Here is a 72,089-nt window from a genome sequence, read left to right on the forward strand (position 1 = left end):
TGATTTCTTCTCTGCTCAATTTTGTCCCATGGTAGCTTGCATGTAGAAGCATCATGTGATCCATTTCGTTTGCAGCGAATGCAATGCAGATCTGCCTTTTCTGCTTGAGAATGTCTGCCCCCCCTGCCTCTGAAGTATCTTCCTCTTCCTCTTCGTCCACCTCTTCCTCTTGTAGAATCTTGAGCAGGATGCTTTTCTTTATGAGCAAGGCAAACAGTCTCTTCAGAAGATTCAGGGACTGTTTTCTTTCCAAAGGCTTTCTCTCTTTCAGCAAACTTTTTCACAAGAGACTCAAAGGTTATGTCTTTAAGATTTCCATTTGCTTGTAAAGACTCAAGATAATTGGAGTAGGTAGGATAGAGTGCTTTGAGAAAGGCAATAAGAGAGATATCCAGCTCAACCTTAGTGGATTTAATATCATGCATTATAGATTTTATTTCAGATGCAAGAGCAAGGGGATCATTATTTTTCAGTTCAAGAGTGAAGAGTTTAATCATGAGCTGAACAACTTCAAGTGCAGAATGTGAATCATAGAGTTCTTTCAGCTTTTGTAAAGCTTCAAAGGCAGTGGAATAGGATGAAATATGACGACTTACTTCTTCATTTACAGATGCTGCGATCAATGCATAGGCTTTGCTGTTCTTGTTTTCCCAAATGACAAGTTCTTTATCTGATGTAGGATGCACAGGGTCTTTGTCTTCTTCTCCGACACACACTCCTTTCCACAACTCATTATAGATGAGGGTGTGTTTTACCATCCGAGACCATTCAGAATAGTTCTCCTTGCCAGTGAGAACTATTCCGACCATAGAGATGATTGAATGCATTCTGTAAAAAAATTATTTCTGCTAAAAAAACTTCTGCTGATAAGAAATTTCTGCTGATAAAAAAAACTTCTACTGATGTACAGTGAAATTGTACTAAAAAAAGGGCAAATACTTTACTGTTTCTTCAAAGCCCTCCAAAGATCCTCACCATATTACATATGTATAGACTACGCATTCAAAACTCAAATGCTGGTTAATGTAACCACAGTGCACACATATATACAGCGTTAGTGCACATATAAAGCATCGCCATCTCAGATAAAAGGAACACCGCATATAAAGTGATCATAAAAAATTTCAATGTATTGTAAATACACCAGCATGCAATCAACGCACTTGTTTTTCTACAAGTCCGAAAGGACTTCTCCACAGAACCGAATCACCACAGGACCAAAATCTGAAAGAGATCCTCGCAACACCTAATCACCACACCTAATAGCCACCAAGAGGAAGACTATTGCACATCCAAGCCTTGCTACTAATCCAAGACAATACAGCCACAGGTTCGAAGCAGATTCGAGACTTTTCAATAGTTTGAAAATTAACTAGGTCATAAGTCCAAAACTTTTCCACAGGTGACAGGTCTGAGACTCCAACAAATGACAAATCTGAACAAATTCTTTACAGGTGAAAGGTCTGAGATTTTAACAGAAGAAAGGATCGAGTCAAACCAAATACATTGACCTTGGCAAACCACAAAAGGCTTACGGGGCTTATATCTCGGGGTTTCCTCGTCAGAACGTCTCAGCAGGCCGTCCTATTTGTTCTCTTCGGTACGATTTTGGCCGTCTGGTTCGTATATTCTTAGGCATATAATGCAGTTGTAGTGGCATTATTGCATAAACGTCAGATTGATCAAAATTTCATCGCTAGGAAACTTTCTGCTGAGATTGTCCAGATGGATACATTAACGCAATCCCTCGCTTCCTTGAATGTACATTCAAGATCATCTGCACAAGCGCTTCACACTCGGGAACCTGTTCAACGACTTCCTGATGCTTTGGCTTCAAGAATCCCACATGCAAATGCAAAAAGTCCTGTACGACGAGCTGTTGTTGTGACGTGTGATTCTACAGCGGGTGGATATGCGGCAGCTCTTTTGCAATTTGCACAGGCAAATAACATGTTAGAGGTGATTAATGGGGATATGGAAATACTTTCTCATTTGTTGAAGAACCAGGAACTCTACGATTTTCTCATCAATCCTATTACTGAAAATGGGAAGAAGAAGAGCATTCTCAAGTCTATTGCAGATGATGCTAAGTTTCAAAACTATACTCTGAATTTCCTGAATCTTCTAATCAGTAAGCAAAAGATTGGCATAGTAAAGAATATCTTGAAAGAATTTGAATCATTATACAATGAACTGACATGGACGTGGAGACTCTATGCTATTCAAAACCTACGAGTGTGAAGACTAGTACCGAGGCGCAGAGCGATTGTATGTGTAACGTTTGAATAGCTCAGTGCTTATGGACGCTAAAACGGTAAGATACGTTCATAAAAACAATGCGCAGTCTCTGGCGTTCATGTTAGTCAGAGAGCGCAGAGAATCATCATTGAGACGCAGGACAGAGGTGCAGACAATCAATGATGCACAGAGAATCAATGACACTCAGGGCAGAGCAGCGCTTAGGATAGAGGCATTATTAGAGGAGTTACAAGGAATCTGGGACCTGCGCTCTGATACCATGTCAGGCCAGGGTAACTCCAGAATAAGCAGAAGAAATACTGATATATTATTTCATTAGAGTACTATTGTTTATATACAAAAAGGAGACGGAACAATTCATCTTCTTGATGACTGTTCACGTTCCAGTTCACCCATCTGTTGAGGATTAGGTGTCAACAAGTTTAATCTGTAGGCATGGCCTTCAGCATGATCGTTTTCAAGATTGTGCACCCAAACTCCTGCTCTTGCTCCTAATTTGTTAACTGAACCATCAAATTCTAAGTGCCAGAGAATTTCATGTTCATAATTGGTGTCAGGAGTCTCAGGAATCTGTTTAATAGGGAGATCTGGTTTTTTAGTTTCTTTCGGTTTCTCTTGGGTGTCTGATGTTTCATTGTTCTTAGAAATTTCTTGTATTTGAACACTAGATTTTTCATTTGTAATTTCTTTTGGTTCTACTGCTAAAACTTCCAATTCATTTGAGGAATCACTTTTAGCATTGTAAAGAATAAAAGAATCCATATCAGAGTGTACTAAGTAGATAGGGAAATTTTGGGGTTTCTCCTGACTACTTACAACGTATTTCATTAAGGTTTCTCTGTATAGTTTCTTGGGTTGACCGAACACTGAAATAGCAGCATTCATTTACTTATGCAATTGCAAAGCAAGAGCAGTTCAAAGGCTACTTGGCTAATCGCAGGCTTCGTCTGTAGCTTATAAAGTAAACAATAGTAACAAACAAATTATTCAGTTCCCTAGCGGAGTCACCACTATGTTATCACTCAGATATTCCTAGAAGTTGTTGGGAAGAGGAAAGGGGTCCGAGGTAACCACAAACCAACTTTTAGGTACAGAATCTAGCCAATCTGTACCCAGAGAGGGCTCTCTCTTTATGATTTAGCTTGGTTTTGAACGATTTTAGGCTAGTTGTGAAGTTTAGGAGTTTTGTTTGAATTTGAGTGGTGAGATTCAATAGCAGAGGGGTAAAACTGAGTAGCTTAGGCCATTGGGCTAATGGAGTCAAAGAAGATGGCTTAACTGGACTTGGTTTCTTAATAAAAGATGGTTTCGCAGGGAAAGATGGTCAAACATGGAACAAATAAAGACTTGGGATGAATGGAATGGGTTTAAAATGGGTGAAGGGCAGTTAAGAATCCTTCAGCATATTTAAAGAGGGAACTTGAATGATTACTACTAAAGAGCATCTAAGAATTCTTTAATAAATAATAAAAATAAACGAACTAGAAAACAGGAGCAATTAAGCTTTCACTCTCTATCCTAATTCAGAAGAAAACATAGAGAATAATAACGATTGAAAACAGAGTGCAATCAAGCAAATTCTGAATTAATCTTTTTCGTTTATCATTCAAATGTGAAACATGGATGATATAATAAACAAGCAAAACTTTAAAACATAAGGTATAGAGGACTTATTGATCCGGTGTTTGATTCAAGAAATCTGTGAAAAGTCATTTGCTTCAATTTTTTATCTAGCAAGCCATACAAAAGTTGGTCCAACAACACTTTGTTCCAAAATAGTCAGTGTTACAGCAATGTCTAAGAATCCACCCTCAATACTCCAATTGAGGGGGTATTTATACAAAACTTTTTACAATGAAATATCTCATAACAAAGTGAGATATAAATTGGGGTGACTAATCATATCCTTCAAGAAAATAGGGCTAGAAGACCTCGTAAATGACAGATAAGGCAACCGAATGGTTCGCTGTCCCTATTTTTGAGAATGTGCTGGAATTAGGCCCTATGATTTGGCCTCTTGCTGTTGTTGGTGTAATTATGTGCTGGCTGCTCTGTTTTGACCTTCCTATTGATACACTTTACCTGCACCTGATACTCTTTATCTGTTGATCTCTTTTCATCATCTTTATCTTCACTGACTGTAGTAAAAATCAAAGTTTACCTTCTATTTAGAATAAATTACAAAATTTCAAGAATTTCTTCCCACCATTTTGGTTGTGGTATTCTGGTTTTCTGAAGCTTTCTGAGGGTTTCATCTGTTTCTGTATACCTGAAAAATGTAGGCTGAATTGGGAACAAGTGTTTTAGTTCATGCTTGACATAAAATAAGTTCTCTAGGTTGTCGTAGAGCACCCTGCCTGTAGGAAATTCTTTTATCCCTGATGCACTTATTGATGATCCTGCTTGGTTGCCTGCATAATTATTCAATTTCTCCACATAATCTTTATGTCTCATTAACTTGTCATTGATCACTAAAGGATTGGGTAGCCCTTTATTCTGCAAAATATCAAACTTCTCCATAAAAGCATTAATCTTTGCCCTCATGGCATGACATCTTTCTAAATTCTGCATTAAAGTTTTCTTGTTTAACACCCTTTTGATTTCCAAAATGGTTTCTGTCCTATCATTAATGCCTATTTCTTCCAGCGGTTCTTTATTTCTCGTATTAAAAAAATGTATAAGCCTGTTGGCTTCCTCAAGCATTTTTCCTAATTCTGCTCTTGTTCTTTGGATTTCTTCTTGCGCTGCCTTCACAATATCAATCTGCTAAAAAATTACTTGGATAGAAGGCCAAACATCATTTATGGATTGAGTGATGTTGGCCCAAAGAATTCTCTTGATCTCTGTTAGAGGCTTGTCAAATGTAAGATATCTCTCCAATGATTTTACTTTGTTTTCTAACACCTTAATCTCTCTTATCTTTTCTGCAACATTTATCTTTGAGAGATCATAGCTTTGTTCCATTTTGGCATATTGCTCCTTTAGCTTATTTAGTTTTGAAACTTGTAGTTTCAGTTCCTCCATTGATTTTATTAGCTCTTCTGTGCTCAAATTAGCAGTACTGCCCTGTGCTACTCCTACTGTTCTTGTTGTTGTTGTACCTGTAACTTCCTCTGCTGTGACTGCTGGAATATTTGATGCCAATGCTGCTCCAAGAGTTGTTAGAACTGTTGTTGATAACACTGGTATCACATTGGGAGGCTGGGAGGTCGACTCTCCCTGCTTGTCCTTCAATGCCTTTTCAAGTGCTTGTTCAGTATCATTCAGTCGTTCATTGAGCTTTAAGAGTAAATCCATCAGCTCTTCTTCAGATTTTTGCTTTATAACCTCATCAGTCTGTGGATGTCTTGAAGGTGGCAGTTTTAGTTGCTTCCTTAGGGCAGCAATATCTTCATCTTTTTTTTTAATCAAGGCTTCTGTAGCCTTTGCATCTTTGGGATCATGGCCCAATCCAATAATTATTTCTTCTAAGGTTTTTATTCTATTATCTTTCGCCTGAGAGGAGGCCTTTTCTAAGTGTAGTTGAGCAGCAATGTTGTTCAAAGAATTTTGTAACTTGTGGGCCATCATTGCCTTACCAGTCAAGGTTGAGTAAATCATTTCTCCCGTTTTCTTATGAAACTCAATTTGATCCAAAGGATGAATATCCTTTGCCATGACTTCAAAGTTTGTTCTGAGATAATCTGCTGCTGATCTAGGTTGCTGCACCTTGGGCTTGAAATAGCTCATTATCATCTTGCCTTCTTTGATGTCATAGGCTGACATCAATCTCTGTTGATTTGTAGGAGCCATCTTCAAATATCGGTTATAAACCTGCAGCCTCAATGGATCATTCCTGGCTTTTATTTCTATGAATGTTTTCTTGATGTCTGAGGCATCAGTCCCTGGTGGCTTGGAAGAAGATATCTCTATGCTTTTCTGCTTTTCTAGTTCCTGCGTCTGAGAGCTAGTGGATGCTCCTCCTATTGGGAAAGTTTGCTGGTTTTCCATTCTTTCTTCCCTTTGACTATCTGTATTTTATTCTGCAAATTCCTCCTCTGAAATGGAATTTAATCTCTGTCTCTTTGTTCTAGGCTGTCCTGATGGTTCACTGGCAGGGGTAGTTTTTTCCCTGTCTCTCTTTTTGTTTCTTTCCTCATTTAAAGGAGTTTGCAGAATTGGAGGCTCTCCTATATTGACCTGAGTGGCAGTAGTCTGTATTTGAGCCTGTTCTCTGGAAGTTTGAGGTTGCTTGGACATTGTAGGTTGTTCAGTGTATTGAAAGCTAGTCTCTAATTCCTTGCCCTTTGATGACCCTGTAGCTGGTATACTTGTTTCCTGTGAAGGTTGCTGAGAGGTTCCAGCACTGGAGGCACCAACTTCTGACCTTTGAAATAACTTAAATGGTACATGCCAAAAAGAATCCAAGTCAAGTGTTTTCTCAAGATCTCTCATAACTTTCTCAAAATTGACTTGTTCACTATCATGCTCGACTAGGGTACCTTCCCTCCATTCATCCATATTTGCATATTTTTCAATTTCTGGAATTCTATGGTGAATATATGGGGACAACCTGTTCTTCATTCTCCTATCACATATAAAATTGTTAGGATCATATGGTTTCCACTCAAAACTCTTTTGTAACTTAAGTTGCTCTTCTAAAATTTTTTTCTGCTTCTTTCCATGCTTCCCTAGTATTGCAAACAAAAGGGCCTAGCTGGTTCTTGATTCTAAGCTGAGCTTTCTTCTTGGCATTACAGAAATGGACTAGTTCTGCATTTATCATTTGTCTGAAATATTCCAATGCAAAGAGTCTCATTGGAACATACTTTGGCAGCTTAAAAGGGCAGAGTTCACATCCATAAATCCTGATTTCTGTGTGATTCTTATATAGGTACCAGTCACCTATCCTGTACTGCTTGGAGAGCTGGAGGATTTTCTTTATATCACCATTTATCCGAGGAGGAGCAACTCCTGTCAATAAAGTGGTTGCTGGATGGACAAATAGGTCAATGAACTCATTGTAGGTGTAAGGGGTCTCAAGGGATTTATGGAAAATGGGACTCCAAAAAATGACAGACCTTGGATTGCCTCTAGTATCAAGTTTCTTGACAGGGAAAGGGAAGTTATCTGACTAATAATACAATAGAAGATGATAGATGAAAGTAGTGTATTTGAAGACTCCTTCATTGTCCAGTCTTAGGAATTGGTCATGAATTTTGTTGGCAATATAAGAGGCATAATCATATTTAACAGCATGGGGCTGTCCAGGAGTAAAAATCGACAATAATACCAATTTTATCTCATCAACATACTCTTCGAAGTTGAATCCCATGATTGAGGCTATCATATCAATAATAATTCTTCCTGCATCTGTAAAGCAAACCTGTAGATAAGGAGGTGGGCCTTTAGGCTAATGTTTAGGGTCCATGAACATCTGACAGATGCGAGTTAGTTCTGTTTGAGACAATTGGAGAGCTCTTTCAAGTAAGTATCCCATAGAAAGGGGAGTGAGAGCATGACTGGAATGGAATTGCAACGTTTCATTGATGGACTGAGCAGTTATGGGAAAAAGGACTTCTTGACTTGGGGACATGACTGCTCTTTGATTAGGGTCATAATTGGCACCGCAGTGATGAATGATATCTGAGAAAACATAGACTGAAGGGAGGAAGTACATGGGAAGGTTGGATTTCCACAGTCCTAAGATGTCAGAGCCATTAAGATAGCTGTCTCTGGCTTGGCAAAAGATCTTAAAGTGGTTTTAATTACCTGATAAGTCTTTTATCTGAAAATTTTTATCAGCCAGGGGCAGATAATCTAAATCTTCGTGAGGGGCATTCATAGGTACAACATTTAGAGCTATAGGAGTTTCCATCACTGGTTCTTGTGGATTCACGAATGGAACTTGGGTTTTCTGTGAAAAATAGTGAAAACAGCAGGTTTGGAAACTTATATAGTGAACAACGACTTGAATGTATAGCGAAATTGGTCCTTTCTGTGGAATATTCAGTATAAAACCAAAACTTGCATGGTTTCGATGGAAATGGATAAATACCTATAATGGGAAAGTGAATAGTATAATGGTTGGTTGGATAACCGGTCCCGGGCTGAGTTGCTGCAAGTTTCTTGATCAAGTGGCATTTAGAAAGCTTTGGCAGTTGACTGGGATGTCACTTTGCATGAGAAAACAGTCGCAACATATAACAGTGAAAATGACATTACATTGGTTTTATTTGCAAAATCTAGGTTGGTGGGGGGTTTTTTGGATTTATCGGGCGGGTGAGGTATGCAGAGAAATGACATTTTGTCGTTTTTTTGGGGGCGGTAAGCGGTATGTGCTCGCACCACTTTTGGAGATGGGCGGTTTTCGGCCGAGGGACCGTGATTCCATGGATTGCCTGATGCGTGGTGGGGTATGGTTTTGAAAACCGCCTGGTGATCGTGCGTTACAGCATGGTCACCAAGGGAGGTTTGATATCACCAATGATTGTCGGATGTGGGGAGCATGATCGGACGGTGGACGGGCGAGGAATATGGCGGGGCTTTACTGCGACTGGCCTAGTATAATTAAAAAGTTAATTAACTGTATCGGGGTGATCGTGAAGGGATGGGAAGGCTATTAACTCACTGTAAGGGTTAGTTAATCCCTTTTTGCACAGTGGGAGGCTTAGTTTCTTAATGAATCAATGATTAATCCCTTAAACCGACTTTAACACTATTTATGGTTATATTTAACCAGGTCGGGATATATAAGATTTTGGGATCTTTTATATATATTTAATAATACGGGATAGGGTAAATTTCTTCGGGAGTTATATAATATAAGTCAGAGATTAATATGATAAATGAGATGAAAGCGCTAAGTTAAAACATTTTCAGTATACATTTAAACTTAGGCTTAGAATGGAAAAAGGGGTTTTTAGGTGATATTGTGTATTTTCCTAAGTAAAAATAGGATTTTTACTTAGGAAATGAGTTTATGAAATCAAATGATTGGTTTATGGATAATTTGAAGTACTTAGGCTTTTTAGATCATTGGGCCCAGGGTCCGGTCCCTCCAGAAGTCAGAGAAATGCTCTGAGCCCCTTTAATTTTCAAAGACCTTAATATTTTAGGGGGAATTAGTGAAATCTTTAAGGAAAAATGTGATGGGAATTTAATTATTTGACCTTGTTTTGCTTGAACTGCATCAAGTGAAATGTCTGCCTTGCACTTGTGATAAAAGTGAAAATTGACACATTTAGAGACATTATCCATCACAAGTAATTCTGCAACACCATCTACCTACCCTACCTACTTTAGCCTGGCATTTTTTCTTCTTTATTAGGGTGCACTTGGATTGGCAAACCCTTATCACACTTTTTCTTTTACATATAGAAATCTCATCTAAGTCTAACCTTATTACATCCAAGGGCTTAGATTAAACTATTGAGCTCTTTTTATTCACTCTACCTATCTACTTATTTGCCAAGATTAAACAGTTTGGTCAAATTTTATTCTCTATCTCTAAAACATAAAATTTAAAATATGAACTAGTCAAGCTTACACTATTTGACTATTCATGAATTGTGGCATAGGTTGACAAGCTGCACACAATTGTTTATTACATAAGAGTAAAATGTAGTGGCATTTAGACTTGCACACTTTCCTTGGTCTTTCTTTTGGTGGGGTTCATTTTTCTTCACTTTTTTGCCCATTTTATTTCTTTTCACATTTGATTTTTCTTTTAGGGTATACCCTCTTTACATTTTTAATTTTTTTTTGATTTTTTAACGATATGGAAAACCTTTGCAACAAGGAAAGGTATGAACATATTTATAGCTCATCAAGTCAATCATGAAATATGACGCCTATTGGTATAGGAGCATAACACTGGCTCCACTTGGGGATGGCTTTTCCTTGTGGAAAGTCAAGAACAGTAGGTCAGATGGCCTCTGAATGACTTTGACTGTGATGTGAAATCTTCTTCTGCCTGTTGTTTTATTGTATGTATGACAATAACACTTCTGAAGCTTAGGGCCTTCTCTTCGGGCTTCAACTCCAGCAGGTTACTATCCAATCCAAACTGTGACATTACCAAGGATATAGTATTTACATGTTAAAATCATAATACATTAAAAAGTAGAATCATAGTAATGTTTCAGCATCAGACCATTAACCGACCCTTCTTCTGTTTCTGTGCCACCCAAGTTTTTGAGATAGTAAGTATTGTTTCCTTGTAAGACATGGATAATAAAAGGTCATTTCCATAGGAAGTCAAACTTCCCATGTTTTCCCTTATCCTCTATCCTGGAATCCCATCTTAAAACTTTGTCTCCAAAGTAGAAATCTTCTGCCTTGGTTATTTTATCAAATATTTTTTTAAGTCTCTCTTGTAACACTTGGGATCTCTGATACACTTCCTCTCTGGTCTTCTGTAGATGAATGGTCTGGTTTATCCTCCTTTGAATATCATTGGGTTCCACTTGAGCTTTGGAAGTAATTTCATTACAGGAACTCCTAAAGATGAAGGAAATACAACTTCCATGCCATAGACTAATTCATACGGACTAGTTGCAATATATTTCTTTGTTGTAAGTCTGTCTGCCCATAGTGCATTAGTAAGTTTCTTGTGCCAATTTTTCTTTTTCTCTTCCAATAATTTCTTAATAATATTAATTAGGCTTTTGTTGGAAGACTCAGCGAGACCATTACCTTGAGGGTAATAGGCTGTGGAATGGCCTAAGGTGATATGGTACTTATTACATAAACTTATCATTTTCTTGGATTTGAAGGCAACAACATTATCAGTTATGATCTTCTCAGGACAGCCAAATCTAGACAATATGTTGGTTTCTAGAAATCCAATAATCATTGTGTCATTGGCTTGTCTAGAAGGAATGACTTCTATCCATTTGGTGAAATAGTCAGTAGCAGTGAGAATCCATTTATGTTGGCCAGAAGAGGGAGGATGAATTTCTCCAATGAAGTCTAGGCCCCATTGTTGGAAGGGTTTTTCAGTGGAAATTGGTCTCAGGGGTAAAGGTAGTAGTTTTCTCTTGCCTTCAAAAATTTGACATTTATGGCATGTAGTGACAAATTTCTTTACATCAGTGAATAAGGTTTGCCAATAAAATCCAGCCCTCAGGATCTTGTCTGCAGTGGTTTTCTAGTAAAAGTGTCCACCACAGTCTCCTGCATGAAATTCTTTGAGAATCTTGTCAGCTTCTTCTTTTAATAAACAGTTCAATAGAAGACCTTCATGATTTTTCAAAAAAGAGCATTATCTAAAATAAAAAACTTTGAAGCTTTCATCTTTAAAAACCTTTTCTTTGTTCTGGATAACCCTGGAGGAGCCTGCAGGTTTAATAATACATAAGTTATATCAGCATACCAAAGTGAATCTAAGAAGGCCTGGCTGATTTGTGGAGTTGCCAACTCCTGTTCATTACGCAGTTTATTAATATCTAGGGCTTCACAATTTGTTTCAGTCATGAGTTTGGCCAATCCCTGTCCTTTTATAAGCTTTGTAGGTTTTATATTTTCAATATCATACTCCAATATAGTAGCAATCCATCTACCTTGTTTGCCCTCAATTCCATCCTGAGTTAAGATGTCTTTGACAACAACATTTGGTACATAGGCTATTACATTGGAATATGTAGACTCTAAAGTCTTTAATAGCTTTTATAAGTGCAAAAACTTGTTTTTCCATGATTTTTTATTTTAGTGGTGCATCCCTAAGTTCTTTACTAAAAGAGGCTATATGTTTTTCACATCCTTGATCATCCTTTTGTAGTAAAACAGCTGCTATGGTGTGTTCTAATGGAAATGAAAATATTATGAAGTCTCTATCAAACTTTGGACTTGTAAAGACCAGTGTTCTAGTCAAAGCCATTTTAATTTCTTCAAAGGCTTGTTTGGCTTCAACTATCCATTTAATACTTGAATCTTTTTTCAACATATTATTAAGCAATCTAATTAATTCAGCTAAATTAGATATAAATCTTCTCAAAAAGTTAATCTTTCCTAGGAAAGCTTGAAGTTCTTTGACATTTCTAGGGTGGGGTATTTGCAAAATAGCTTCTATTCTAGCAGGATCAATTCTGATGCCCTTTTTGGAGATAATATGGCCTAAAAGTTTTCCTTCCTCTAGACCAAATAAAGAGTTTTTAGGATTTAAAGAAATACCATATTTTCTACATTTCAAGAATACTTGTCTCAGATGATCCAAATGTTACTGATCTGATTTAGAAAAAACAGTGAAGACATCTAGATATATAACCAGAAAATCATGAATTTCTTTTGCAAATGCCATGTCCATTGCTCTTTGGAAGGTCGCCCCTGCATTTTTAAGTCCAAATGGCATTTTAACATATTTGAATGTGCCCGATGGTGTTGTAAAAATAGTTTTTTCTTGGTCATCAAGGTGAACCAGAATCTGGTTATAGCCTGAGAACCCATCCAAAAGTGAAATCCTAGAAGCACCTACCACCCTCTGTAAAATGTGATCCATCTTGGGTAAAGGGTAATTGTCCTTAAGAGAAACCTTATTAACATTTCTTAAATCAACACATAATCTGATTTCTCCAGTTTTTTCCCTAGTGGGTACCAGATTAGACACCCACTCTAAAAACCTGATAGGAGCGATTATCCCTGCTTCATACATTCGTTTGATTTCTTTTTCAACTAAGAGAAGCAGTACAGGGTTAATTCTTCTGAGCTTTTGCTTGAATGGTTTCTGATTTTCCGTCAGAGGTATTGTATGCTGAGTTATGGAGGTGTCATAAGATTTAATAACTCCAGGCAAAGACATCATGGAATTCTCTCATTAGTTCAACATATTTAAGTTTCTGGTCAGGGGGCAAAGATTTAGATAACTTTACCATTTTCGAATTGTCCTTAGTTCCCAAATTATAGTCCTCAATATCTGCTTTTAAGGTTTCCATCTTAGGTTTCTGTGGAATATCAATGAAATCAAAGAGATCTTCCAAAGGAGTTAATCCCTGAGGCAGATGATTGTCTTTTAAATTGATTACTTCAGATTCTCCTTCAATAATTTCATCAATATAATCTAAATCTAAATCTTTGTGAGGGGCATTCATAGGTACAACATTCAGAGCTATGGGAGTTTCCATCACTGGTTCTTGTGGATTCACGAATGAAACTTGGGTTTTCTGTGAAACATAGTGAAAATAGCAGGTTTGAGAACCTATATAGTGAACAACGACTTGAATGTATAGCGAAATTGGTCATTTCTGTGGAATATTCAGTATAAAACCAAAACTTGCAGGGTTTCGGTGGAAATGGATAAATACTTGTAATGGGAAAGTGAACAATATAATGGCTGGTTGGATAACCGGTCCCGCGCTGAGTTGCTGGAAGTTTCTTGATCAGGTGGCGTTTGGAAAGCTTTGGCAGTTGACTGGGATGTCACTTTGCATGGGAAAACAGTTGCAACATATAACAGTGAAAATGACATTACATTGGTTTTATTTGCAAAATCTATGTTGGTGGGGGTTTTTTTGGATTTATCGGGCGGGTGACGTATGTAGGGCAATGACATTTTGTCATTTTTAGGGGGCGGTAAGCGGTATGTGCTTGCACCACTTTTGGAGATGGGCGGTTTTCGGCCGGGGGACTGTGATTCCATGGATTGCTTGACGCGTGGCGGGGTATGGTTTTGAAAACTGCCTGGTGATCACGCGTTAAAGCGTGGTCACCAGGGGAGGCACGATATCACTAATGATCGTCGGATGTGGGGAGCATGATCGGATGGTGGACGGGCGAGGGATATGGCGGGGCTTTACTGCGGCAGGCCCAGTATAATTAAAAAGTTAATTAACTATATCAGGGTGATCGTGAATGGATGGGAAGGCTATTAACTAACTGTAAGGGTTAGTTAATCCCTTTTTGCGTAGTGGGAGGCTTAGTTTCTTAATGAATCAATGATTAATCCATTAACTCGACTTTAACACTATTTATGGTTATATTTAACCAGGTCGGGATATATAAGATTTTGGGATTTTTTATATATATTGAATAATACGGGATAGGGTAAATTTCTTCGGGAGTTATATAATATAAGTAAGAGATTAATATGATAAATGAGATAAAAGCGCTAAGTTAAAACATTTTGGGTATACATTTAAACTTAGGCTTAGAATGGAAGAAGGGGTTTTTTAGGTGATATTGTGTATTTTCCTAAGTAAAAATAGGATTTTTACAAATCAAATGATTGGTTTATGGATAATTTTAAGTACTTAGACTTTTTAAATTATTGGGCCGAGAGTCCGGTCCCTTCAGAAGTTAGAAAAATGCTCTGAGCCCCTTTAATTTTCAAAGACCTTAATACTTCAGGGGGAATTAGTGAAATCTTTAGGGAAAAATGTGAAGGAAATTTAATTATTTGACCTTGTTTTGCTTGAACTACATCAAGTGAAATGTCTGCCTTGCACTTGTGATAAAAGTTAAAATTGACACATTTAGAGACATTATCCATCATAAGTAATTCTGCAACACCATCTGCCTACCCTACTTACTTTAGCGTAACATTTTTTCTTCTTTATTAGGGTGCACTTGGACTGGCAAACCCTTGTCACACTCTTTCTTTTACATATAGAAACCGTATCTAAGTCTAACCTTATTACATCCAAGGGCTCAGATTAAACTGTTGAGCTCCTTTTATTCACTCTACCTATCTGCCAAGATTAAACAGTTTGATCAAATTTTATTCTCTATCTCTAAAACATAAAATTTAAAATATGAACTAGTCAAGCTTACACTATTTGACTATTCATGAATTGTGGCATAGGTTGACAAATTGCACACAATTGTTTATTACATAAGAGTAAAAAGTAGTGGCATTTAGACTTGCACACTTTCCTTGGTCTTTCTTTTGGTGGGGTTCATTTTTCTTCACTTTTTTTACCATTCTATTTCTTTTCACCCTTTGATTTTTCTTTTAAAGTATACCCTCTTTACATTTTTTAAATTTTTTTGATTTTTTAACAATATGGAAAAACTTTGCAACAAGGAAAGGTATGAACATATTCATAACTCATGAAGTCAATCATGAAATATGACACCTTGGTATAGGAGCATAGCAGATATAATGTTTCAAATATTTCCCATTGACAGGCAATGAGAAATATTGTCCTTATACGTTCTGCAAGACAAAAGCATTGTTTCCTTAACCTCTGCAATGCTAAAAGGTCCAAACCAAAGATTATCAAACATTCCATGTTTTCCTTTGTCTTCCCTTCTAGCATCCCATATTAATACTAAATCTCATTCTCTGAAATCTCTTCCTTTAGCCTTTCTGTCAAATCATTTTGTTCTGATATTTCCGAAACTTATATTGAACTTCATGTCTGTTTTCATTAAGTTCTATAGTTTGATTGATTCTCCTAGAAAAATCATCAGGTTCTTCATTTGCTTCTTGTAAGAATCTCATGATAGGAAAAGCTAATTATGTAGGAAATATGGCTATAGTGCCATAAAAAAGATGGAAAGGTGATTAACTTGTTGATATCTTTGGTGAAATTCTATTTTCCCAAACTGGATACTTAAGGTGTCTACCCCATTTTCTCTTATGATCTGCAAGTACTTTTTAATGACTTTGACTAGACTTTTGTTTGAAGACTCTGCCAATCCATTCCCTTGAGGGTAATAAGGGGTAGAATGATGTAGTAGAATTTGATATTTTTGACAAAATTCAATCATTTTAACACTACTGAATGCTTGGGCATTATCTATAACTATCTGTTGGGTGCATCCAAATCTAGATAGTATCTTTTCTTCAATGAATTTAATGACAACAATATTAGAAGCATTTATGACTAGTATAGCTTCTACCCACTTGGTAAAATAATCCGTGGCAGGTAAAATCCATTTATGTTCGCTGTTAGATGTTGGATGGATTTCTCCAATAACGTCTAATCCCCACTGCAGGAAAGGTGCTTCAACTAATACTAGAACCAGAGGGAGTGATGCTAATATTTGCTTACCAGCAAAAGTTTGACATGGTATGCATCTTCTAACCTTTGCTCCTACTTGTGTAAACAATGTTGGCCAATAAAACCCAACTCTTAAAATCTTATATGTTGTTTCTCTCCAAGCATAATGACCACCACAAATACCTGCATGAAACTGATCTATAACTCCTTCTGTATCACTTTCTGTTAGGCATAACAAAAGAATGTTTCATGGATCTTTCCAATACAAATTTGTATTGATGATACAATATTTGATGGCCTTTAACTTGAGTGTTTTGCATTGACTCTTTGTGAATTCAGGTGGATACTCAAAATCACGAAGAAAATGCACAATATGAGTGTACCATTCTCAAAGAAGAAATTTCTTATCAATGTGGAGTGAAAGAGGAGTTGGTTCAGTTGAAGATTAAGGTTCTTGTGGATTCTTCTCTACTGATGTCTGAGAAGGTTCTGGTGGATTCTTCTCTGCTAATATTTTCATCACATAATTTATCCCCAAGACTTTACAATTAGATTCAGCTAAAATTTTGGCTAAACCTTGACCCTTTATTAACTTGGTAGATTTGATAATAAGATAAAATTCTAGTATCTTGGTGATCCATCTTCCTCTTCAACCATCTGTATCAGGTTGTGATAATACAATTTTAGCAACATTATTTGGAACATATGCAATAATGGAAGAATGAAGGCATAGGCTTATTTTTCAATAATGTCATATTTCGACTCAGCATCTCTCATGACTTTATTGAAAAAGGCAATAGGTTGGTCATCTCCATTTTCATTCTTTTTGCAAAAGGACAATAGCTAGGGTAGTTTCAGAAGAAAAAGAAAAAATGTTGAAGGGTTTAGAATAATTTGGACTAGCTAACACTGGGGTTTCATAAATGGATTTTTTTTATTTGGGTAAAAGCAAATCTTGCTTGAACTGTCCACTTGAATTCATGGTCGTTTTTCAGCATGTCAGTTATATCCTTAACTATTTCAACATAGTTGGGTATAAATCTTCGCAAGAAGTTAATTTTACCAAGAAAAGCTTGAATTTCCTTCTTATTCCTTTGTAGTGGAAGTGCTTGAATGGTTGAAACTCTTTTTGGGTCAATGACTACTCCTTCCTTTGAAATAATATTGTCGAGTAATTATCCTTCTTTCATTGCAAACAATGATTTCTTTGGATTTAGAGATATCCCAAACTTCCTTCATGTGTCAAAAACATTTCTCAAGTGCTTTAAATGTTTTTGATCATAATTTGAAAACACAATTAGATCATCTAGATAAATGACAACAAACTTATTAATCTTACCAACAAATGCCAAATCCATAGCTCTTTGAAATGTAGCTCCAACATTTGTTAGTCCAAAAAGCATCCTTGCATACATGAATGTACCACAAGGAGTGGTGAATGTTTTCTTCTTTCTATCTTCAAGGCTCACCATGATCTGATTGTAGCCAGAAAAACCATCTAACATAGAAATTATATTAGAACCTGAGACTTTTTGAAGTAAATGATCCATCTTGGGTAATGGATAATTGTCTTTTAAGGATGATTTGTTTAAGTTTCTGAAGTCCACACATAATCTGATTTCACCATTTTCTTTATTATTGGAACTAGGTTTGCTATCCAATCAGAGTATCTTAAAGGAACTATAATTTTGGCATCCAATAATTTCTTAAGTTCTTTTTCAATTGTGGGGAGCAAGACTAGATTTATTCTCCTTAACTTTTTCTTAAAAGGTTTAGCTTAAGGTTTTAGAGGAATATTATGTTCAATGAGAGTAGTATCACATGTTTTAAGCTCATCATAAGACCAAGCAAAAACATCTCTGTAATTTTTAAGGAGATTTAGATATTCATCTTTTGTTTCATTTGGTAATGATGCAGAGATTTTAATATTTCTGGTTTCTCCTTGAGTTCCAATATTACATTCTTCTGTATCTTCTTTAGATGAATATGATAATCGTTTTTTTGGAAGATCGTTGTGATCAAATAGTTTCTCGAGAGGAACTAAGCCCTTAGGGATGAAATTGTTGGGTAGTTGGAGGATGTTATGATCAACAATTTTTTAGTCTAATTGTGAAGTTTCATTTTGTTTACTTAACTCTTTATCATCAAGTTGTTCTTCCTCAACTTGTAAGGTTGAAAATTCATCAATTACTTGCAAAAATGATTTCAATTGTTCATCATCTTCAAATATTTGCCAATATTTAAGATTATCAGGAATTGATGGTTTGTATTTTACTTGAATCTGATATTGTAATTGTATTTGATCGGGAATTTTAAAAGAATTAGCTGAAACAGCTAAAGAATCGGCATGAATATTTTCATTTCTTAGAATGGCGGTTATGTTAAATGCCTGAAAGAAATTATCCACTGAGTCCCATACTTCATTTCTGTATGATCTAAGTCTGGGATGTTTTGTTTGATAAAGATCCTTGACTTGTTTAACAATGAGCTCTAAGTCACTAAATACACTTAAATTTTGTATTTTAAGACTTTTAGCTACTTCCAACCCTAGAAGTAAAGCTTCATATTCTGCTACATTGTTTGCAACATCAAATTTTAACTTATAAGATTGATTTATGCTCTCTTTATCTGGTGAAATAATTACAATACCAGCTCCAGCTCCTTCTATTGAAAAAGCTCCATCAAAATATAATTTCCAAATATCACTTTTGACATTCTGGGGTTTATCCACAATCTATTCAATGGTAAGTTGAGTGTTTTTTAAATTATATGATGATAGTGTGAAACGTCCAAAATCTTTGTCAACTACATAAATGGAATGATTTATTGCTTGATCAGCTCTACAAACATTATTAATGAATCTAACCTCCCTATATAACCTTAGTTGTTCACCTCCATATATAGGAATAGTAGCATAAGAAATGTCCATTTGCAAAATTCCTCCTGGTTTGGCACAACATGATCTAGATAATAGCATGCCAAATTTAGGAGCAATATTTGTAACTACAATATCTAATACTACACTCTTAACAGGGATTTGTGCTAGAGTGACAACTAAGTCTTTTATAAGTCCAAGGCAGGCTACTTTCTTTGAATCAAAAGTATATAAATCATGATAAGGTCTAGTTACTTGTAATTGAAGTTGATCCATGATCTCTTTGGGCATCAGATTATGGGAAGCCCCAGAATCTAACATACAATTGTATAACAGAAAATCATAAATTTTTAAAGTGACATAAAAAGGTGGTACATTTTCATCAATCATATTAGAACTGGGACCAAATATTATTGAAGGTTTCTCATCTTGCAAGCTTATAACATCTCCTTCAACATCAACACTTGAAGATTGAATCCATTTAGAGACTTGATTTTTAAACCCTGGATTTTTGAAAAGTTTAAACAAAGGAATAGGTATTTTGACCCTTTCTAACTCCCTTTCCACATTGAAAGTAGTTAGCACTGTTTTATCAATTGAAGTTGGTTCATTTGATTGATTCAATGATTGAATTTTTGTTGTTTGAGTTTTAGTGGTTTTAATTAGTGGTTCATTTACAGTGGGATTCTTAGAAGGTTTACAAGGCCCTGGTCCTGGTCTTAAATCATATCTTCTATTAAATTATGCAATTAAGAATTAAGAGAAGCCTTGATACTTTGACACTTGTGAATTTTCTTGATTTTGTGTGCAAATTGATTTTGAGGAAGGGGGACAATGGAATTTTGAACTGATGAGTTATCAAAACTATGAATGTCATCTATAATTAGAAGGCCAATGTCTTCAGGTTCATGATCATCAATCATTAGTGGAGGTTGAATTTGCTGATCAGTATTAGGTCTTTGAAAAATTTGGAGTTGGGTAGTTCTTCTGAATAGAGCTTGAGGTCCATTTGTTGTTTGTTGAACTTTTCTAGGTTGAGCCTCCATTTTCAAAATCCTATTTGAAAGATTTCTAAGTAGTGAAGTGATTTCATCTATCTTTTGATCTTCCTTTGTACTTTTTGATAAAGAACCGTCTTCCCTAATTTTCATTTTTTTTCAACATTTTCTGCTTTAGCCCTAAGTTTAGCTTATGTTGATCTATTTGATTCAACTTCTATGGCATTTGTTTGCATGTCTTCTAGGGTGATGGATGTCCTTTCTCTAAGCATGATTGTGAAATCATCATCAAAAGATTTAGAAAATCTAACTTTAGCTACTGATACTGGTGGTTTACAGTCAGGTGGCATCTTATGATAAAATTTGTTAAATATTTTTATAAAGTCAGCCACTGGTTCACCAGGATTTCTCTTCAGTTCTTCAAATTTTGTAACAAAATATACAGGATCCTTTTTAACCCCCATTGATTTTTAAAGATGTTTGTTAACTGATTCCAAGATGGAATAGAATTTTCTCTTAGTTGTCTAAACCAAATTCTAACATTTCCTTCAAGTGATTGAACAAACAACCTCATATACACATCATTGTGTTATCAACAAAATCTAAAAAGGAAGCCAAGTGATCTTCAACAGACAAACCGGTTTCTCCATTAAATCTAGGCAGACGTTTTAAATACCCATCAGGAAAATTATTAAGTTGACGAGGGAGCTGTAAAGTAGCATACCTAGCCTGACTAGCCTATGCTGAAAAGAAGCCATATGTGAAGAAGAGGAATATTCTGAAGAAGATGTTGTAGATGAAGATGAGTTTGTGGGGGAAGATGGAAGTGTGGTTGTAGGAGGAGGTCCTCTTAAACCTTTTATTAATGGTGATTGGATAACTAACTTATGCTCTTTTGGTTGAAATTTTCCTTCAGTTTCAATTAAAGGATTTGTATAGACAGAAAAAGTTTCCTCAGCTTCGGCAGAAGTAGATGAAAAAGTATGTACATTAGGTGATATAAAATCACTAGGTTTTAACTCAGGTAAATGTATATCTAACTCTTCTTCTGATTTAGGTGATTCTAAAATGGTTTCATGGATTTGATATGATTCCAATGAATGGACTAGAAGGGTTGACTACAGATCAACTCCTTTGGATAAAAGTTTTAATACTTTTGGGGGTGCGTTAGACAATTTAGAAGGAATTGGAACAGGTCCAAAAGGATCAGTAGTTAAAACAGTTTCAGGTTGTATTGGTGCAGAAGAAGAGGTAGAAGCTTCTAATCTTCTTCTAAAAGAAGCTTCTCTTACCAATCTCTCAGGATCTGATAATGGAGAATAAAGCTCAGGGTCTGAATGAGATTTGGTGTGTCTAGAAGAAGCCAGTTTGGCTTGTGTAGTTGTCAGGTGAAAGAGTTTAACCTACTAATCCTATATTCCCCTTAAAGGAAAATAAAAATCGTTGTCCCAGGGAAATGATTCAAATTTCGGTCCTCGACAACGACACAAATATGATGTTGTCCTATGAGATAATTCTAGGTTAGGTAATTATGCCAGAGCATCTAAAATATTTTGTTGTTTTGAATTTATGGATGACCAATGTTTTAAGCTTATGTAAACAGGTACTGCATCCTAAATTATCTGAATACAATAAAAGGGTTGATTCTTTACCTCTAAACAATAATTTAGATTTCAAGAGATTTGGAAGGAAGAATTCTAAGAAGTTATGAACTTGAATCATCAAACATAATATTTCAAAGTTATCATAAAGAAAGATGCTAGTAAACCATGTTCATTGCCCAACAAAATGTATTTAAGTTTATGAATAAGTGACAATTAATTAATGTAGAGGAGTTTAATTTGGACAAACAGTCAAATAAACTAATCTCTATAATATATTATAACTTCACAGGGGATTTAAGATAGGCTGAAACTCAGTTCTATCTTACCCAGATTTCTTCATAAAAATAAATACATGCAGAAACAACAAGATGTAATGAATAACTTAAGAAGAACTCACAAAGATGACAAGTTGTTTGAAGAAAATCCAGAATCCTTTTATTGATATCAAAAACTTTAGATACATGCTATTCTATTATAGGAAAAACTTATCCCAAGGGCTCAACCCTTCATAATTCGAATTTGGAAGTATTTATACAAATTTGTTCCAAAATATCTAAAAACTTGTTTTACAATAATAGTACAAAAGATAGAGAAATAAAATTGTTGCTTCTTGTTGTCACTATTTTCGAGGATTCTGGTGATGATGTGAATTGAATAACTTGCTACTTTGCTTTGATAACTTTTGATGACCCATGGCTCATTTACCCCAATAACTTACACAACTCTTCCCACCTTTCTTCCTCTGGAATTGTGCATTTAACCAATTTTCTAAATGTTTCATCTACATTAGTATATTTTTGGAAAGTTGGTTTAACCAAAAATAAATGATTTATCTCATGTTTGATGAATAAATCGTAACTTAGGCCTTCCATAAAAGCCTTGCCTGTGATTGTACCTTTAATCTTGGAAAACCTGGATTTATATTTGGTAATTGAATATAATTTTCTTTGATCTTGTTCTAAATCAATCAATGTGTCTTCCATTCCTTGTAATCTAGGCAATCCTTTCTGATGTAGTACAAAGAATTTCCTGTGAAACTTCTGGATACTAGATTTGAGGTTATGGCACTTATTTTCTAATTGCAGCATTAAGTTTTTCTTAGTGAGAATCTTTCTCACTTCCAATATAGTCTTTGTCTTGTCCTCTACGTTAAGTTCTTCCAGCTCATCTCTGGTTTTGGAATTCAAAACACTTATCAATGTATTTTCTTTTCCTGGTTTTAAACCCAATTCCTTCTTTACATCTGTTATTACTCCTTTGGCTCTTTGCACTAATTCATCTTGTTCAAATATGATCTCAATTGAAGGCCATATCTCAGTGATGACTTCATTTATCTCTATCTAGATGCTCTCTTTAGCTTGTGAGATGGTGTCAACTATGATAGATTGATTTTCTAGGAATTCAATTCTCTGTGTAAGCTTGTGTGTTTTCTGTAACTCAGCTAAATATACATTGTCAATTTTTAGTTTTTTCTCTTGTAAATTATTAAGCTGAGATTTTAGCTTCTCGATTTCCTGCCCCTTAATTGATAAGTCTTCCATTGCTTTTGCAATGTCTACTGTTGGATCAGTTGATTGAGTGTCCACTGCTGAAATGGTTGCTGATGTAGATGTTGTTGTTGTAGATGCTGAAATGGGTATAGATGTCACTGGAATTGCTGAAAGAGAAACAACTTGTTCTTGGGTCCCCTGCTGTTCTTTCTCTTTCAAAAACTTTTCAATCTCAGTCTCCATCTTTTCTATCTGTACATTTTGTTCCATTATGATTTTAAACATATTTTCTTTCTCTTGTTCTAGCTGGCCTATCTCTTTGGTCTGTGGATCTTCTGTAGAAGGGAGCTTTAGTTGTTTTCTTAAAGTTGCTATGTCTGCATTCTTGTTTCTGATTACTTATTTTGCTACATTGACATTGGTAGGATCATATCCCAACTTTACTATTAAATCTTCTAAAGATTTAATCCTTGTATCTTTAGCTAGGGAAGATATTTTCTCTATCTTCAACTGAGACTAAATGTTTTCTAGTGATGCTTGTAGCTTTGATACTGCCATAGATGAACTGGTAAGAGAAGAATATATCATTTTACCAGATTGTTCATGTAAATCAATCTAGTCAATAGGATGAATCAATTTTGTATCAAAAGAAAATACTGATTTGGTGTAATCATCTTCACTTTTAGGATGAGTAATCTTGGGTTCCAGGAGAGCTATTTGCATCTTTCCCTTTTTCAGTGTCAAAGGCATAAAGTAAATTGTGTTGTGAACTTGCGTTTTGTTTCCAAAACTGTGTATAAGTGGAAGCTTTCAAAGCCTCATTTCTCTACTTAATTTCCCTGTAGACTGCAAAAATACTTTGTTCTTTCTGAGTTTGCTGCATTTCTCTTGTATGAGATGAAGAAACATCTGCACTGGCTGAAGGCATAGGAGATTCTACAGTCTCCCTTCTATCCTAGGAGATAATGTCACAAAGGATCTTGTCATGAGAATTGGGCGATGTTGTAAAATACCGTCTTGCTGTGTCTCACTTGTATTGGTTGTCTTCTATCTTTTACTGTATATTTTTAACTCTTTAGCTAAAATTTTTGTTACCATAGGGGAAGAACTGTCCCTTGGCCTTTTTGTCCTACTTTTCTTCTGGTATAGGAGTTTGTGATGTTGTAGATGATATAACTTTCTCTTCTGCTTCTTGAAGTGTATTCTCTTTCCATTCATCTTGGTTCATATACTGTTCTATCTCAAGCCTAGGAGTGTGAGCCTAAAAAGCATCTTTTTGCTCTACTCTTAACTTTGAAATCACTCCTAGGGGATCATATGACCAAGAGAAGCTTAATTTGAAATTCATTTAAAAAGAGTTTTTGCTTCTTTCCTTGCTGATCTAGCATTACAAATAAAAGGTCCTACTTAAGTCTTGATCTTAAATTGACCCTTCTTCTTTACTACTTGAAAATGAAGTTGATCCATGTTGATCATTTGTCTGATGTATTCTAGTGCAAAAATCTGTATAGGAACAAACTTAGGTAATCTATATGGAGGTAATTCACATCCACAGATCCTAATCTCTGTATAATTTTGGTATAAATAGCAATCTCCTGTTCTGGTTTGTTCACTGAGATGTAGGATTTTTATCATCTCTAGCCCAAGCCTTGGCTTTGCATTATTGTTTAGTAAACAAGAGAAAACATACAAAAATTGGTCTACAAAGTCACTGATGGTGAATTCAATGGTGTTCTTCCTCATCAAGGGAGACCAATGGATCACTGATTGTGGATTTCCCTGGTTGTCCATCTTTTGTAGGGGAAAGGAAAACCTTTCTGATTGATAAAACATGAACAAATATACTAAAACAAAGGCATATTTGAACATTCCTTCTGTAGAAAATTTCATGAACTGATCATGAATTGATTCTCCTAAGAATTCACTGAAATTGAAAATTAGAGATGGCTTCTCATCGACTGAGAAAATTGACAGAAAACCTATGAGTACCTCATCAACCCACTGGTCAGAATAATAATCTAATAGGAATGAAACAATGGATATAATTTGTCAGGTCATTTATGGAAAAGTAGATGCTTCATATGATGGATTGGTCTTAGGCAATTGAGTATTTTCTGTCATAAAAGTTTCAAAAATCTTGGCTCTTTGAGGAAATTCAAGCTTTTTATAAATATCCATGAGGTTTTCTGGAGAAAATGGATGCAAAGGATCAAGGTTTTGAATCTGCAACATCTGATTAATTAATTCAGTAGTAGTGGTAAACAAAATTTCATTACTTTTGGAAACTACTTCTCTTTGTGTAAATCAGTTTTCAGATTCATAAATGCGATATGAATTCGAAAACTAATTTACACAAAGATGAAGATCGCAGAAACTTGAAATTCGAGATACTTCTCTTTGACTGGGAACATACCTAATATGACACCATGAGACAAAATCTGGGAAATAATGGGTTTGTGGCATGATGAATTGAGGTAAATTGGAGTGCTAGAGATTTAATTCATCACTCATGTCTAAAAACTTCCGTTTTAACCAATTATGAATTTCATAAAGATCTAATTCACAAATGGTTTCATAAACCTTATATAGTTGGTCAACTAACGGTTGATGGTCTAGATTGACAGTGGGAGGAAGCATAGGGTTCTCTGAGGTTTTTTGTTTCTTTTTGGAAGACATGATTGAAAGTAAATAATTGGGAAATGGTCGAAATTACCCGAAGATGATTGATTTCCTAGTTGACTGATCGCTGGAATAATCTCTGGGTCTCACTGATTGCTCTGCCGATGGTTTAGCTTGGTAAAGGGTAGCAGTAATACGTTTCGTAACTGACAGAGTAGCGAGGAAATATAGGATCTGATATCCTAAAATAACCACAAATAATGTTATAAGGCGGTGCTTTATATGACAATTATGATTTCGCTGTAAAATGGCGCGGAGGGGGGGTTTTTAATGTGTAACATAATAAAATCTAATGGGAAAATGGCTTTCCAAATGGGGAGTTGACACTTGGCGAAACGAGATCTTTATTAGAAAATGGAGGGAAAGGGCGTAACGGTCTATCATATGGGGAAGAGTGGTTTCCGGAGGGGGTAGGCAGTGGGTTGTGGTTTTGGAGTGGGGGGTGTAGAATGGATGTGAGAGGGGCACGTGGCGGAGGTGGTGTCAGAGGAGACGACTTTTCCGCCACACCCCTGCCCCTCGTCGGTTAAACTTCGGATGGGCTCGGGGGGTGTGGAGATGCATAAAAACAGTGGATCTTCTGGCGCAACAGATCAACTCCGTTAACCTTTATTACAAATTACACAGAAAATAACAAGAAGTCTTGTCGCAAGTCTATTCATAGATAAACCTGTTTGTTTACATTAATCACATTTAAGCTTTAGCAAAACGCGATTTATTCATAAAGTGACATTTAAAGGCACACTACATTTTTGGATTTTGATCATATTTTTTTTATTTCTATTCTTCTATTTTTTCTATTTTTTCTTTTTGCCTTTCTATTTTTTCTTTTCTAGTCATCATTTTTTATATTCAATTTTTTCATCTAACATTTTTTATTTTTATTTTTCTTGTAAAAACAAAAGGAATATCTAACTTATCAAAACCATTTGTGGTTACAACATCTACCATAAGTTGTATATAGAATTTGTAAAAGCATGCAATATACATCACAATAATAATCAGTTATGCATAAGTGTCATTTGGAGCTCTATTGTTCAACGTGACAAATTTTGTATTGTTCAAGGTTGTAAATCTTGTACCAATTGTTTTGTATGTTTATTTCTTGAATTATGTGTTTGAGAAGTTGTCCCTATACTAGACTGACCTTTATTTCTTCTCAACTCAACTTACAGAAATACTGGCCCTGCCTTCGGTAGGTATAACATTTATTATCTCATCTCAGTTTCATTAATAACTTGTTGCAAGTATGACATTTATTATCTCATCTTAGTTTAGCATTAATGAATTGTTGCATTCCAAACTAAAAACATAAAAAAACACCAAAAATATCTATAACAAATATATTTTTATGTCTAATTTTATTACACTGTGATTATTTTTAAAATGATTTAAAATGACATTTTATAACTTTAATTTCATTAAAATGTGATTAATTTTCAATTTTCAAGATTCCTAGACAAAATACTAAAACTACTCATAAATATACTTTATTTACCATTTAGAGTTTTTAGAATTATTTAAAATGACCTTTTATAACTTCAATTTTATTAAAATAGGATTAATTTTCAATTTTGAAAATTTCTAGACAAAATACGAAAACTCCTCTAATTAAAATGCGATTAATTTTCAATTTTCAAAATTTCCACACAAAATATGAGAACTCCTTAGAACTCCTCATGAATATGCTTTATTCTTTGTCACTGTGATGTGTGATGTTCTATCACTGTTGTATAAAAAATAAAAAATAAAAAATAAAAATCATTAACTTATAATTATCCTAAATATGAAAATATATTATAAACCATTAAAAACAATTTTACAAAATACGTTTCAAAACAATGTCCAAAGGATATATAGTTTAACAAGTCGAAGGCATATTCAAAATACATTTCAAAACAATGGCCAAAGGATATCTAGTTTAACAAGTCAGGGCAGGATATGTATTTTAAAACACATTATCAAATACACCGTGGAAGAATAAATTTCTAGAAAAAGAAAGGCAGCATTACACTTTGCAATAATAATTTTCCAAAAAACACCCTATAATAGAATAGACTAGTTTCACGACTCATAATCAGGAATGGAATTTGATGGGCAAATTGTTTGTCATAGGATGATTTGCTGGCTTAAAAAAATTGTAAAACTGTCAATATTTTTATTAAATTGTGAAAATAAGTAAAAAAAATGTAAAACCCAACAAATTTGACATGTAGACCTGGTTTAAAATTCATGTATCCGATCTATATCCCGAGTGAAAGGGATAATGCATTATTGACCTCCCCACCTGAATTCGAATTGCCAGTTATACATGTTTGGGTTCCCATTTGTACAAGCAACAATGGTAATAATATTGAAACTATAATATAATATTGCCATTCCCCTTTTGAAAAAAAACCTGGTTTGAAATTCCAACCCTCTCACAACATTTATTTTCATCCACATATACGATGCCATTTCAGAACGTGACTGCAGAAAAGTTTATGAAGAACGTGCAATATGACGCAATTGGACATAGCGCACTGTCAACATCACAATTTGGTGCTGTTCGTATTGGAACATATATTATGATTCTACGATTTATTATTGGAGCAAGTTATTGAAGGGGTTATTTGTCGATTAATTTTAATTTATAGTATGGTATTCACGGTATTAAATATTGAATAATCAAATTAGAGTAAGTATTTATCTATATATATTATTAAAATAATAATAATAATATATTAATATATAAATTAAATATTTATATATTTAAAAAAAATATTATAGAGAATATGATTTTTAATCAAGAAAATATATTTGGAAATCTTTAATTTATAAATAAAATTGGTTATAATAGTATAGACTAATATTATGGTTTATTAATATTATTTATCAAAAAATTATAAACTATTTCATTTATTTTTATGATATTTTTTTAATTAATCAATTTAATTAAAAAAATAACATAACTATTTTGGAATCTCAATCTTTAATTTAAATATTATGATAAATATTTTAATATATTCTATAAAAATTAAATCCATACTATCAATCTAATAACTAACTATAATTAAATTTAAATTTTAAACATTCATATAACTAATTACATAATAATTTTTTTTATTTTATTTTTTTCACAAATTCGGTTGCTATTATCGCTGAGAAAAGAGGGAGACTGAGCTCCTGAAATACATGCTGAGGTGCCAAGAATAGCTAGGGAAGAAGGAGTTACAACTTAAACAAAATTCCTCCTTAATCTTGCCTTTTGGAACCAAAGACCAAAAGAAAATCCTAACAACTGCTGTGATAAATAACAGCGCAATTAATTGCATAACAAAGATTCTATCTTAGTTAAAAGATGAGGTGGTCAACTTTTTATAAGTAATCTTTATTCTACCTCATCAAAACCTCATATTGCCGTGTTGTAATATTTAGTCAGGGTTTTATACAATGGAGTAGTCTACCAAGGCGGAGGGATGGCCTGGTTTCCGTCGCCCTCTGCAAGCTCCGCCCTCCGTCACCCTCTGCAAGCTCCGCCCAGCTCCGCATTAATGTCGACAACTGACAGGTTCCTGACATACAGCGTGATTTCCATCGCATCTTGCCGCAGGGGAAGTTAATTCAGCATGGAATTTGAATTACTCCAAAAACCCGCGGGCTTCTCCCTCACCAATTCGACCCTGCATTCTGGAAAACTCACTCAGCAATTCAACCCGACATTCTGGAAAACTCACTCCGCTTTCTAAGCTATGCTTTCTACACTCCAGGGATTAGTGGCGTGCTCAACGTTTGGGGTTTGTTGGTGATTGCCACTGGGATGGCCTCGTTTGTTGAGATTTGTTGTGTCCTCAGAGAAAAAGGTCAGAGAGTGTTCCGGCAAACTATGTTTCTTAATAAACTAGATGAAAACTCAAGTTTAAAATTTGCCAACACTTTAACCGTTTGAGTACTTTAACCGTTTGAGTATTATAAGTTAACTCGAAAAAATTGAGTTGGACAGATCGCATAATTGGACATGGGTAATGATCCTGATTATCACAAACATTACTCACCTAACCCTAACCGTGCCCTCCATCCCCATTGAGACACTGAACTTAAAACAAGTTTACTTTAGTGTCTAGGAGAGCTTTTCTCTGTAATTATATTTTTAGATAATGCTTCGTTGAAGATTCCAAGACCGATTCCCGTGATCCATTTAGAAAGAGTACGAACTCAGCGAAGAAATAGGAGATTATATACAAGAGCTCTGCGAAATGACAAACTTTCCTACATAATTAATTGGTGTACAAACCCCGCCTGGGTAGACTATTCCTTTATACAATATTGTGTAAAGATTACATCTAATCCAGACACTCGATCAATATTCCAAAAAGCATCAAATTTATTGGAACACTGAATTCAGAGACAGAAAAAAAAAAAGATTCTTACAATATTGACGTACCTTTTTTTTTTCATCACACGTCCACGATGTCATTTCAGAACCTAACTCTATCAAGAACGTGCGATATGACTGTATTGGACATAGCGCACCGTCCAAAGAGCAATTTGGCGCCATCAAGAAAGCAAATTCTCCACGTAATTTCTCGCGCGATTTGACTGTACTGTACATAACGCACCGTCCAAATAGAATTTGGCGCCATCAAGAAAGCAAATTCTCCACGTAATTTCTCGCATCTTTCCTCTTCCACCGGAAGCCTTTTAAATAGCCAGGCCGGGCCGAGACCCGGCTCTTACTGTCTTTGTTTATATATTTCTATGTGCAGTTTTCTGGTTCAATGAAAATGGACGGCTGGTCGAATTTGGGGTCGATTTTGGCGACCATGGTATTCATACGGACCATAATCAAGGATTACTTTCCCCCAGAAGTCTACAATTTGTTTTCAGGATGGCTGCGCGGGCTCTTCGCGATGTTTTCTTCTTACATCTCAGTTGTCATAGAGGAGAACGATGGGATGAAGGTGAGCGAAGTTTACGAGGCCGTGCAGACTTACCTGAGCGCAAGGTCGTCTTCGGCTGCGAAGAGATTAAAACTGAAGAAGCCGAAGAATAGCAAGGAGTTTACGTTCAGCATGGATAACAACCAGCGGATCGAAGACAAATTTGAAGGGATGAAAGTGCGTTGGGCTTTCCACAGCATTGAGCGCAAGATCACATCTTCCTGGAACCACGCGTTCGACGAGAAACGCTACTACGAGCTCAAATTTCACAAGAAGCACAAGCACAAGATATTCGGTGACTATCTTCCCCACGTCATCGCCGAAGCCAAAAAATTGGAGCTCAAAAGCCGCCACCGCAAGATTTACATGAATGAATCTCGTTACTGGACGCGCGTTGTTTTCGATCATCCTGCAACTTTCGATACGCTGGCTCTGGAAGCAGAGGTGAAGCAGGAGATCATGGAAGACCTCCAGAGATTCTCGAGGGGAGAGAAGTATTACAGGCAAGTTGGGCGGGCGTGGAAGAGGGGTTATTTGCTTTACGGACCCCCCGGGACGGGCAAGTCCAGCATGATCGCTGCCATGGCTAATTTCCTCGACTACGACATCTATGACCTGGAGCTTACCCAAGTGAAGAGCAACACGGACCTGAGGAAGCTTCTCATCGCCACCACCAACAAATCAATAATCGTGATAGAAGATATCGACTGTTCTCTCGATCTCTCGGACCGCAAGAAGCAGAAACAGCAACAGCAGCCAGAAAAAGATGGTGAGAAGGACAAGAAGCTGTCCGAGTCCGGGAAGCCCGAGGAGAGTAAGTCGACGGAGGAGAGCAAAGTAACCCTTTCGGGGCTTCTGAACTTCACAGACGGTTTGTGGTCGTGTTGTGGAAGCGAGAGATTGTTCGTTTTCACTACCAACCACATCGACAGGCTCGACCCGGCGCTTCTCCGGTCTGGTCGAATGGACAAACACATTCACCTCTCATTCTGCACTTTTGGCGCATTCAAGATTCTTGCCCGCAATTATCTCTACATTGAAGACCATGAGCTCTTTCCCGACATCGAACCTCTAATGGAGGCGGCTCAGATGACGCCTGCGGATGTAACAGAACATCTAATAAAAATGGCTGACCATCCCACCTGTGCCCTCCAAAACCTAATTCAAGCTCTTGACGAGGCCAAAGAAAGAAGAGCAACTGCTGCCGCTTTGAAGGGCATATCAGAAGAAAATGCTACAGAGACAGAGGGCCATGGCTAATGTCATCAGTGAATCTTTTGCTATGACCCCGACCCCTAATTATCAGTGAATTCAACAGCCAAGCATAAGTGTTAAATTTAGTGTGTACTATTTCAGGGTTCTATTTTGGGTTGAACTATTTGTGGCTTTCCAAGAAGACACAATGTAAGAAGACGTCAATATTTTTCTGAATGCTTTCTAAGCAGCATTGATACATTGAAGACAATGGTAATAATAACAATGTGGAAAGAAACAAGATAAAACAGAAAAAAAATTGTCGTTGGTTGGCTGATTCGATGAATTGCCATGAAAAAGCTAAATAAAAATATATTCCAATTTCAGTGGATGACTGCGGTTCATCGTGCTTGCAGATATGGTTTATGGTATGTTGAATGGCTTTAGGTGGCGTCATGCTGGGAGACGTCACATTTATCGGGGAATCTGGCCGTATTGCTTTGCATATCGGATTTTCTGTGTTAATAGTTCGATTAAAATTAAGGATTTTTTATTTTTTATTATTATTTTAAATTTATTTAGGTTTAAAAGTTGTATATATAATTGTATTTTAATTGAAAAAGTTATATTAATTATATATTTTATTAATTTTTTCTATAAAATATTGTCATTTTAATTATTAATAATGCTATAAATAATTAGTTTTAAGCCATTTTAATTGGTGATTAAAGTAACGTGAGTTTTGAGAAAACTAAGAGATCCAAGGTTCAAATCTTCTTGATTGTGTCTCAATTTACAAAGAGGAAGACACTCCATAGACCCCCAAAGGTTTACTATTAGCTACGTGTTAGGCAGGGTACTAAATTCTTCTTCGACTAAAAAAAGTCCTGATGGGGTGGACGAACTTGGTAATAATAGAATGACAGGGAGCGGAGGAGACCCTCCCACATGATTATTAAGCGACACATGTGGTGTGTCAAGGACATGTGGCACTTCGGCTCCAGTAGGTTCGAGATGCACAACGTCTGGCTATTTAACAGGTTTGCAGGTTGGCTCCTGCAGTTGGTAACTAAGGTTAAGGGAGCTTGCGCGGGTGGTAAGGGCAACAACGAGTATGCATACGTTGCCAACTTGTGCATGCTCATCATATTGGTAATTTCTGAGTCCAAGACTATCGTAGGCTGGCGGCGTTTATGTTGTGGCTCCATTGGTGACCTAAGTTGTAGGGTGTGGGATCGTGGAGCGACAACTTGTCGGGAATCACCTTGTTGCTAGATAGGATTGGAGTGGGAAGGCATTTTTCTACATTGGCTTGTTGACTGGATCATATTGGATTGGGACTCTTCCAGAGCCCATTTGGTAAGTCTTTTAGTCTTGTTATTTGGTCATCAGAGCGTTGCATTTGCAGGAAGCCTGGGTGTGGTGTTTCTATGTTTTACCCGCATCCTTTCACTCTTGTGCCTCACAGAATTACATTGGGGTGTTTTAGTTTTTAGTGGTAATTGTTGTATGTTTTCACCCCCTAGTTGTTATGGGGTTTGGGGTGGGAATTCAGAGTTCTGGGCCCTCTACTTCCATTTATGGGGGTTTAGCGCCTTTGCCACTCAAGGCAATGTACACAGGGGGCGTCTATTATTGGGGTGGGGAGGGCGAGCGGGGGGTGTATATTTGAGCTTGGTGGTAGATTTTGTGGTGCCTAGAGGCACTCACATTGTTGAACTCAAAATACGGACAACACTTCCAGTCTCTTGCGCTTGGGTGAAAGATAGAAGTTGGTCTTGGTGGTTTGGTGCAATTGGGGTGATGTTTTAGCAATACAAGCGAGCTAGGCAGGGGTTGGGACCTCTTGGCTAGTCGGTGAACCATGGAGGAAGGGTGGGGCAAATTGAAGGTGAGGGGGGTGTGGCAACGAATTTTGAGGTTGAATTGGCTCACAACCATATTCTATCTCCTGGATGTGTGGGTATTCCACCCTTTTTGGATTCCCTGGACTTGTAGCTGCATAATGTTACTATACTCTTAGAGGGACTGGGTTAACATCAACATGATGACTGCAACGAAGTGACTACTCTGGGAATGATCTCCAACATAATCAGTGGGATATACTTGAGCATTTGGCTTCTCTTCGAGGAGGTCAAAGGAAAACAAATGAGTGGCTTGAACAGATCGAGGGTTGTCTTGCTCATCTAGAATTCCATGTTCATGGTGACCATAGACCTCCAAAGATTCCTAATACCAAACTTGCACCGATAATTCCTCACGATCCCTTATGGTGATGGGCTACGTTCTCATACTCGACGTGTTTTGGGCTCTTTGGTCATTTGGTTTCTGGATACTATGTAAATTTTTGCGCTTTGCTTTTAGTTTTTGTGTTTCCCTCTGATGAGCCTCTTTAATAGGTAAATTATATGGGCCTTAATGCCTCTCTTTGTCTTATTAAAATCAACTTTTCTCACATTTCTTTACATTTTTTATTATATTTTGCTTACCAAGAAGGGTAAAGGTGAGATGTTAAGTCATGTGGCCTAATGTACATTAATTGCAGGATTTGGAGCAGTTTTAGGCTAACTTAAGTGCAGGAACTCGAAGTAGACAAGAAAGAGGGATTTTAGGAGATTGGGTGTCCCTCCTTAACTCCTTAATCACTCGAAGATTCCTCCACTAGATCTCATCAACTTAGATTTATAAGCAACCAAGCCAGTGATAGTTGAAGACAAGTCAATCTTGAGTTTGGGAGGCAAGCCTCCCTAATTTTTAGGGTGATGTTGGTAGCTTCAGTTATATAAATAAGAAGGCCTAGGGCCTCATTAGGATTCAAATTTTTATTATAGCCAAGAGGCAATTTCGAGATAAGATATTGTGATTGTTATTCTCATGTTATTTTTGACATTTTGGTGATAATGAAAAGGGTTTCTTTGATCGAGCACTGAGTAGAATCAGAGGGCTGAAGATCTTGAGTTAGGGCCAAACCCTAGCAGCAGAGGTTCCTTTTTTGGACATGTATCCTTAGATTAGAATCATAGATTAGTTGTTGAAGTCATCTCTGCTTTGTTTAATTTACAAGTCTTTGAATAATTAGTTAGTTTTGCTTATGTTAGTTGGAGAAGCAAATCAATGTTACAGTAGTGAAAGAAAAGACTTTAGAAAAGCTTGTGACTGTGGCCTCTTCCTCATCTCCCTCATGGGATCATGGTTTGAGGGCCCCACTCTCACAGGCCCAAAAACAAATTTATATTATGGTTATTACAGAGCTTAGGATTTCTTGTTGAGTAGATCATTGTTTATGATTTCTTAGAAGTACCTGCAATTGTCATTTTTGTTTCTTGAGTTCGCTTTAGATTAGAAAGAATTCCATTCCATAGATTTAAGCCATTATCCATCAATAAATCAATTTCTCAAATTCAACTCATATTTTCCACATTTACATAAAGTTGTGCGTGAACGAAGAAAATAATATAGGTTGTTGCAGGAGTTGCTAATCTGCAGGGAGGAACTCATTCCACCAGCCTCATCTAAGTCTTCTCCACCTCTCGCCCAATCCTATCAACCACTAATTCAGATTTCTACTTGTAGCCACCATGGACAACCACCTTGAGAAAATCCAACCATCCTAAAGAGTTGGGTTGATCCATGGGTAATGTGCACCTTCCTCATACCTTATTCCACCAACATACATTTCCCAGTACTTCCTTTCACCTCCCCTACCTTCCTACAATTTTGAGCTAAGTTTCTTGTAGTAAATCAGGACATCTTGTAGTAACTACAAGAAATCTTGTAGCAACTACAGGAAACCCTGTAGCAGCCTGTTTTGGACTGTTTTGGGAAGAAATGATGATCATAGCCTAGGGTAGGCCTCCAAATTGACTTCCATACCCCTTAATGACATTTTGGACCAGCTTTTCCATACCTTCCTCCCCTGCAAAAGATTAACTTGTTTAGCTTAGAATTTACATTTCTAAATTGAAAACCAAAAGTCTCTTTTCTACAATAATTAGTTAGTGCATGCATACATCAAACATAACAATGTTAGGATAATTTCCATGCCTACTTAGTACATATATCTAGATGATAGAATGCAAGGTTAAATTAGGTCTCTTCTACAAGTAATGTGTGTTAATTCTTAGCTAGGTAATTTCATGTCATTTCGTAGCACTTTCTATTTAGCACTTCCATTTCCTTAAAATATGCACGCATTTACTTTCTGGATTAAAGATAGCTTTACATTCACTGTCAGTAGCCAGCCTCCTTCTAGTCAATAGAAGACTAGTTTGAAAAACCCTAGTGGTCTATCGCCCCAGTTGAGAAGTGACAAGAGTAGACTGTTGCATCTGCTATGCATATAGCATTGTCACCTCTAAGTTTGTACAAACCCCGGGTTGATAAAGTAAAGTTGGTCGCCCTAGGAGTTGCAGCATCCTTGCTGCAATACTGGGGCTCATTACTTTTTGGTGCTGTTTCCGGGAAGGTGTCTAGGTAGATGTAATTTCTCCTTTCTTTTCTATTTGACATTCAATAAATAGATGTAATTCCTTCTTTCCTTTTTCTTTGCATTCAATAAATACTTGCAATTTATTCTTTCTTTCCATTCTGCAAGTATTTCCGAAAAAACCCTAAAAGAAAAAAAACAAATTTCTTTCATTCCTCGTAGGAGTATAGACAACTTGGGAAATTTTTTTCCAAATACCCCCACACCATCAAACAACCAACCTTCCCTTCTCTTCGGTGGCATTGAGCTAGAGGAACCATTAGGCAAACAACCAGAGATCTTTGAAGAGCCTATTGGGGAAGAAGAAGAAGAAACCATTCCACTAACCTACACCATGGTGTTGAGCTATGGAAAAGGTATGAATTTGCCATTTATTTCATCATCCTTTCCTTTAATTATATTCCCTTTATATTCTAAAGATATTCATATATCAAGGGATTATAGTAAAAACTAAGGAACTATTTATTATTACAATTTAGCTAATTATTGTCTTTTCTCATGTAGGAAAAAGATGAAATGGGAAAACTACCGTTCCCTACCCGAGAGAAGGAAAAAGACAAAGTGGAGTAACTGTTGTTCCTTCACCAAGAAGCAGCGTACAGGCAGCAAGCCAAGGATGGAGCACACAGTTATGGATAAGGACAGAGAAGATCACAGCATCAGTGCAAAAGACAAAGAGCTCACTGTAGATGGAAGATTGAGAGGATCTCTTAATCCTAAGGGATTGTTGTTACTGTTCTATCCGCTGTTCCTATTTTATCCGCTTGGCCATTATAAAAGGGACAACAATTGTGAAGAACAGGGGAGATTATTCAGAAATTACTTTTGTATTTTTACTTTGATCATTGACTCTCGTTGTTGAAACAGAGCACGAACTGGTTGTAACTATTTTGCATATGATTAATATATAATACAGTTGTTGTTCCTTCTTCCATACTGAAGTAATCCGGCGGTGTTCACTAGCGGCTAAGGGCCTGGCCCTGCTGGATTCACTTGTTGTTCTTGTATCATTCCTTTACGATTTCTGTTGTGTGATGGTTTGGTTTCATTTCTATCTATTATAGTCGCATCGCTTTACTGTTTTGTATTTCCAGACTTAATGAATTGATCTGTTTTATATGATGTAATTGAATTGCGTTGCTGTTCATTTCCCTCAAAACAAGAACATTGCTTTTTGCAAGTATATTGTTGTGTTGTTCATTTTACTTAAAGGGCTTCATTGTTCATTTCAGTAACTTAGCTTTGCTATTCATTGCAGTTACATAAGTTTGGTTGTTCATTTCTACTATAAAGCGTTGCTGCTCATTTACTTTCTGCAATCATTTATTTTTGCCTTTTAGCATTCTTACAGTTAGCATAATTATCTCATTTCAATAAGTTGCAGTAGCATTATTGATTTAATTCATTGTCATTTCCAATTGGTTCTTTAGTGAGGTGTGTGTGAGATCAACAACTATAAAGAACATTGGCTATTACTGTCAAATATCTCAGATTGAGGATCTTATTTATGTTTGATTTAGTTTATATCAGTTAAACAACGAATGATTTATTGCTATTGTATCCTTGACTGATAATTGCTGCTACTTTGTCAAGTAAATGATTTAGTTTCAGAGCATTGAGTTTCCTTTAATTGCAAGTGAGTTTTATTTAAAGCATCCATTTACTCTTGTATTTGATAGCACTGTACTGCAATTTAGAAACATTACTCTTGAGTAAATAGCCGCCACAAACTGTGTACACTCTTGAAATAGAAAATCTTGCCCGGATTGATAAACTAATGTGAAGATAATTAGGAGTTAAAAAGACACCTTTTATACCTCAACATTTTGGCATCATTGCCGGGGAGAGTGTAGCCATTTCTAAGGAGTAGTGTGCATTTGATGGGTGCCTGATTAGGAAAGAGTTGGGTATTAAAAATGGAAGGTAAGAACCTGCGTACGGAGCATGTAAAAGCCCTGCTCCCCCACCCGCTTTCCAGCAGGATTGTTAAAGAACTTAGGGTAGAAATCAATATTTGAGTTGTGTGTATGACTAAGAAGAAAAAACTTGAAAATAATCCAAAACCACTACCCAAACCTGACAAAGCTAAGGGACCGGTGACCCTTGGTCGATCAACCTTCATAGACAATATCATTAAGAAATCCGAATCACAGCCCTTAGTAGGCCCTAGAAAAGTTGCTTCTAGACAACCTACTGGCTCCCTTCGGGCCACAGACTCACCATCTGTAGCCTTTGCTGAGGTGCACAGCAAAACAGAAGAAACTGAGCAAGATTTTCAAGAAATTGAGAATTCTCACCCAATTTCTTTACAAGAAGGGAATTCTAGTAATCTCCGTGAAGGAGGAGGAGAAATAGGGGAAACAGAAGAGCCAAGATCCCCTCTCGAAATAGTTCAAACACTCAGCAACCCAGATAAGGGGAGTGCTGTCAAGTTTATCCAAAACATAGCAGAAGAACCTAAGGAGCCAAGATCCCCCCAGATAGTAGTTCAGCAAGGAACACTCATTATCCCAGAAGGGTATTGGCACATATTTGATCAAATGGCCCAGAACCAGCAAACACCTCAAACCTCCACACTGCAGTATCCCATCATGGACACCACAGTTAATGCACCTATGAAGGCCATTCCTCTCCAGAATATTCCTACATTCCATGGCCTAACATCAGAGGATCCAGATGCATTTCTGTTTGAGTTTGATGTATTATGCCGAGGGTATGACTATACCACCAATCCCCAAAAACTAAAATTATTTCCCTCCACATTAAAAGGAGCAGCTTTACGATGGTTTATGGGGTTAGGTGGGGGCATTATAAATGACTGGGATCAGATGAAAACTGCTTTTCTAAAGAAATATCAGGACTATTGCAGATCCAGAGAATTAAAGGATGAAATATTTCAAATGACAACAAGACCTAGTGAAACACTGGAGGAATATGTAGAACGCTTTCAATACAATCTCCAGAGATCTCCTTATGCATCTTTACCCTTGCCTGACAATGTGTTAAAAACTACACTAATTAAAGGGATGAAAGAACAATGGATTGAAACATTAAACATTATGGGTAAAGGTGACATATATCAGGAAAATTTTGCTGACATCATTGATTTGTGTATCAGGAGTTCAAGAGGTAGCACAAGACTGAAGCCAGCAGAACGTGACATGATCACAAGGGATAACAAGATCTCCGGTGGAGGTATAACCTGCGCAGAAATCAGCAATCTACTAGAAGATTTCAAAACTGATATTCTAGGGACTCTAACAACGCAGTTGGACATTATGCAAGCTAAACAAAAGCAAGCAGAAGCAGAACAAAATTTGGCGATATTCTGCCCTAGATGCAGAAAGAAACATAGCCACAAAGAGTGCCCGCTAGATACGGTCAAAATCTGCGCTATTTGTACGAAAGATCACACCACAGAAAGCTGCCCATCACTCCCAGGACTGAAAGCAGTCTACAAAGAAGCAGAAGAAGAAACAGAACCGGTTTACCTACTAAATCAGTGCCACCAGTGGCAGTCGCGACAAACAGGTATGCCCATTGATTCATCCTCTTCTTTTCAGCCTCCTTAGTATAATGCTCAACAGTATAATGGAATGTGGCAGAATCAGCCACCTTTCTCCAGCTAGTCACAGCAACCATTCCCCATATCACCATGGCCAAATCAAACAAATCAAACCAATTGGCCGAACTTTCCTTATTGTCCACCATTTTGGAAAAATAATGCATATTCAACACAATGGTCACCCTCCACCTCGCAGAGTCAAAACTGGCAGTCAAACTGGCAAAGACCTATAAATCAGCCAGCTGGAACGATTCCTCTCCCTCAACCCACACTGCCAGCACCTTATACATTGCAACAAAACCCCCAGACCAACTTAAGACCACAACTCCCAGCCCAACCCAACCCGAACCCCAATAATAGACCGGTTCAATCTGTGCAAATAATTGAAGGACCAGAACCAGAAACCGAGTTAAGGGAGTGCAACGACCTTCAATTAAGATCTGGGCATATAATAGAATCAGAGGGAGATAAAAATGTTCAAACTGAAAATCTGTTACCTATAGAACAAACATTACAAGAAGAGAATCTGCTTAGACAGAAAACTCATGAACAAGCAACCACCTCTTCTCCACCATTCCCAGAATGACTGATCATACCTTGCCCAATAGAACATCCTGATTTTGATCTTCTGGGAGAACTAAAAAATTTGTGTATAAAAATTCCACTCCTCCAGGCTATTCAAGACATCTCGATTTATGCAAAAACTATCAAAGAATTATGTATGAAAAAGCCAAAGAGGAAAATAACAACTAATCCAACTGTCCATGTAGTCGGTACCCTATCTGACTTACTATCAAGAAGAGAAGCACCTGTAAAATATGAGGACCTAGGAAATCCTATAGTCACGGTGCAAATCAATGGATGCTCCTTCCCCAATGCCTTAGTTGATTTAGGAGCTGCAATCAATATTCTTACAACCACCACTTGTCAAAAACTTGGCATTACATCATTAGACCCAACCACAACCTTATTGGAGTTGGCTGACCGATCGGTAGTCAGACCAGAAGGCACATTACATGATGTAATGGTGTCTGTAGACTCCTGGGAGTACCCTGCAGACTTTCTGATCATCAATCCTAAAAACCGACTGGATGGACACCCCTTAATTCTAGGTAGACCTTGGCTAGCAACTGTTGATGCTTACATTGGTTGTCGACAAGGCAGCATGACTATAGCAAGAGGAAGCAATGTAAAGAATTTAGCCTTATATCCTCCAGCCCAGCCTAGTTTAACAATAATCAAAACAAAAAAACAACCTGTATCATACCTAACTGAAAACATTAGATCACCACTAACCATAGAAGATGCCCTCGAATTTAAAGACCAAACAGAGGATGACATCATTAACAGCTTCATTAACCAACCAGAAACCAGATCCCATCTAAAATGTCACATGATCGAAGCAACATTCGATAATGAAGTAGAAGAAGATCCCCTGAAAGATACTCATGATCAATCAATACCTACCACCTCTATTTACAACAACAAAACCATAGAAATTGAGCTAGGAAAAACTTTGAACATTAACAAAAACCTGACTGCTGAACAAGAAGAAAAGCTGGTTCAACTCCTGAGAAAATATAAAGAAGCCTTTGCATGGGATTACCCAGACATGAAAGGAATTGATCCCCAGTTGTGTATGCACCACATCTATACAGAAAAGGATGTTAGACCTGTTCGCCAGCCCCAACGGAGATTAAATCCTCACCTTAAGGATATTGTGAAAGCTAAATTGCAAAAACTTTTAGATGTAAACTTTATCTACCCAATATCTAACAACAAGTGGGTCTCTCCATTAGTGGTGGTGTCGAAAAAGAATGGAAAGTGGAGGATCTGTGTTGACTATAGAGAACTGAATAAAGCAACCCAGAAAAACCACTTCCCCCTTCCATTCATTGATCAAGTCTTGGACACTTTAGCAGGAAAGAAATTCTTTTCTTTCCTAGATGGCTTCAATGGATACAATCAGATCCAGATTGCCCCTGAAGATCAGGATAAAACTACCTTTACCTGTCCTTGGGGAACATTTGCTTATAGGGTCTTACCCTTTGGGCTATGCAATGCCCCTGCCACATTTCAAAGGGCTGTACTCAGCATTTTTTCAGATTTAATAAATGAAGGGCTCGAAGTATATATGGATGACTTCACACCTTATGGGGATGACTTTGAGCCAGCATTACAAACATTAGAAAAAGTGTTGCAAAGATGCATTGCCACCAGGCTCTGTTTGAGCCATGAAAAGTGTCATATGATGATGACTGAGGGACTCATCTTAGGTCATTATATCTCAGCAGCTGGAATACAAGTAGATCTAGCTAAAATTCAGATAATTTTGTTAATACCTACCCCTACCACACAAACAGAGGTACGCAGTTTTTTGGGATTTTCTGGTTATTATAGAAGATTTATAAAGCATTTTTCTCAGATTGTTGCACCTTTATATGCACTAACAGGAAATATTGATTTCATTTGGACAGATAAGTGTGACCGTGCTTTTGAGGATCTGAAAAAGCTTGTATCAACAGCCCCAGTGCTAAGGGGCCCAAATTGGGATTTGTCATTCCAAATTTCATCTGATGCTTCAGACACAACAATCGGAGCAGTTCTTGGACAAGAAGAAGATAAAAAGCCATATGCAATATATTATATTAGCAAAAATCTATCTCCTGCTGAATTAAACTATACTGTGACTGAAAAAGAATTTTTAGCTGTAATATATGCTGTAAATAAATTTAGACATTATATAACTGGATATCCTGTAGTTTTATATACAGATCACTCTGCCATTAAGTATTTAGCAAATAAACCTGTTACAAATGGAAGAGTGACAAGATGGTTGATTCTCTTGCAGGAATTTGACATCACAATTAAGGATCGACCTGGAAAAGAAAACCCTGTAGCTGATTTTCTCTCACGAATGCCAAAGCCAGCGGACGCAGCAGCAGTTGAGGATCAATTTCCTAATGAACATTTATTTGTTGTTACTGTCAGAACACCATGGTATGCCGACATTGCAAATTACTTGGCAGTGGGCAAATTACCCAAGCACCTAACGCCTAATGAAAGAAAACAAATAGTGCAGCGCAGTACCCGATTCTCTTGGATTGGGGGCTACTTATTCCATACAGGGGCAGATATGCACATCAGAAGATGCGTCCGGGAAGATGAAGTGTTTGACATTCTAAAAGCATGCCATGATGGGCCGTGTGGCGGACATTTTGCAGACCACAGAACCGGTCACAAAGTCTTACAAACAGGTTATTACTGGCCCACTATCTTTAAAGATGCTAAAAAGTTTGTTCAAGCCTGTGATAGCTGCCAGAGGGCAGGACGCCCTGGACAATTTGATGAGATGCCTCTGAACCCACAATTAGTAATCGAGCCTTTTGAGCGGTGGGCGCTAGATTTTGTTGGTCCTATTAACCCATCATCCAATCAAAAAACATACATACTGGTTGCAACAGAGTATGTTACTAAATGGGTTGAAGTAGAGGCGCTGCCAAGAGCTACAGAGGATTCAGTAATACATTTTCTTTTCCAATTATTTGTGCGATATGGCCTGCCGAGAGACATAATTACAGATGGAGGACCGCAATTCGTAGGTAACAAGATTGCCGCAACATTGAGAAATTACCATATCCGGCACAAAATTACAACTCCATACCACCCACAGGCAAATGGCCAAGTAGAAAGTACTAATAAGGTGATTGAGGCAATACTTACAAAAACAGTTGCATCACACAGACGTGACTAGGCTTCAAGATTGCTAGAAGCCTTGTGGGCATACCGCACAACATGGAGAAACACCACGGGATATTCACCATATCAATTGGTATTTGGTAAGGAACCCATCTTCCCAATCGAATTCGAGATTCAAACATTAAAAATAGCGCAGGAGGTGGGTTTGACCTAAAATGAAGCTCAAACCAATAGATTACAACAAATTAATGAATTAGATGAAATCAGGCTCTCGGCTCTTCAACACACTGCATTAATTCAACAGCAGAGGGCGAAATGGCACGATGCCCTTATTAAAAAGAAGATCTTCCACGAAGGAGACTGGGCACTCCTATATGATTCAAGGTTCCAGGATTTCCCCGGAAAACTCCAGACCCGATGGCTTGGACCTTATGAGATACAAAAAGTGCATGATAATGGCACCATTACATTGACAACCATTGATGGATCTGGATATTCTTTCAAAGCGAATGGTCATCGAGTGCAACTTTATCACAAACCGCTTACCAGGGAGTCCTTTTACCAACAGTTACGAGAAGATTCCACCATGCAAATTCTCGCTAAGGAGGTTAACCCATCCTCAACATCAATCCAGTAAACAATTCATTTGTTTTTGAATTTTGTATATAAACTTTTCTTTTTTTTAAATTTGCTTGTATAAACTGTTTTTTGTACAGATTTTAGTGCTGTTCCATTTAAGGAACAACTGTTGTTCCTCTTAAGGAACAATAACCGTTCCATTTAAGGAACAACACTTTTCTCTTTATTTAATTTTCGTGTTATTCCTCTTAAGGAACAACTGTTGTTCCTCTTAAGGAACAACAGCCGTTCCATTTAAGGAACAACAGTTTTTGTGTGTGTTTTCATTTTGTTGTTCCTCTTAAGGAACAACAGCCATTCCATTTAAGGAACAACAGTTTTGCGCGTGTTTATATTTTTGTTGTTCCTCTTAAGGAACAACAGTTGTTCCAAGGAACAACAACCGTTCCATTTAAGGAACAGCAGTGTTGCGTGTTTGCATTTTTGCTGTTCCTCTTAAGGAACAACTGTTGTCCCTCTTAAGGAACAACTACTGTCCCTCTTAAGGAACAACAGTGCCGTGTGTGGTCTATTTTTGCTGTTCCATTTAAGGGACAGCTACCATTCCTCTTAAGGAACAATAGCTGTTCCATTTAAGGAACAACAATCTCGCATGTTTGTATTTTTGTTGTTCCTCTTAAGGAACGACAGTTTTGCGTGTTTGTATTTTTTATGTTCCTCTTAAGGAATAGTTGTTGTTCCCCTTAAAGAACAGCAGTCATTCCTCTTAAGGAACAACAATTTTGCATGTTTTTGTTGTTCCTCTTAAGGAACAGCTGTTATTCCTCTTAAGGAAAAGTAGATGTTCCATTTAAGGAACATCAATTTTGTGTTTTTGAATGTTTGTTGTTCCTCTTAAGGAACAACTGTTGTTCCTCTTAAGGAACAACAACCGTTCCATTTAAGGAACAACAGTTCTGCGTTTTTGTATGTTTGTTGTTCCTCTTAAGGAACAACAACCGTTCCATTTAAGGAACAACAGTTCTGCGTTTTTGTATGTTGTTGTTCCTCTTAAGGAACAGTTGTTGTTCCTCTTAAGGAACAACAGTCGTTCCATTTAAGGAACAGTAGTCTCGTTTACATTTGTTTACGCTGTTCCGTTTAAGGAACAGTTGTTGTTCCCCTTAAAAGGAACAACAGTCGTTCCATCTAAGGAACAACAGTCTGGTATTCGCATGTTTACGCTGTTTCGTTTAAGGAACAGTTGCTGTTACTTCTAAGGAACAACAGTTTGTCATTTTTTTTGCTTGTTGCTATTCTTTTTAAGGAAAGGAGCAACAGTTTCGCTTTGGTTTGTTTTTATGCTATTCCACTGAAGGATCGACACTTTCACTTGTGTCTGTTTTACTTGTTGTTCCTCTTAAGGAACAACAGTTTCGTGTGCAATTCTTTTTTTAATCTTTCTATCGTTCCTCTTAAGGAACAAAAATTTTGCGTGCAGTTGTCTTTTTACTGTTCCTCTTAAGGAACAGCAGCCGTTCCATTTAAGGAACATCACCTTTTTTTTTAGTGCATTTTTTTGTGAATAATGTTTCACTCTTCATGATCCTTTGAAAGAAAGAATACAAATTTATGCAAGGATACAAAATTAGAGGTTGCTGGAATAAGCAAATCAAAGAAAAATTATCATCTTTAATGAGATTGCTTTGTATTGATTAGAAAAAGGGAAGGACACAACTATCTATATTACTTTGTTGTCCTTATTTTCACTAGAACTCAAATTGATTGATTACTTTTATCATGTTGGTTCTTCCCTAATTCTCATAATTCTCTTTGATTATTAATTAGTAAATAAGAATAAGGGCATATTTTCTTCTATTGATATGTTCAGACTTCTTCCACCATCCCTACTCTTAAGGAGTGTTGAGCCATCCTCTATATATAAATAGGAAGTGCTATATAAAAAAAAAAAGAAAAAAAAGAGAAGAGAGAAAAAAATATATATATGTTCACTAACAATTCTATGATTTGGCAGATGGAGGATAGGGGGTCTCATCATGAGCCAACCTACCATGATCATAAGGAAGCAGTGAAGTGGCATTCCCACTATGGCCACCACACCAGGGATATGATCCAATGGACACATCAGAAAAATAAAAGTCCTTGGAACAAGAGGTCTCATCACGAGCCGACCTGTCCACCTTTCACTCCTTCCCAGTGAATGGCATTGTGATCCATCTGGTTACCAAGCCAGCACAATGGCCTCCATTCTGACATCACAAGGCACTTTCCTAGGCATACATAAAGGATTATGGTTCCAAAGGGTGAAAAAGCAACTTTGTCAAGGTTATAAACACATGTGGGCAATAGAGCTCTGTTGATGGTATTGGAGTCATATATTTCAAACATCAATAGTAATTATAAACCCTTTTCTTATTTCTTTATCTTTATTTCAAAAGAGATTATGTTCCCAATTCCTTTTGAACCTTTTATGCATGAAATATCGTTTAAAAAGTCAATCATAACGGTTTGAGTGGAATAATGACCGCATAGCATCTTACCTACGTCAGCTGTCCTTTTCCCTTTTTGCATCACTCCATAGCATCTCCATATTTATTCATAATTTCCATTCTAATGCATCAATTTCAGCAACTCGATATTTTTGTGATCTTGTCATAAATATGTACACCTTGCCATTTTTTCACCATAGTACGATGGCCGTCAATACGTCGTTCCTCCATTTAACCAGTCGAAGGTGACCTATCATTTTTCAGGGGGGCGCAGGTGACTTCCAAAGCACTTTTGCATATGTGTCAGTCTTTTATTTGGTTGTACCAGGCTGGATAATATCCCATAATAGCAAGTTTTAACGGTATCTATGTTAAAGAAAAGGTATTATCCGATATTTACAGTTTGTTGTTCCATTGTTGGCTCTGTGCATTGCTGTGTAAAAATAACAGTGTGCAAAACTTAGACAAAATGGGAGGATGATCAGTATGCAGTGAGCCACAAACATTAGCAATTTCCGATGCCACACGAGAAATTTTAGTAAGGGCTGGATGGGTCGCATATTTTACATGACTGCAGCAACCCCATGAAACTGTGGCTATCGAATTTTTGCAGAATTTGCAGGATGATCATTCTATAGTAAGAGGAAGACGAATAATAGTGACGGATACAGTAATAGCTGAGGTATCTGGACTACCAGCAGTCGGACCCATATGGACACATAAAAAATTGAGGCTTCAAGACGCCATGGCCGTCTTTCGGGACGAGGGACAGAACCTGATTGTCAAAGGTAAAGGAGTCCAACCTTCATCTCTCGGAGAACCATGGATAGACCTAGCTAGAGTAGTTCAGAGCTACATTACATGCGACGAAAGAAAGGATGTGGTAAGACCACGCCACCTTAAATTACTAGCAGTTTTAAAACAGAAATGTTCTGTAAACCTACCTGCATATTTGAATTTTTTGTTGCATGATGCTGCTCAAAGCATAAAGAAATCCCGGCATATAGATACGGTTGTAAGTCATCATTGTCTAATTCGGTTGATAGTAAGCTACAATCTTGTCCAGCAGCAAACCAGTTGGGAAGAATTAGTGTTTGCTATAGACGGGGGATTAGCCTTACCTGCCCCAAAAAGAAAAAGAACCACCAGCACAGCAAGTAGACCACAAAAATGTAGACACTCTTCCAGATTGAGAACAAGCATGGGAACAACTGAAAACCTATAGGGTAGCAACAACCAACCCTTAGAATTATCTAGCCTGAAAATGAGCAACCCTTACAGCTGGAAGGAAGAGACAACCAAGAATCAAAACTTGAGGAGGAAACAAAGCATACTAGTGAAGAAGAGAGGGATGAAGCAGAACTTCCCCTAACTCCTGGCACAAGTCCACCACAAGACCCATTATATGAGGAGGAATTGGCCCAGATTTTGGCCAATATGAGTGAATATATTCAGCCCGAAAGTCCACTCAACCTCAATGTTGAAGCAGCACAATCAGAAGAGGACTCTGCCCATAATAGGAATATATCAGAAGAAATAGTTGGTGAAGTAGAAGCAGGGGCAGAAACCACTCAGGAAAAGGTAGACCAAACTAGGGTTACCTCTCCAGAAGAACCTAGTCAGGTCAATGTAAACACAGAAGATGAGGGCCAAACAGAGGAAATGGAAACTAGTCAGGGCAAAGACACGGCCCTTGGAGAACAAAACCCAACTGAGCAACCAAGCTCAGTAAGAGCAGAAACGGTTAGTGAAATAGTTGTTCCTCCCAAGAAGAAGAAAAGTGGAATTAAGAGGTTGCGAAAGGAACAACAAAAGTTGCAGAGATTAGTGAAAAAACTTAGACAAGAGATAAGAATATTAAAAAGGAGACAAATTCCAAGTAGAACCCTGAAAATGGTGAATGCAGCTATTCAAACTAAATTCCATGATACAAGGGATACAGAGACTCAAATCGAGCCCATACTCATTCAAAATGATAAGGAACAACATGCAACCGTTACAAAAGCGGCTGCCCAAACAAAGACTGCACATTTATGCAATATAGCTGTTCAAACGGAGGCAATACCCTCCAACAGTGCAGACACCCAGACAGATATCCAAGCCAGAGATGTTTTGATAAGTAGCGATCCTGGTATAACAAATCTTCAAGAGAAGCTGGCACAGGCTCAGCTGACTATAGAAAAGCTTGAGGAAGAGATTGTTCCCCAACAAAGGTACCAGGAATTACAGAGACAATTGCAGAATATCAACGCGTTGGAAAGTGAGGCCTTCGAGAAATATCGGAGTTCAGAGGAAGGAACTGAAAAGATAAAGAACAGACTGTAAACACTCATGTGTCGAATGGATACTCTCTGTTCCCTTTACACAAATGTTTTATCATGCAGGTCCCTTGCCAAGAATTATGCTTTATTTTTATTAGAAAGGTATTTACAGTTAAAAATTAAGGCTGTTAGGGCAGGGAAACCCATAGAATTAAAAACTGTTGAGGATTTTATAAACTGTTGTAAACACCATGGAGTAAAAGTTCAACGATTACTCTGTGAGTTTTATTTGCATAATTTTATATTGGAAGAAGAAATGGAGAAGAACCCCAGCCCTTTTGTGGGTGATGTACAGTTTCAAGCATTCATTTCATTTGTTGTTAACCAGTTGAAGTGGTTCAAAGCCCATAATACTTTCCAAAGACAAGAAAATGGGTTGGACCTTTGGGTTAGGGGTGAACCGAAAAACCCATTACAACTGCTGACCAAACATAAGAGTCTAATGCAAAAGGAAGGAGTAATCCAGACCTTGGGACCCATCCACAAAGAAATTGTCCAGCAAGGGGTAGAGTATTTTCTCTCTATCAAAGACAATTCTTTGGCAGCAACTAAATTCAGATGGAAAACTTCCAATCGTAATGTACAGGACAGAGAACCATTTAACTATAAAAACTTTAAATTAGTTGCAGATCGCTTGGTTACTTATAGCAACCTCATCTTGAGGGAAGGGCCATATTGGCTAGGCTGTCGATTTCGTTGTCCTATTGTCTAGTATCCTGCAGAAGGGTATAAAGCCATATACGAATTACCTGAAGGACAGACAGGGCACATCTTTGAAATTTTGGCTAAAAATCATGGTTTTAGACCACCTCATGACATCCCTTCTCCAGCCTATTCTTTGACTGCTTTGCACTCAAACTACATGGTTTTCATGAGGGCATGAAAAAGGGTAAGCAGGGGAGTGTGTTGAGCTATGGAAAAGGTATGAATTTGCCATTTATTTCATCATCCTTTCCTTTAATTATATTCCCTTTATATTCTAAAGATATTCATATATCAAGGGATTATAGTAAAAACTAGGGAACTATTTATTATTACAATTTAGCTAATTATTGTCTTTTCTCATGTAGGAAAAAGATGAAATGGGAAAACTACCGTTCCCTACCCGAGAGAAGGAAAAAGACAAAGTGGAGTAACTGCTGTTCCTTCACCAGGAAGCAGCGTACAGGCAGCAAGCCAAGGATGGAGCACACAATTATGGATAAGGACAGAGAAGATCACAGCATCAGCGCAAAAGACAAAGAGCTAACTGAAGATGGAAGATTGAGCGGATCTCTCAGGATCTCTTGATCCTGAGGGATCACTGTTACTGTTCTATCCGCTGTTCCTATTTTATCCGCCTGGCCATTATAAAAGGGACAACGATTGTGAAGAACAGGGGAGATTATTCAGAAATTACTTTTGTATTTTTACTTTGATCATTGACTCTCGTTGTTGAAACAGAGCACGAACTGGTTGTAACTATTTTGCATATGATTAATATATAATACAGTTGTTGTTCCTTCTTTCATACTGAAGTAATCCAGCGGTGTTCACTAGCGGCTAAGGGCCCGGCCCTGGTGGATTCACTTGTTGTTCTTGTATCATTCCTTTACGATTTCTGTCGTGTGATGGTTTGGTTTCATTTCTATCTATTATAGTCACATCGCTTTACTGTTTTGTATTTCCAGACTTAATGAATTGATCTGTTTTATATGTTGTAATTGAATTGCGTTGCTGTTCATTTCCCTCATAACAAGATCATTGCTTTTTGCAAGTATATTGTTGTGTTGTTCATTTTACTTACAGAGCTTCATTGTTCATTTCAGTAACTTAGCTTTGCTATTCATTGCAGTTACATAAGTTTTGTTGTTCATTTCTATTATAAAGCATTGCTGCTCATTTACTTTCTGCAATCATTTAGTTTTGCCTTTTAGCATTCTTACAGTTAGCATAATTATCTCATTTCAATAAGTTGCAGTAGCATTATTGATTTAATTCATTGTCATTTCCAATTGGTTCTTTAGTGTGGTGTGTGTGAGATCAACAACTGTAAAGAACATTGGCTATTACTGTCAAAGATCTCAGATTGAGGATCTTATTTATGCTTGATTTAGTTTACATCAGTTAAACAAGGAATGAGTTATTGCTACTGTATCCTTGACTGATAATTGCTGCTACTTTGTCAAGTAAATGATTTAGTTTCAGAGCATTGAGTTTCCTTTAATTGCAAGTGAGTTTTATTTAAAGCATCCATTTACTCTTGTATTTGATAGCACTGTACTGCAATTTAGAAACATTACTCTTGAGTAAATAGCCGCCACAAACTGTGTACACTCTTGAAATAGAAAATCTTGCCCGGATTGATAAACTAATGTGAAGATAATTAGGAGTTAAAAAGACACCTTTTATACCTCAACACATCGCTGAAAACAGAAATGGGATTGAAAACAGAAATGGAGCTGAAAACAGAACCGAGGGTGTTTTTTCCATTAGAGAAACTAATGGAGATGCTAGGATGAAAACATAAGCCCCCCTTCCCTCCCTCACGTCCATGGCTTAACCTCAAAAGATCCTGATACCTTTTTGTTTGAGTTTGTTGCCATCTGCAGAACTTATGATTATATCTCTCATGACCAGAAGTTGAAATTTTTTCCATCCACCCTCAAGGATGTAGGCTTGCGTTGGTTCATGGGTTTACCTAGGGACAACATCACTACCTGGGCTCAAATGCAACAAGCCTTCAACAACAAGTACAGGGATTATTGTAGATCCAAAGACACCAAAGAGTAAATCTTTAGAATGACCTTAAGACATGATGACTCTTTGGAAGATTATGAGGAAATGTTACAACTCATCTATAAAAGGGTCAGATGCACCCTCGATCCTGAATCACTCAAGTTAGTCCTTAGAGGGATCAGGGAAGATCTCCTAGAAACCCTAAACAAGATGTCGGGTGGGGACATCTACGAGTTGTCTTGCAATGATATCAAGACAGTTTTCAAAAATCATTCTAGGGCAACCAGAAAGAAGGGTAGGGCTAGTCAAGCTTTGGCCAGTTCATCCTCCTCCAACACATGCATCAAAAGTGAAATTGGGAACATGTTGGAAGACTTTAAGAGTGAAATGTGGCATACCTTTTCTCTGCAAATGGAAACCACGCAGATCAAGAGGAAGTGGGAGGAAGCAAAAGAGCCTTAGCTGTGTTTTGCCCTAGATGCACCAGGGGGCACCCTAGAAATGAATGTCCATTGAGTATTATAGAGATCTGCTCGGTCTGTGAGGAGAACCACTCCACAGACAAGTGTCATTCTCTGCCTGGATTGAAAGTTGTGTATCAAGGAACTAAATATGTGACTAAACAACTCTACTATATCAACTAAAGGAGGCCTCAAGAACCTCGACCATACCAGCAGGGCATGCAAGGGACGTCTTATTCATATTACAACCCCAACCAGAATTTATCCATCCCCCCTTGGTGTCCTCCTACTCATCCTTCATGGTCCACACCTTCTCCATGGTATTTTTCACCTCAATACCATTCCCAACCCGCCAATCAATTATTTCAACCATATTCTCACTCATAACCTTAGTGGAGTACACCATCACAGGGGTGGATGCCCCTATACAACTAATCTCTCACCTTACTGCCTCCACCTCCATCCCAGCCACAAATCCTTCACCCTACTCCACTTGAGCAACCTCAAATTCCTGCGCAACCAAATCCAAACCCAAAGAACAAGCAGACACAATAGGTCTATAGTGGAGAGTCATCCTACCCTGCCTATGTTGTGGAAATTCAAGAAATCAACCTTAGGCATGGAAGAGTGCTTCCAGATAACCAACCTCCATCTCCATCTGAGGAGCTTGAAGAGGAAAAGAAAGAGAGCGTTCCCCAAGCCAATCCACCTCCTTTTCCTGAGAGACTAATCCATCCTAGCCAGCACACCCCAAAAGAGACTGAACTTCTCGGTGACTTGAAAAACTTGTGTCTTAAAATCACATTCCTCCAAGCTATCAAGGATGTCCCCATCTATAAAATTTTAATCAAGGAGAAATGCTTCAAACATCCGGGGAGGAGAAAAAAAGACATCCCTACCATTAATGTCATTAGACAACTGTCTAACTTAATGTTGGGGAGAGTGATTTGCCCGAAGTATCTAGACCCTGGAAGTCATGTGGTAGATGTGCACATTGATGGTATCATTGTCCCCAATACCTTGAATGATCTTGGGGCTGCCATCAATGTGATGACTAAGGATACTATACTTAAACTGAATCTCCAAGGATCATTAAGGAAGACCACAATAGTCTTGCATCTTGTAGAAATCCATAGTAGATCCTAAAGGATTTGTTGAGGATGTGATGGTCTCCATTGATTCCCGGGAATACCCTGCTGACTTATTAGTTCTCCAACCTAATACCAAGTTTAATGGCTATCCTCTCATCCTTGGCAGGTCATCGTTAGCCATTGTTGATGCTTACATAAGTTACAGGGATGGGAATATGACCATTAAAAATAGGCATTTGTCCAAACAATTGGTCTTGTACCCTCCTGCTCAACCATCTCTAGAGCATGACTTACCCTTATGGTTGGAAGAGGAGGAGGAAGATGAAGTATACCATGCTACATCTTACCCAATATGTACCCTATATGCTACTATAGGAGGGGGCAACCTGATGAAGATGATTTGACTGATCAAATCCTTCAGAATCAGCACCCAACATAATGTCTCTTGATGAGTTAGTAAAGAAAGTTGAAGATAACCCTTGGACTGATTTGTGCCTAGTTGACTCAAGTCCTACTCATGTCAAGATGATAGAATTTGGTCCAGCTAAAACATTGAAAATCAACCCCTCTCTCTCTGCACATCAGGAAAAGGAGTTATGTGACATGCTAAGAGAGCATTTGGATGCCTTTGCCTGGAGTTATAAGGAAATGAAGGGAGTGCACCCTTCAGTGTGTACTCACCACATTTACATCAAGGAAGGTTGCAAGCCAGTGCGCCAACCTCAGAGGAGAATGAACCCAGCCCTCAAAGACATAGTTAAAGAAGAACTGCAGAAGTTGTTGGATGCAAGGTTCATTTACCCCATCTCAGATAGTGAGTGGGTGTCTCCTCTAGTTCTGGTCCCAAAGAAGAATGGAAAATGGAGGATCTGTGTGGACTACAGAGAGTTAAACAAAGCCACCAAAAAATACCATTTCCCTGCACCTTCCATTGATCAAGTCTTGGATGATCTTGTAGGAAATAAGTTCTTCTCTTTCCTAGATGGATTCAGTGGTTACAATCAGATCCAGATCAGCCTAGAGGACCAAGATAAAACCACCTTCACTTTTCCTTGTGGTACCTTTTCTTATAGGGTCCTTCCTTTTGGATTATGTAATGCCCCTGCCACTTTTAAGAGTGAAGTTCTGAGCATCTTTGTTGACCTAGTCCATGACGCTGTAGAAATCTATATGGATGATTTCACTCCATATGGGTGTGATTTCTTGGAGGCTCTCTCTAAATTGGGGAAAGTATTAAATAAGTGCATTGAAATGAGCCTATCCCTTAGTCTTGAGAAGTGTGAGTTATTGATGAATGCAGGGACTGTTCTAGGTCACTCAATATTCCAGGGATGACTACAAGTGGACCCAAATAAAATTGGTATCATAAAGAGGGTCCCTACTCCTCTGAAGTAGAGGGATGTCAAAATTTTATTGGGCTCAGCTGGATACTATAGGAGATTCATAAAGGACTTCAGCAAAGTATCCTCGCCTTTCTTTGAACTAATGGCCAAGGACTCTGAATTTTGCTGGTCAGAAAGCTGTCAAGTGGCCCTAGAAAACTTAAAGGACAAGTTGACTACTGCACCCATACTCCGACGCCCAAATTGGGCTCTTCCTTTCCACATACATGCTGATGCCTTTGAAAAAGATATAGGAGGATCTTTAGGCCAGATAGATGACAAGTTGCCTTATGCCATTTATTTCATCAACAAAAATATGTCCAAGGTTGAATTGAACTATATTTTGACTTAAAATACCTCCTAGCTGTTGTCCATTCCTTGAAGAAATTTAGACACTCCATCACTGGTTACCAGGCCTTTGTACATACTGACCATGCTGTTATTAAATATTTGATGAACATGCATGATGTGAATTCCATAATTATTAGATGGTTTCTTTTATTACAATAGTTTGATCTAACTATCATTGATAAGCCTGGTAGAGAAAATGTAGTTGCAGATTTCTTGTTTAGACTTGCTCTGCTTGTAGGCGAGGAAGGAATGGTTAATGATCAACTACTAGATGATAATTTATTTGCTATTTCAGTTCTCTCTCCATGATTTGCTGACACAACCAACTATCTAGTGGCTGCACAGTTCCCTCCAAATTCCCCCCCCCCCCCCCAAGGAAAAAAATCCCTCCAAATCTAACCCCAAGGAAAAAAGCAGAATTGTAAGAAAGAGTGCCCCATTCACTTGGATTGGGGGCAATCTCTTCAAGCTAGGCTCAGATCATATTTTTAGGAGATGTGTCAAGGAGGAGGAATTTTTTGACATCCTTCTAACTTGTCATGATGGACCTTATGGAGGTAACTTTGCAGCCAAGAGGACAACCTTCAAGGTACTGCAAGTTGGCTACTACTGGCCCACTCTCCACCAAGATGCAAGAAGATACATGAGTTGATGTGATCAGTGCCAAAGAATGGGGAAACGTACTCCCAACGATGAAATGCATTTGCAACCTCAAGTGAATCTTGAGCCATTTGGCAAGTGGGGCATGGATTTCATTGGGCCCATTGTTCTACCTTCAGGGCAGAAAAAGTACACAATTGTATGCATTGATTATTTTACAAAGTGGGTTGAAACCAATGCTGTCAAGGTAGCCACAGAAGAGAAAGTGGTTGAGTTCTTAAGGGAGAATATATTCTATAAGTTTGGGTACCCTAGTGAATTAGTCACTAATCAGGGAGCTCAATTCACATCACACCTGATTGAGAATTTGTTGAGGCAACATAAGATCAAACACATGAAGTCAATTGCTTATCATCCTTAGGCCAATGGACAAGTGGAGGTTACTAACAGAGAATTGGAAGGCATTCTCACCAAGGTTGTGAGCAGCAACAGAAAAGATTTGGATGGCAGACTAGTGGAGCCTACTTGGGCCTATAATACAAGCTAGAAGACAAGCACTGGCTTCACCCCTTATGACTTGGTCTATGCGATAAGGCTCTAATCTCCATTGAGTTTGAGTACAACACTTTGAGAATGAAATCACAGTTGGATTTGGATGTTACAAAGGCACAACAAGAGAGGCTGCTCCAACTCAATGGTTTAGATGAATTCAAGATGCAAGCCCTCCTACACACAGAAGTTATTCAAGTACAAAGAAAGGTTTGGCATGAAAAAAAAATCAAAGACAAAGTTTTTCAAGAAGTTGATTGGGCTTTGCTATATGACTCCAGGTTTAGGGGCTTCAAAGGAAAATTGATGACCAGGTGGTTGGGCCCATATCTGATAGAAAAGTGTCATGACAATGGGGCTATGCAAATAAGGACCATTGATGAAGAAGGTATCCCCTTGCTTGTCAATGGATATAGATTGAAAGCCTCTAAAAGACCTCTATAAAGGGAAGAGTTCACCAGTACCATCAGTAATGAAGTGAATGTGATTGGAAGTGTCTCAACTTCCAGCTCACCAAATTATTGAAGACTGTTTTTATTTTTGAAAAAAATGAAAAAAGAAAAAACAATAAAGGACCTAGGTGAAAACCTCTATGAGGCACTTGAGGCGAGCTTTTGGGTTGAAAAGCTCCTTGAGGAAGCCCAAGAGTGAAAAAAGGAAAATAAAAAGATCCCTAGGTGAAAACCTCCCTTGAGGCGCATAGGGCAGGAAAATAGGTTGAAAACCTCATTTGAGGTGACTTGTGTGTCTTTCAAAAAAAAGGAAGAAAAAGAGAAAAGAAAAAAGTAAAATGCCATGGCAAGGACCTCAAACCTGCCCATTAATAAAATTTTGTGGTTTTTGTAGGTTTTTAAAGGAAACAAAGGACTCAAAGTTCAGGGGATAGCAAGCCAAGAATCACCCATTATTCCTCCATTCACTTCATATCTCCCATGCCTACTATGTCTCCATCATCCATCCTCACTTCCAGGCATCAAAAACTAGTTTTTATGCAGTTTTCTGACTTCTATAGGGTTTCCTATAGTTATTACAGGAGTTTCCTGTAGTACTACAGGATGTCCTGAAACACTACAGGAATGAAGTCGCAATTCGAAAATGATGATGCAACCTATTCTAGGTTGAAAGAGGGGACCATACACCTCACCACCTCTGACCCAACACCAGCTCATGAAAGGAGTAAAAGCAAACCCTAGACCTACCACTCCATCTCCTCCTTTTCCATCCTTCCACTCCTACATCACCACCCATTCCTCTTCCAAGTGAAAAAAAAGAAAGAAAAAAATGATGAAAAATGTAGCTACATGATTCCCTATAGTAACTAACCTTGTAGCAGCCTGTCTTCTCACAACAACAGTTTCTCCATGCATTTTGCTTCAACATCCATGCAACTAAAGAGCTCTAGCACCCCTGCAGACACTATGGCTCCTATCCAGAGCTCAGCAACAGCAGCAGAGACCAAGCACCTACACACAACAACAAAGAAGACAACCACATCAATAGGAAGAAATATGCAGAAAAGTGACCAATGAAAATCACTTACCTGAAAAAAAGAAGCACAACATAGTCACCCTCCAACATGCATCAACCGATCGAAGGAAGGTGTTAGTGTCAGTTTTTGCAGCCTTCCTCTTGTGATCAAACATGCACTTACAAAGTGATTTTAAGGTGTCAAGGTCAAATTTTGTCATTTCAGTGAGTCTTCAAGCAAAATTTGGCCACTAGGCATTAGGTCTACGGTTTTCTTTTACTCCTTTCAAAGTTGTCCAAATGTCGGTCCATGTCACCATTCAGCTGAGTGTACCATCATTCAGAGGGTTTTCATCATCACGTCAGGTTCCAATGGGTCATTTTACACCTTGTTCATGTTTCAATTGTGCCTAGGTAAGGTTCATTTCCCTCTCCTAGGGTTTTGAAGCTAATTTCTCTTGGATGGTCAAATCATCAGCAAAACTTGTATCCTGATGTTCATACACCTTCCCCTATCCTTAAGGTACCTTATTAAACACTTCCCATCACTGATATCCCTCAAATTCCTCATTTTCGCATAAACCCTAGTTTCTTGCTACAACTTGACAATTTTCTAGGCTAGGCCTGTGTTTTTCCCTTTTGGACCTCTTCCCCTCACTCAATCTTTGAAATTCTACTTTCCCCTACTTCCTAACATCCCTCCCTACTTCCAAAAATTTTCTCAAGAATTTAGAAGCCCCTTATCCCCTTCATTTCGCTTCATTTCGACAAATCCTCTATTCCACACAACGGGATATGTTTTACTCCGATGATGTTTCTGAGCAAGAAATGATGAATTTGGGAAAATTGAGAGAGTTTTTTGTCCAAAATATGCCAAGGAAGAAACACTTCCTTCTCTTTTTACACAAGTGTCATGGTTTTAGAGAAATGTCAAAAATACAGCTGCCTTAGGAGAATTGATGCACCTCTGAAGTAACTTTGGGAAAATCAAGATTTATCCTAGCTTGGTTGGCCAAATGACTTGCTTGATCAGTCAAATGATAAGTAGACACAAATAGATTTCCAATGATCTATCATGAGCTCAATTTGGAGTTGAGGAAAACCTTCAAAAGTTGACTGCAACAGCACTCTGCCTTTAGGCAGCCTCATTCTGCACATTTTGACCATTCTTGGGAGATTTGATTTTTGACAGGGAAAATTACCTCCAAATTAAAATATTCTAGTTGGGTTGGAAATTATACTTAATAACCTTTCCAACGAGCTATCCTGCGCCCAATTTGGACACCGGGAAGGCCTCCAAAAGTCTCCTGAAAAAAGCATTACGCATAGGGTTTGGTGGCACGGCGCATTGAGCTGGAAGCTTGATTTCACTCACAAACTCTCCCAAATTGAAAATTTTGCTCAATATTCTTGTGTTCAAGTAAGTTAATGCCTCCATATTGCCAATGTATGAGTTTCCATAAGTGTTTATGGTGTTTCAATCGGTTAAAAACAAAACCCTAGTTCCTTGCAAAGTTGTGTTGAGAAAATTGCCTAGGGTTTGCAAAATTGCAGTTTTGCCGTTGTATCCCCATTTTCATTTTGCTTTCACTATACTTCACTCATATTACTTTCCCTCTCCCCTTTCATTCACACTCACCTATCCCCTTATCCCTAAAACTAAAAACCCTAATACCTAATCCCACTATTCCCAAACCCTATTCAAATATCCCCAAACCCTAATTGCTATCCCAAAGCCTAAATACTATTCCCTAAACCCTTTCATTCCCCAAAACCCTACAGCTAGCCTCAAATCCTCCCCTCATCAGTCCCACTCATCCATGGAGCTCAAAAACATGCAAGCAACTGACAAGTTGCTAAGAGAAGGAAAACCAAGTCGACAACATTTGAAAGGGAAATTCAAGTTGAGCGTGAATCTTGGCTTGAGAGGACAAACTTGTACTTGGGAAAGGATGCTAGAGAAGGCCAACAAATAGAAGACATTGTTGAGGCACATGGCCTACCATTACTTGGCGAAAAAAAAAGTTGCAAGGCAAGAATCAGGAGCTTGAAGACAAAGTTGAAGAAGAGATCAAGGAGGCAAAAAGCACAAGATAAACTTCAGATCTTCGCTGAGGCTTCCTTGGCCCATCACAGCACTTGATGGAGAAGACTCAGCCCAAATCTCAAAAAACTTAGGTCACTTTTTTCATTTTTGGAATTTTTGGTACTAAAACATAGAAATTTTTCCTCTATGCATCGCGCCTGTTTGGAGCCACTTTTGAAGGCCTTCCCGATGTCCAAATTCACTCCAAGTGTGCTTGTTGGAAGTTGTACCTGAATACTTTCCAACCCAAGTGGAATTTTTCAATTTAGCCTCCATTTTCCCCTCCAAAACTCAATTCTCTCAACACTGCTTCCTGTGTGTTAAAATAGGGGCAGAAATGCCATTTTTAGGGTGTTTTTGACCTTTTTGGGGGCTCAAAACCTGTCAAAATTTCTTGGCCATTTGTGAGCATGCATATTTTTTCATGAAAAATCCAAATATGTTGAGTTTTTCTCAAAATGATGCCTCCATCAAAAGCGAGCACCGGGTGGTGCGCGCATAGAACAGAAATTTCTGTGTTTTAGTGCCAAAAATTCCAAAAATGCAAAAAGTGCCCCAATTTTTTTGAAATTTGGGCTGAGTCTTCTCCATCAAGTGTTGTGATGGGCCAAGGAAGCCTTAGCCAAGATCTGAAGTTTATCTTGTGCTTTTTGCCTCCTCGATCTCTTCTTCAACTTTGTCTTCAAGCTCCTGATTCTTGCCTTGCAAATTTTGTTTTTTGCCAAGTAATGGTAGGCCATGTGCCTCAAAAATGTCTTGTCTTTTTTGGCCTTCTCTAGCATCCTTTCCCAAGTGCAAGTTTGTCCTCTCAAGCCAAGATTCACACTCAGCTTGAATTTCCCTTTCAAGTGTTGTCGACTTGGTTTTCCTTCTCTTAGCAACTTGCCGGTTGCTTGCATGTTTTTGAGCTCCATGGATGAGTGGGACTGATGAGGGGAGGATTTGAGGCTAGCTGTAGGGTTTTGGGGAATGAAAGGGTTTAGGGAATAGTATTTAGGCTTTGGGATAGCAATTAGGGTTTGGGGATATTTGAATAGGGTTTGGGAATAGTGGGATTAGGTATTAGGGTTTTTAGTTTTAGGGATAAGGGGATAGGTGAGTGTGAATGAAAGGGGAGAGGGAAAGTAATATGAGTGATGTATATTGAAAGCAAAATGAAAATGGCGATACAACGACAAAACTGCAATTTTGCAAACCGTAGGCAATTTTCTCAACACAACTTTGCAAGGAACTAGGGTTTTGTTTTTAACTGATTGAAACACCACAAACACTGATGGAAACTCATACATTGGCAATATGGAGGTGTTAACTTACTTTAACACAAGAATATTGAGCAAATTTTTCAATTTGGAAGAGTTTGTGAGTGAAATCAGGGTTCCAGCTCTATGCGTCGTGCCACCAAACCCTGTGCGTAGTGATTTTTGCAGGAGACTTTTGGAGGCCTTCACGGTGTCCAAATTGGGTGCAGGATAGCTCGTTGGAAATTTTATTGAGTCTAATTTCCAACCCAACTAGAATTTTTCAATTTGGAGTTCATTTGTGCTGTCAAAAATCAAATCTCCCAAGAATGGTCAAAATGTGCAGAATGAGGCTGCCTAAAGGAAGAGTTCTGTTGTAGTCAACTTTTGAAGGTTTTCCTCAACTCCAAATTGAGCTCATGATAGCTCATTGGAAAGATATTTGTGTCTACTTATCATTTAAATGATCAATAAAGTCATTTGGCCAACCAAGCTAGGATAAATCTTGATTTTCCCAAAGTCACTTCAGAGGTGCATCAATTCTCTTGAGGCAACTGTATTTTTGACATTTCTCTAAAACCATGACACCTGTGTAAAAAGAGAAGGAGTTTTTTCTTACTTGGCCTATTGTGGACAAAAACCTCTCTCATTTTTCCCAAATTCATCATTTGTTGCTCAGAAACATCATCGGAGTAAAACCTATCCCGATGTGTGGAAAAGGGGATTTGTCGAAATGAAGCGAAATGAAGGGGATAAGGGGCTCCTAAATTCTTGAGAAAATGTTTGGAAGTAGGGAGGGATGTTAGGAAGTAGGGGAAAGTGGAATTTCAAAGATTGAGTGAGGGGAAGAGGTCCAAAAGGGCAAAACACAGGCCTAGCCTAGAAAATTGTCAAGTTGTAGCAAGAAATTAGGGTTTATGCGAAAATGAGGAATTTGAGGGATATCAGTGATGGTAAGTGTTTAATAAGGTACCTTAAGGATAGGGGAATGTGTATGAACATCAGGATACAAGTTTTGCTGATGATTTGACCATCCAAGAGAAATTATCTTCAAAACCTTAGGAGAGGGAAATGAACCTTACCTAGGCACAAATGAAGCATGAACAAGGTGTAAAATGACCCATTGGAACCTGACATGTTGATGACAACCCTCTGAATGATGGTACACTCAGTTGAATGGTGACATGGACCGACATTTGGACAACTTTGAAAGGAGTAAAAGCAAACCCTAGACCTAATGCCTAGTGACCAAATTTTGCTTGAAGACTCATTGAAATGACAAAATTTGACCTTGACACCTTAAAATCACTTTGTAAGAGCATGTTTGATCACTGGAGGAAGGCTGAAAAAACTGACACTAACATTGGCTCCAATGGGGATGGTAGCTCCTTGGAGGTTCCAAGAACTATAGATCTTTGGAAAGCAGACAGTGCCTTCGTCCATTGGGCAATGGAGTAAAAAACTCAAGCTGAAATGCATGACTGAAAACTGATGACTTGACGACACAAACTGACTCTCACTCAACTGACTCGATACTTAAACACAACCGACAAACTAGAAAATAGTGCTCAAAGTAGAGCTTATTCATCAAAACCTACTCTAACAGTTTCATTCATCACCTGATCAAGTGAAATGAAACAACCAATGCAACCAAGTAAGAATTCTGACTGCTGTTTGAATTCTCAACAAGTGCTTGTTTATGAACAACAAGAGAGAACTACTGAAAGGCAACTCCCATGAAAACTTGGAAACAGATCCATTAAATGATATGGATTCTATATCCGCCTCCAAAAACACTGCATAAGGATCGTGAAGTTCATGCACACTGGGAATTAGCTCATCCAATGGATTACTTCTCTTCTCCTCATACCATGAATGCAAACTTTGATCTGAGCTTTGTGATGAGACTCTTGCTGAAAATGATAAAGAAATCGGCTGCCGGATCAAGTTCGTATCAATACTTTTGTCAAGCTCATAGATACGAGAAGGACTTTGACTACAGACATCATCCAACACATCAACTATTGGATCGTGAAAAACTTGAAAAGACTGCTGCAACCCATTTTCTATTGGTTCCGATGAGATTGAATGACTTTCTACAGTTGCTCATTTGAAGATATACTATGCAAATTACCCTTCAAAACTGAAATGATTCAAAACAAAATGGTACGGAATCATCTTGTATCATTTGATCATATGTGCCAGCTTCCATGTCTTCATCTGCAACTTGACAATCAATGGCATTCGAGGGTTGCAAATCTGGATATGAGAAGTATTGTACAAGGTTTTCATTGCTCTCAAGGTGGTCCAAATCAAGACTTGTCGACAGTCGATTTCTGATTGCATGAATGTTGTCTCAGATGAACTAAAATGAAGCAAAACAAAAAGGCAAAGACCTTTCACTTACTCCAAAATTTGCTGCACTTTCCTCGTCACTGTCATAGCTAATATGCATCGGCTGATCACTGTATTCGAGCTGTTGAAAATGAACTTCCTCCTTCCACAAACTAGCTGTTGATTTGTCTGCAAGATTAGCTTCTGTTTGGAGAACATAATCATCATCATACTGATCAAACTGAGGTAAATCATCAGTATAAAGACATCATCAAGCATACATGTCATATCAACAGATCTCTCTTCTCCAAGATGATCTATAAAACAATCATTATCAGATCTATGACAACTGGGATAAGAAAGAAAATGTTTTGGATCAGCAACTTGTTCTTCTTCAATCAACGAGCCATGGGCTTGAACATTATACTCATTCCTTGTGGTGATTCTTTGCATCATCTCTTCCACTGCACTTGCCAAAATGTCAAGCTTTACCTCTAGAGATGTCGATTCCTCCGGATCTATGTTTTTCATCTCTTCTTCCTTCAACTTTGCCCTTCGGATCAGTAAATGAGCCTCTACATCTACTGCATTGTTCTGCATCTCTTCAAGTGTTGCAAGATTCCTTTCTCTCAGCTGAAACTCCATTTCCGGATCAAAGGCACCCGGGTAGTGCAAGAGAGCAGATCCAAGAGGAGGTCTTATATTAACCGGCATCGAAAAATAAACTTGGTTAAATCTGGCAGAAAATTGTTGTACTGTCTCCCCTGGCAGTCTTTTCAGCTGGTTATACTCTTCTATAATCAAGAAAGGGTTTTGTCTTACCACCCACCTATCGAGGAAAACTTTGATGAACTGCTGGAAATCTGAGATGCTCGCATCAGGCAGGGTTTTGAACCAACTCTTGACTTTGCCTTGAAACGAAAGAGCAAAAAGCCTAATACTGACATCTTCTTCATAAACTTCAAAAAGGTCAAGAAAAGACTCAAAATTCAGAACATGTCTCTCAGCAGTGATGTTGTCGCGTTCACCATCAAATCTTGGTAGATATAGGTCATGATTTTTAGGGAAAGCATGGGATATAGGAGGTAAAATCAGAGGCTTGTATCGATCTGGAATTTTACAAGGTATAGGGGTATGTAAAGAAGGTATAGAATTAGTCTTGGTCTCTTGAGGTTCATCAATTTGAAGACAGTCATCACAAGATTCAGAAAAAGGTTCTTGATTAAGCTCAAAGGCACGCAAATCTTTGGTATTTACAATCTTCAAATGGAAGGAATCAAATGTAGGCTAAGGATCTTTTCTCAAATATAGTATACTTTGCAAAGCTTTCTTAACATTCTCGGGAAAAGAGAAGAAATAATTTATAACAAAGAACAAAATGTCTTGGATGAAATTCCAACTTGAATACTTGATCTGTCCATATTGTCCTTTCATGTTTTTGCTGGTTAGGTTCATCCTCCAGTGGAGTCCTTGGATCTGCTCTCGAAACTGATTTAGAGTCGCAAGGTGAATGATTTCAGCCTTGCTGTGTCTAATCGTTGTCCACCATCAACAATCAGATCTGAACTTGATACATGTTACTGGGGCAATTTGCAGGTTGGATATTTCGTTTATAAGACTAGACCGGAGATTGATTGAAATAGCTTTTATCTACTTTCGCTAATGCAAAGCAAGAGCGTTTCGAAGGCTACCTGGCTAACTTCAGGCTCCGTATGTAGTCTACAAAGCCAAACAATGAAAATAAACTTTCTTCCCCAGTATGGTCGCCACTATGTTGGCCCTGGATCCTACCTTTTCAGCGTGAGGTAAATCTAGGCGCTAACAGAAGGCACAGGTATGACACCTCATCTGAATTCTTCCCTAAGTACGATATCATAAAAGTGTAGGAATATGAAAAAGTTCGATTTTATAAGCTGGAGGTGGCCAGTTAACTTGGCCACCCTCAGCTTGAAAACAAAAAGTGAACTCCTAGTCAGCATGACACGTTGCAATGTCACATCAAGGAGAATGAGTTGAAAAGGTGGTCGAGTTAAGTTGTGTGAGAGTGGGTGATGATTACGAGGGGAGGTTGCATGATAACTAATGGTGGGCCAATGGTCCCAAAGAGGAAATATCATACACTGCCAGTGAATACAACGCTCCAAGGAATCGACCATAAATAGAAAAAATTCCAAACTCTCATGCACCATTTTTTCATTTCTAGATCAGAGAAGATCGAGACCACCTTGGAGAGCCATCGAGGAAGAAAACCTGTTTCAGCCACCCTACATGAAACAAAACTATAGGAACAACTACAAGAAACGCAGGGAGCTACAAGAAGCATTGGAAATTCACAGAGAACGCTGAAAGGGGTGCCTAGGGTCCAACTACTCAACAATTCTCCTCATCCAAAGCATCACAATGAAAGGTAGGTGACCCATATCTCTTGTGTTATGAATTGATAGCTAGGAAAAAAAATATGAGTTTTCTAAGTGATTACAATGGGTCTAGGGTTTTAGACAGAATTGTGTGAAGTTTACAAGTTGTGTGGAGATATCTCCTACTTTCCTTTATTTTCATAAATAAAATGCCAAAATACCTTTTTTCCTTTTCAAATCCTTTGCCATTGCCTTTGCCAATTTCCCTTAGCCATAAACACATCAAGCAATGCCTACTATGACATTTTTCCTAAGATTCAACTTGGAATAAGTGTCCCTTAACAATGGTCTTATTTTGCCTTTATTAAATTTTATTACATGAAATTTTAACCCAGGATTGTTACAGACCCCTCCCCCTTAAGGGAACACGTTCTTCGGTGTTATATGACACCTACAACCAGGAAACTTGCTGAAGAGAAAAACATATTGCCCATGGAGCTTTATAACCCAACTTGTTGCAATATTTACAATAACAACCTGCTCAAAAGAAAAACCATCATGACAAACATGACAACATGAAAACCATACCGCTTATTGGAGCTTTACAACACAACTCATAGCGGTATTTACAATAACAACCATACATAAATATGGGTAATACCAAAAACTCATTTTCCTCCACCGGCAAACAATGAAGGATACATAGTCTGCATCTGATCAACCATCTCCCATGTAGCTTGATCAGGCCCAAAGTGCTTCCATTGCACTAAAAATTTCTCGATTTCTCTGTTCCAAAGCATGAGTTGTCTTTTATGCAATATGCACTAAGGTTCCTGCTAGAATTTTCCTTCTTGCTCCACCTGCAATATAGACCAATCAATAATGTGATCAACATCCTTTACATATCTTTTAAGTAATGAAACATTGAAAACATCATGGACTTTCACTATCGGAGGCAGTGCAAGTCTGTATGTCATTGGTCCAATCCTCTCAGGGATATCAAAAGGTCCACAATACTATCATGCCAACTTGGAACATGATCCAATCCACAAGGAGATCTTCTTGGGCTTTATGCGCAAATACACATGCTCCCCAACCTAAAACTCCTTAAATTCCCTGTGTTGGTCTGCATAACTCTTTTTCTTGTCTTGTGTTGCCTTTATATTTTTTTTTATAACCTGCATTTCTTGTTCCATGTTTGCCAACGTCTCTAGTTGAATAAGTACCCTGTTCACTAGACCACTCCAACTAATGGGAGTGTTACACCTCCGTCCATACCGTGCCTCAAACAAACTCATCCTCAGTGACTCCTAATAATCGTTATTATAAGAAAAATTAACCAATGGAATGTACTCCTTCCATCTCCTCTGTTGGTGCATCACATACGTCCTCAACATATCCTCCAGTATCATGTTGACCCTCTTTGTCTATGGATGATAAGTTGCATTGAAGGCCAACTATGTCCCCAAACCTGCAAACAACTCCTTCCAAAGCTTGGAAGTGAACTTGGCATCCCTGTCCAACACAATCTTCTTTGCAACACCATGCAATCTCATAATCTCCCTGATGAAGACTTGTGCTACCTCACAAGTTGAATAAGTAGTCTTTACTGAAATTAAGTGAGCTACCTTACTTAACTTGTCTATAACAACCATTAGAATCATGTTGCCTTGATGTCCTCAAAAGACTTGTAATGAATTCCATGGAAATTGCCTCCCATTTCCATTCTGGAATCGGAGTGGGTTGAAGCAACCCACCTGGATGCTTACACTCTACCTTCACCTACTAATAGTCCAAGCATATAGCCACAAACTCTACCACTTCCTTATTTAGATTCACACAATAGTAGAACTTCTTCACTACTGTCAACGTCTTTTGATATCCTGGGTGACCTGAATACGGATTTACATGAAACTCCCTCAGGATAATCTTCTTGAGTTCACTGTCATCCGACACATAGATCCTGTCCCTAAATCTCACCAAGCCACCTACCATGAGATGGTAGTCTTCATCCTGATCACCTGTACCTGCTGTAGCATGTGCATAAGATCCATGTACCTATCATCCTATTGTCATTCCTGTGAGATATGATCCTGTAAATATGTCCTATATGAGCTTACTACTGCAACATGGTTCAACTACACTTTCCTACTGAGAGCATATGCAACCTTGTTCTCCTTACCCTTGATGTATTTGATCTCAAATTTGAACTCACTGATTGTGGCCAACCATCTAGCTTGCCTGGAATTCATATTTGGTTGGTCAAACAAATATCTCAACCTGCTATGATCGCTCATCAACACAAACCTCCTGCCAAGAAGATAATGTCTCCACATCTTCAAGGCATGAATAATAGCTGCCAACTCAAGATCATGAGTCAGATAATTCTTCTTGTGCTCATTTAGTTTCCTGGACTCATAGCATATCACCTGTCCCTCTTGCATAAGGACTCCACCAAGCCCTCTCTTGCAAGAATATGTGCACACTACAAACTCTTTATTTGGATTTGCAATATTTAACACTGGAGCATTCGTCAACAACTTCTTTAACTGTTCAAAACTAACTGCACACTCCTCTGTGCATTCAAACTTCTTACCTTTCCTCTACAATGATGTAATATGGTATGCAATGCGTGAGAATTTCCTGATGAACCTCCTATAGGAACCTGCTAACCCCACGAATGATCTGACTTCATACACATTTCTAGGAGATTCCCACTCCATGAGAACTCTTACCTTTTTTGGATCTATTGGTATTCCTTCCTTCGAGACAACATGTCCCAAGTAGTGCACCTTTGTCTGAAAGAAACTGCACTTACTAATCTCGGCATACAACTGATGCTCTCTTAGCAACCTCAACACTGCCATCGAATGCTCGACATGCTCTTCCTCATTCTTAGAATATACCAAGATGTCATCAATGAATACAATAAAAAAATTGTCCAGATAAGGACGCAACACATTTTTCATCAAGCACATAAAAGTAGTTGGAGCATTATTCAAACTGAATAGAACTATAAGAAACTCACAATATGCATACCTACTCCTGAAAGTAGTCTTGTAGGTGTCCTCTTCTTTGATGCGTACCCGATAGTATCCTCATCTCAAGTCAATATTTGAGAACACTGTTGCTTCCTTCAAATGATTGAACAAGTCATCAATCTTTGACAACAGATACATGTTGTTGATCGTCACCTTGTTTAGTTTCCTGTAATCAATGCATAACCTAAGAGTACCATACTTCTTCTTCACAAACAATACTGGAACACCCCAAGGGGATACACTTGGCTTAATGTATCCCTTATCAAGAATTTCCTTCAATTGCAACTTCAACTCCACCAACTCCGATGTGCTCATCCTATAAGGTGCTTTTGATGCTGGTGTTTCCCCTGGTACCAACTCAATAGAAAATTCCACTTCCCTGTGGGGAGGAAACTCTGGAATCTCTGTTGGAAACACATCCTGAAACTGCTATAATACAAGGTACCTCTTGAATATTTTTGCATCCTCAACATCCTTACCCTTGTCACTAGAAATATGAACTACAAACATTACACACCCTTTCCTACAATTGCACTTAGCCTGCATAGTTGTGACCATCCTCACTAATGTAGGCTTCTTCTTTCCCTGCAAGATTCTCTTTTCCCCATTATCATCCAGGCACTCAATAACCTTGTCATAACAATCTACTTTGGTCCTGTGAAGATACAACCAATCCATACCCAAAAGCATACTATATGATCCCAATGGCAGTACATTCAAATGTGTTGTTGTAGGCATACCATTGAACTTGAATGCATAAAATATTACCCAATGATGCACTCTCTTCTTAGTACCTGTAGCCAACTGCACCAACCAAGACTCTGCATGCAATTCTTTTGTCAAGCCACACTTATCCACTAGGTCAGGATTAACATAACTATAATTAGATCCAGGATCAATGAAAATAGAAATAACTTGACCACAAATCCTACCTTATATTTCAATAATGAATGCTTGGTGATCTTCCTGCTTGTTGTCCACAATTGCATGAATATGAGGAATGCGATGACCAACATACCCAACTACCTGCGCCTCCTGCACACTATATATCTGAGGCCTACCTCCCTAGTATAATGGAAAATCCTTCTTATGCTGATATTTTCCACATATCCAACACTGCAATGATCCTCTACTATCACCTCTAGTCTATTGCTCTCCAGGATGCGACCCATGTCCCTTCTCAATTGTATTGAAATTCTTGTAAAGAAACACATTTTCTTTCTCACCTACATCCTGAGGTCTTCCCCGCTTCAGTGGCCACTTCTCTTTAACTTTCTCATTTCCCTTCAAGTCATGTTTAGGCTCAACTTTGCACTTCGACTGCTCATAAAATGGCTTCAATTTTTGAATGGCTTCCTCTAGCAATATAGGCTCGTCAATCTCAATCCGATCTCTATATATTGTTAATAATCCACTGATGGATCTATGAATCTTAAACTTCTCATCCTTGAGATAAGGCACATACCTCAAAGGTTCCAAGAACTTGCTAGTGTACTCATCATTTGTCATAGAACCCATCTGCAACTCATAAAACTCCTTAGCTCTGTCATCATGGTACCTCTTCGACAAATACTTCTTCTTTAATAGTTCTCAAACTCCTATAAAATCAACTCATCTTCCTGAATGCCCTTGAAATTCTTCACGTCTTCTCACCAAATATTTGTTTTCCCTTTAAGACTGAAGGTGGATATCTTGGATTTCATGTTCTATGAGTAGTTATGCAACTTGAATAATTTCTTCATCCCAAGGAACCATGCCTCTGTATCTTCTGCCTTCTTCATATCTCCATAAAATGTAGGAGGCTTGACTTTATTGAACTCCTCAGGTAAATACTCACCCCTCCTATAAGGATGATGATGGTGATGATTGTGATGATGTTTCCCAGATGAGGAACTAGAATGATTCCCATACATACCAGTCCTCCTGTCAGGTGTATCCAATGATATTCCACCTCTATGTATGTCCCCTTTATCCAACATGTATCCGGACCAAGACCTACTACCATAGGCTCCATTAGTTTATCTTCCTACTCTTAACTGATCCTCAACCGTCCTTATCTCTTTAACTTTGAAAATCTCTGAAGGATTGTTGCATTAACCTCTACCTGGCTCTCTTGAGTCCTTGCAAGTCTTTCATGAGCCTCAACCAACCTATCATTGTCTGCTTTGCAACTTCTGATCTTTTCCCTCAAGCTCCTCAATGTATCTGCTATACCAGGAGAATACTCTTCTCCTTGTTACCCAACTGATCTGTAGGGAGAGTCATGGGAACTGTAGTCTACCATTTTTCTCGTCATATTTGATTCACTTCTTCCTGCAACTATATCATGTCAAATAAACCAAATAATTATCAAAATCAAATCCATAACTTAGTGATGTTCAGGGGAGGCTTATCTCATCTGCAAGATCAATCCACATTAGCATGTGCATGTATAATCATAAGCATTTCGTATAATCATATCAACATAACAACATAACAACATAACAACATCACGCATGACCATACCAATTGTATACCATAAACCCATGCATGACAACCATAACCTTGACAACATCAGAATTTACCAAAAGAGAGCGCAACCCGCTCTGATACTACCCTATAAAAACGTCTCCTCTCATATCTACCCACCTTCACCAGCTTGCCCGAGGTAAACATGAGCTGAGGGGATACTATGATAAGCCTCAACCTCCTAGATGTCCTTAAGGAAATGTAGTCGACACGACTAGACCTTACTGACCTCTTCGTGATGCCATAAGGCCCCCAAGGGACGACCCACCCTTCCTGGACCTCTATCCTTGAGACAACTCACCTTTTTTCTAAACTAGAGCCCTCGTTGCTCCCTTTCCAAGCCCTCCAAGTGACTAAGATTTCCCTGTCGCTCCCATGAGCCTACCTGAGTGTGATTGTAGCCTTTTTCTACCAGTGCTATGCAAGTGACTGTGATATTTAAGGCTATTTTCCAGAGCTGGGGCTTAGCCTCTGCCCATAACTCTATGTAACTTTCATAACTCATAACAGACATGAAGACAATGCTTGTAAACCAAGAAATGAAACAAAGACTTGACTTGACCTTCCCAAATCTGGACTAACATTCCATCAAACATTGGTAAATATCCAACCTACAGGTCATGAATGCAAGTATAAGCATAAGGGACTGAAAATTTATCTGAGGTTTAATAAGAAGGGTCACTTCCTTCTCACATTAGTTGCCATAACATCAATTAGGTCTTGCATCCATTATTCGTTCAGTTACAAGTAAAAACATGAAAAGATCCATGACTGAGAACTGTCATATAACCATGCTTTTAACCAACATATAACCAAATAACTAACAATGA

At 37.9% G+C, this 72,089-nt stretch overlaps 1 protein-coding gene, 1 long non-coding RNA gene and 1 pseudogene across 2 annotated transcripts; all 3 read left to right on the forward strand.

The window, feature by feature from the left end:
* The first annotated feature begins 1,589 nt into the window (after positions 1–1,589).
* On the forward strand, positions 1,590–2,241 carry LOC149218482 (ATP synthase delta chain, chloroplastic-like). The gene has a single exon (XM_089386570.1). The coding sequence runs from the start codon at positions 1,726–1,728 to the stop codon at positions 2,239–2,241; it is 516 nt and encodes a 171-aa protein (XP_089242696.1). The 5' UTR covers positions 1,590–1,725.
* Positions 2,242–16,177: 13,936 nt separating this feature from the next.
* Positions 16,178–16,892, forward strand: LOC149218483 (uncharacterized). Its single transcript, XR_016249179.1, has 2 exons — positions 16,178–16,247; positions 16,518–16,892. It is a non-coding gene; the product is annotated as an uncharacterized LOC149218483 (long non-coding RNA).
* Positions 16,893–30,367: 13,475 nt separating this feature from the next.
* Positions 30,368–32,313, forward strand: LOC149218484 (AAA-ATPase At3g28580 pseudogene; annotated as a pseudogene).
* Positions 32,314–72,089: the final 39,776 nt, after the last annotated feature.

This window comes from Pinus tabuliformis, chromosome Q (genome assembly GCF_031772625.1).
Source record: "Pinus tabuliformis cultivar Carrire ecotype Pingquan chromosome Q, CPIR1, whole genome shotgun sequence".
Lineage (NCBI taxonomy): Eukaryota > Viridiplantae > Streptophyta > Pinopsida > Pinales > Pinaceae > Pinus > Pinus tabuliformis.

What these genes read in the sequence shown, in the direction of transcription:
- LOC149218482 (XM_089386570.1), top strand. Translation starts at nt 1,726, where the DNA reads ATGGATACATTAACGCAATCCCTCGCTTCCTTGAATGTACATTCAAGA.